This window comes from Elephas maximus, chromosome 3 (assembly GCF_024166365.1).
Source record: "Elephas maximus indicus isolate mEleMax1 chromosome 3, mEleMax1 primary haplotype, whole genome shotgun sequence".
In the NCBI taxonomy this organism is placed as follows: Eukaryota; Metazoa; Chordata; class Mammalia; order Proboscidea; family Elephantidae; genus Elephas; species Elephas maximus.
Genome location: NC_064821.1, coordinates 60,166,741 through 60,238,829, shown reverse-complemented (window position 1 = coordinate 60,238,829; position 72,089 = coordinate 60,166,741). Strand labels below are relative to the sequence as shown.

Sequence of the window (72,089 nt, the reverse complement as noted above, 5' to 3'; positions counted from 1 at the left end):
TTCAGTGACACTGATTACATTCTTCGAGTTGTGCAATCATTCTCATCCTCCTTTTCCTAGTTGTTCCTCCCCCATTAACATAAACTTGCTGCCCCATCTTTCTTGCCTTGTGGTCTTTAGCATGGGTTCACAAAATAGTCCACGAGTCTGTAACATAGTTTCCTCTTAAGTCACAACATTTACCTGCTTATAATATGTTGGCCAGTTATGATTAGAGCATATTTTCCCATTGCTTTTGTTGTTGTTGTTGAGTCTTGGCTATAATCTTAACAGAAGCAGATTGCCAGGACTATCTTCTGTGGTTCTGCTGGGTAGGTTTGAACCGACAACATTTAGGTTAGCAGTTGAGCACAAAACGTTTGCACCACACATGGGGTCACCATGAATCAGAATCGACTCTATACAGCTAACAACAGCCAGAATGGACAAATGAACAGGACTCTGTGGGAACCCAGAGGAGGGAATGGTGATCTCTGCTGGGGAAGCTGGGAAAGACACCACATGGAGGTAGCCTCTGAGATGAGCTGGGCTGGGTGGACCGGAAGGGTCTTGCTGGTGCAGGAGGAGGACAGGCAAGCCAGACAAGGGGCACAGCACAGACAAAGGCTGGAAGTGTGGGAATGAATGGCCTCTGGGACCAGCCACAGGGCCTACTTGCCCTGTGCCTGGTGGGACAGTGGTTAAGAGTTCTGCTGCTAACCAAAAGGTCAGCAGTCCAAATCCACCAGCTGCTCCTTGGAAACCCTATGGGGGAATTCTACTCTGTCCTATATGGTCGCCATGAGTCAGAATTGACTTGACAAAAATGGGGCTGGGTTTTTTGGTTTTATACTAACCTGGGACTCTGCAGGGATGGGAATTCTAGGAAAAGTAGTTTCAGCTTAGCTAAGCCGATAGAGTACAAACCTGCAACAGTCCCTCGCTTGTTGACCCGGAATCCATATACACTGCTTGTAACCATACTTAACTTCCAAATAAAGACAATAACAAAATCATGTTTCTGCCTTCTCCCCAAAAGGGGATACAAACTCCTTTTGTCCATCTTTAGGTGAGAGTCATTTCTATTCTAGGTGAGTCACATTCCCCTTTTGATATTCTGACTTAAATACCAAGATGTAAGGTTAAGTATATGAACACATCTGATGATGCATCACAGCGGGGCCACCCTAGAGTGGAGCTGCAGTGTTGCAGCCATCCTATTTCAGGGAGCACCAGCATATCGTGTAGAACCATCTGCAAGGCAGGCCTGGGTATTTTTCTCCCTCAGTCAACTGGTCATAGGGAACTGCCCCATGAAGTCTTGTTAGTTGCAGTTGAGTTGATTCAGACTCATGGTGACTTCATGGCTGAAGAAAATTAAAGTCCATGAAAGCCAAAGTATGATCTTGAGTATATCCCACTTGAATTTAGAGACCATCTCAAGAGTAGACTTGACACGTTGAACACTAATGACCGAAGACCAGAGGAGTTGAACACCAGACATCAAGGACATCATACATGAAGAAATCAAGAGGTCATTAAAAAGACAGGAAAGAAAGAAAAGTCCACAATGGAAATCAGAAGAGACTCTGAAACTTGCTCTTGAATGTCGAGTAGCTAAAGCAAAAAGAAGAAATGATGACGTAAAAGAGCTGAACAGAAGATTTCAAAGGGCAACTCGAGAAGACAAAGTAAAGTATCATTACATGTGCGAAGGCCTGAGGTTAGAAAACCAAAAAGGAAGAACATGCTTGGCATTTCTCCAGCTAAAAGAACTGAAGAAAAAATTCAAGCCTCGAGTTACAATAGTGAAGGATTTTATGGCGAAAATATTAAATGACACAGGAAGCATCAAAAGAAGATGGAAGGAATACTCAGAGTCACTATACCAAAAAGAATTGGTTAACATTCAATCATTCCCGGAGGTAGCATATGATCAGGAACCAATGGTGCTGGAGGAAGAGGTCCAAGCTGCACTGAAGGCATTGGCGAAAAACAAGGCTCCAGGAATTGATGAAATACCAACAGAGATGTTTCAACAAACGGGTGCAGCCTTGGAAGAGCTCGCTTAGTCTATACCAAGAAGTTTGAAAGACAGCCACCTAGCCAACTGACTGGAAGAGATCCATATCTATGCTTATATCAAAGAAAGGCGATCCAATCGAATGCAGAAATAATCAGACAATATCATTAATGTCACACACAAGTAAAATTTTGCTGAAGATCATTCAAAAGCAGCTGCAGGAGCACATCAACAGGGAACTGCCAGAAATTCAAGCCTGATTCAGAAGAGGACGTGGAACCAGGGATATCATTGCTGATGTCAGATGAATCCTGGCTGGAAGTAGAGAATACCAGAAAGATGTTTACTTGTGTTTTATTGACTATGCAAAGGCATTGGACCCCTAGAAATACTACTGAGGAGGCAGGTCCCTGAGTTTTTGTCAGATTTCTATCCCCTACTCTGGCACACATGTGTCTTAACATCGAGTCTAAAGTAGTTGGTTCTTCCTGCTCACCAGGTCCAATCAGCATGAGACTGATGTGATGAGCTGTGGAATGCGGAGACGACAGAGGTCCCTGCAGGCTAGATTATGGTATAGGGCTGGAGGCTTGGTGTAGCCCTGATGTAGGGAAGTGAAGGTGTTTTGCTGACCCTGCAAGCTGAAAACAAACTCTTCTGATGATTTTACTAAGAGGAATAGAGGGAAAGAAATCATTGTCCATGTGCGTAGTTGCAAAACAGGTGTCAAGGGGTGTGTTGATTTGTTCTAGCTACAGACAGCAGCTGTAGTTGGAATCACCACCTGTCTTAGTTATCTATATTGTCTTAACAGAAACACTACAAGTGGGTAGCTTCAAAGAACAGAAATGTATTATCTCAGTTCTGAAGAGTTTCAGCTGTGTCAGTTCTTTCTATGAGCCTGTCTTAGTTTCTGGTGTCTGCCGGTGATCCTTGGTATTCCTTCGCATCTGTGCGTGCCTCTGCGTCTATTCTTGTATTTTTATCACTCAGAAGGGATTAGGTTTAGGGTTCAACCTACACTGTTATGACCTCATTAACATAACAAAGTAGAAGCCCTATTTCCAAACAGGATCACATCCACAGGTACCTGGGTCAGGAATTCAACACAATTGAATCCAAAACAGGTTGGCAGTTCAAATCCACCAGCTGCTCCCTGCAGGCCCTATGGAGCAGTTCTACTCTGTCCTATCGGGCTGCCATGAGTTGGAATCTACTCAACATTGGCAACAGGTTTGTTTTGGTTTTTCGGAATCCAGAACTGTGCAGGAAAAAGAATTCTGGGAAATGGAGTTCCAGCTTAGCTGCTGTTGTCAGGTGCAGTAGAATCAGATCCAACTCAAAGCGACTCTGTTGTGGAACAAAACATTGCCCAGCCCTGCTCCAGCCTCGAAAAAGGTAACGCGATACAAATCTACCACATTCACCCTGAACAAAATAAAATCCATTTTCCCCCAGTGCCTGTCACAAGGCCAAGCATAGGCTCCAAGTTTTCCCCGTTGCAGTGTGATGGATCGCTTTTATTTATGTATGTATTTTTAATCCATTCTACCACTCTCTGTCTCTTTATTGGTGCATTTAGTCCATTTACATTCAGCGTAATTATGGATATGTATGAATTTAGTGCTATCATTTTGATGTATTTTTTGGGGTGTTTCTGACAGTTTCTTTTTCCCACTTAATGTTATGTGCTGGGTAGATTATATATTGTCCTTGTGTCATATTCATTGTTGATTTTGTTCCTGCCGAGTCTCTATTTTTTTCTTGTATTTTATTTTGATGACTAGGATAGTTTGTCTCCTTTGTGGTTACCTTATTATTTACCCCTATTTTTCTAAATTTAAACCTAACTTTTATTTCTTTTTATCGCCTTGTCTTCCTCTCCATATGGAAGATCTATGGCTACATTTCTTAGTCCCTCTTTATTTTTTTAATGTTGTCTTCTTTTATGCAATAATATTGCTGTTACCCTGTTTTGAGCATTTTTTTTTTTTTTATTATTCTTGCTTTGTGTTGTGATTTCCCTGTCTGGGTTGACTTCTGATCACTCTGCCCAGTGTTCTAGTCTTGGGTTGATACCTGATATCATTGATTTCCTAACCAAAGAACTCCCTTTAGTATTTCTTATAGTTTTGGTTTGGTTTTTATGAATTCCCTAAACCTCTGTTTATCTGGAAATGTCCTATTTTCACCTTCATATTTGAGAGACAGTTTTACTGGATATATGATTCTTGGCTGGGAATTTTTTTCCTTCAATTTTTTATATAAGTCATCCCATTGCCTTCTTGCCTGCACGGTTTCTGCCGAGTAGTCCAAGCTTATTTTTATTGGCTCTCCTTTGTAGGTGACTTTTTGTTTATTCCTAGCTGCTCTTAAAATTCTCTCTTTATCTTTGGTTTTGGCAAGTTTGATTATAATATGTCTTGGTGACTTTCTTTTCAGATCTACCTTATGTGGAGTTCGATGAGCACCTTGGATAGAGATCTTCTCATCTTTCACAATATCAGGGAAGTTTTCTGCCAACAAATCTTCAACAATTCTCTCTGTATTTTCTGTTATCCCTCCCTGTTCTGGTACTCCAAGCACTCGTAGGTTATTTCTCTTGATAGAGTCCCACACGATTCTTAAGGTTTCTTTGTTTTTTAAAATTCTTTTATCTGATTTTTCTTCAAATATATTTGTGCCAAGTGCTTTATCTTCAAGTTCAGGAATTCTACCTTCCACTTGCTCAAATCTGCTTCTCCAGTTTTCTATTGAGTTCTCTACTTCTGTAATTTTATTCTTAATCTTCTGAGTTTCTGATTGCTGTCTGTCTATGGATTTTTCCAGCTTATTAAATTTTTCATCACGTTCCTGAATAATCTTCCTAATTTCTTCAATTGCTTTATCTGTGTGTTCCTTGGCTTGTTCTGCATATTGTCTCATTTCCTTCCTGATGTCTTGAAGGGTTCTGTATATTAATCTTTTGTATTCTACCTCTGGTAATTCCAGGAAGGTGCTTTCATCTAGAAGATGCCTGTATTCTTTGTTTTGAGAGCTTATTGAGGTGATCATGGTCTGTTTCTTTATGTGACTTGATATTGGCTGTTGTCTCTGAGCCACCTATAAGTTATTGTATTAGTTTATTTTGTGTTTGCTTACTGCGTTGTAGCTTCTTGCCTTGTTTTGTTTTGATATGCCCAGATGGGTTTCTTGAGTGAGCTGGCTTGATTATTTTCACCTTTGGAGCTCTGACATCCTGTACCCAGGTGTCTAGGGCTGTTATCAGGTATATCATCTAGGAGTCCATTCTCTTTTCTTATATGAATTTGGCTCAGGTGTCCAGGTAGCTGATCACTGAGTGTGTGGCACAGGCTCTGTCCTACAGTCTTAGAGGGGCAGGGGTGATTTGTGTAGGTACCAGTATCTGATTGCAGCAGGGGGTCACACTCTGAACAAGGCAGTGGGCTGAGAATCATCCCCCTCATGTCTCTGAGGAAAGCGTGTCCCTGATCCCTAGAGCATACAGGTGGGTGGGTTCTGCAGACGGACCATGGGCATCCAATGTTTTTGGTTGTAAGGACTTAGAGGTACCAGTTATCCTTGGACCCCTGTCACAGCTGACTGGGTGATTTGAGTGGAGCTACCAGTCCTTAGGCCCCTGATGTGGGTAGGTGAGGACCCTGCTTAATAGTCAAAGCAATGTAAAACATCAAACACCCATCTCGCCGCTGCACAGCTAAAACAGTTACAGTCTGCCAACAAGGGCCTATCCTTCTGAAATAGGCCCACAAAAGTCCATGCAGAGGGGAAAGGTACTCAAAGTCCATGGACCGTTTCTGCCTGGACAGGAGCCGCTTCTGTCCTGAGCTCCCCCGGTTAGTGGAACTGGCAAATTATCTTTTTCCCCAACTGCAAATTTATTCCTTCTCCAAGGCTGGGAGGATGGCTCTAGGTGCTCAACAGGGACTATGTCAGGCCCAGGGAAATCAGCTGCTGATGCCTGCTTGGGGGGCGCGTGGCACGGTAATATATACGCAAGTACTTAGTTTTGCCGAGAGCGCCGTTCTTCTTTGGTTCCGGAGGTGTGAGTAGGCTGTGTGGCTGGCTGTTTCTCCCTCAGGAAACTGCAACAGAACACTAGTACCAGCCCACTGCTGCCACTCCCAGGAATGGGGCCTGCAGGCTCCCTGCTATTCAGGTTCAGTAATTCCTTTCCACTTCTGAACCTTCTCTTCCTCCCCCTGCCCCTCAGTTCATTTTCTAAGCTTGCCTTTGATGTTCAGGGCTCCTAGCTTGTCATAAATATACTCTTTCACTTATTTTTTTTGGTCTTTGTTGTAAAGAGGTCTCGCTGGAAGCATCTGTCTATTTGCCATCTTGGCGCCTCTATATTTATGTATTTTTAAAGAGTGCATACAATTATTTATTCACTCTTTTGGTAAACAAGTATTTGTCTAGATTATATGACAGATGTAACACTGTGCCACATACTAGGGATACACAGAAATCGTTTCTGCAGGATTGAACAGTCTACTTAGGGATGTATGAAATGCACATAAAACAGTTAAGCAAAATGAGAAATGTTATAGTAATTGCCTTCCATGGCCAGCGCAAGGGAAGGTGAACGTTAGCTGGCATGTCAAGGGAGGCTGTAAAAGATGGGACCTGATGGAAAGTTAGGATTGGAGAGTCAAAATGGAGTGAGAAGGTTAATCTGGGTGAGAAAGAGCATGATCAACGACAGTGTTAGAGATGGGAGGTGGGGTCAGCTAGAGTAAAGAGCTCGTGTGAAGAAGCTAGAGACAGGATTAGACAGCTTGGAAGGGGTGTGAGTTTACACAGCCATGACGCCAAACTGGGATGTTTGCGATTTATGCAATAGAGGGCAGTTAAGGATTTTTCTTGATATGAATGTGACATAAAAATATTGTTATTTTAGAAAATTGGAAGCTTTCCCAAGTCTTTCAGAGAAGACTACATGGCTGGCCCTTTGCTATGTTCCCACTGCATTTTGTATATACCTCAAATACAGCAAATTATTACTATTTTGTAACTGCTGGTTCAAGAGTCTTACTTCCCACTAGACTGTAACATCCTTGAAGAAGAAACTATACAATTACATTTTCACATCCCCAGTCTCTAGCACATTACATGGCCCATAGTCAGCATGCAATAAATATTTGTTCAGTGGATGATGTTGTGAGTTGATTAATCAATCACTTAGGCAACAAAGGATAATATTTGAAATCTGGAGAGAAGAAACTGGAGATCTATTGGTTAATGACAATAGACTGGACATGACAGGATAGATGCCTGGGGTAGCTGTAAGCACCAGTGCTAGAGGAGAAGTTTAGAAGAACTGAATGTTCCACATTCAGTAATAGATGGATTGCAGGGGTTGGATGAGGAAAATAAGTAAAACAAAGACGTAAAATGCTGAGAACCTGCCATGGAGGGACATGGAAGATTGGAAGGAGGATAGATGATGAGCTTTCTTTGGGGTACGTCAAAATGATGGTAGCCCAAACTGGAGATCCACCAAGGCAGCTGGAGATACTAGACAGGATCATGGGTGACAACTCGGGATTAGGGTTCATCGAGAGCTTTTTGAACAGAATGAAAACAGTTTATCATGGTTCTTATTGGGGCCCCTATTAATATTTTATAGCAAAACAACTAATAAAATATTATGTGATCATTATGTTATAGAAGGCATAATGACATGAAAAAATTTTTTCATGACATAACGTTAAATGAAACCTATGGAAAGGTCATATTCCAAATAGTGATTTTTCTCTCTGGATTTTGGGATTATAGGAAATATTAGCTTTGATTTTGCTTATCTGAATTTTGTAAGTCCTCTAAAAAATTATAAACATCTTTTAAGTAGTAATAATGAGTCCTAATACAATTATAAAATTGTTAAAGAGATAAGTTAGTTCATATTCCACATTTTCTGGAATTGCCTTTATCTATTAGGGCAAGATTCCAATTTTGGAGCCACATATATACACATGAGAAGAAAAATGCCTATTTGTGAAGTGTGGATCATTTTTATGTGGTCCTTCTCACCAAGGTCTTGTAGCTTCCACCAAATGATGGGGTGGGACTGTGCAAATAAGGTGCTTGTGGCCCACTAAGGGGAATGGACAGTTTACTAAGAATGTAAATAAGGTGCATCGCCCCCTTGTGAGGTGGTGGTGCCATGCAAATAAGGTGTGTGGAACCTAACTAGCGGGTTGGTCAGTTTTGCAATCCTACTAGGTTTAAAGTGAGCCATTCCAGAGGTGGGAAAGGGGGCACCTCACCAACAAGAAGAAGAGATGGGAGCAGAGTGCGTCCTTTGGATCTGAGATCCCTGCACTGAGGACTTCCCAAACCCAGGAAACAGAGAGAGGGAGCACTATAACGCCAGAGACAGCAAGCGATGGCGAGAAGCAGTGGCAGAGAAATGGCAGCAGCAAAGGCAGCAGAACCAGGAGACGGCACAGTGGGCTTCCCGGCCCACAGAGTGAAAAAACTGAGGACCTTCAGGCAGGAGCCTTGCTGATGGAGTGGGGCTCCCCCCAGGCACTTATTGGCAGAGCTAAAGAGCTCTGTAACACTTGCCGGAGCAGAGCAGAGGTTCTATTTCAACTAGTGGGTTTTAACCTTGGCTTCTTTTCAGTTCCTGCCAAAGGAAGACAGAAGAAGAATTGATACGTTTGAATTATGGTGTTGGCAAATAATATTAACTTCCAGAAGAATGAAAACATCAATCTTAGAAGAAATACAACCAGAATGCTCCTTAGAAGCAAGGACGGCAAGACTTCAGCTCACTTACTTTGGATACATCATCAGGAGGGAATAATTGCTAGAAAAGGAAATCATGTTTGGTAAAGTAGAGGGTCAGTGAAAAAGGGGATGAGTTGGATTGACACGATAGCTACAACAATGGACTCAAACATACCAATGACTGTGAAGACAGTGCAGGACCAGACAATGCCTTTCTCTGGTATACATAAGGTCTTCAGGAGCTGGGGCCAACTCAAGGGCAAATAACAACAACCTTTTTGGTTTGATAAGAGCTATGAAATAACCTCAGGTGAAGAGTAACCAGTAACCATGGTATGCACTGGCTTACAGTAAGCAAGGTACGCATGGACTTAATTGTGCTTACTTACTAATTTGTAGTAAAAAAAAAAAAAACACAAAAACCAAGCTCATTGCCATTGAGTTGATTCCGACTCATAGTGACCCATAGCAACCCTATAGGACAGAATAGAACTGTTTGATATGGTTTCTAAGCAGTGCCTGGTGGATTTGAACTGCTGAGTTTTTGGTTAGCAGCTGTAGCTCTTAACCACTATGCCATCAGTGTTTCCACAATTTGTAGTAAGTAAAAAAAAAATTTTTTTTTTTTTTTAAGCACAATTAAGTCCGTGCATACCTTGTATAAAAATGGCTTGGGGGCGCTGTCTGACCTCATCTAAACTTCACAAGGTGGGAGGAGAACCAAGATCAACAGGGCAAGGGTGACTCCCATGAGGTGGAGGTTAGACAAGCCTTCTTTTCCTGCCATCCTTACTAATTCTGACACCAACTGTCCTTCCCATAGCACTCTCTACTTCTCTTCTGGGTTCAATTATTCATTGCAATGGCCATACAGAACTCACAGACCACATTCACGATTATGGGGTTTATTAGGGAAGTAACAGTTAAAACAATTCGGGCTCAGGAACACTCAGGATACAGTTCTTTCGTCAGGATAGCCTCTCCCCAGCTGTGCTTACAGGCAAGTCTCTCCTCAACCCTCAGTCTCTCCCAAAGGCACTCAGCTTTCTCTCTCTGTGGGCCAGGGAGCCCACCCTGCCATTTTCTGCTGCTGCGTCTCTGCTGCTGGGTGTCTCCCGCTGGTCTCTCCTTCCTTGGTGGTGGTGGGCTCCTTCTCTCTGCTCTAGAATTGGCTCCCTTTTTAAAGGCAAAACTGACCAATCCCCTTGTATTACCCTATCACACAGTCCTGCCCAGTCACCTGAGTAGGAATTACAAGACCATGGCTAGAAAGGCCACACAAAAATAATCAATCAGTAATCAATCACACCACACTCTGCTTATTGGGTAATCTATCCCTGCCACCCAAATATACATATGATCATACAGGCCATGTTACATATGCTTGAGGGATTTCATTTGTGTCTGCAGCCCAGTTCAGACATCAGTAAAGGACATGTATTTCTGAGACAACCTGTCCATGTATTTGTATTATCTGCCTACTTTTATATAAAATCCTGGTTTGTACATTTCAGTATTTCTCTTGGAAGGGGAGAGCCATGCACTCTGAAAGCAATGACCTCCCTGCCAGTCCTCGTGCTAACCAATTCCCATGTTTCAGCACTCACTTGGTATTCATCACACCCTCAGTGTTCTTTATGTCAGTGAGGGTGGGTCTAGGCAATACCTGGAGGCTGGCAGTGAGGTCCCTTCCACTGAGGATGGAGACCAAACCCCAGCCAGACTGACCATCCAGGGACTAACATCTGAAGTAGCATTAGAGCAGAGAGGAGAGAGCTGGCCCTCAGCTGGAATCCAGGGAGTCCTCCTGAGAACCCCCAGTGCAGGTGAGTTCCTGAACTCCTCTGGGTTCCTTTTCTCCCTTAGTGGGCTGGTGCTGAAGACATCGTGGGAGAGTGGTGGGAGCCTATGGTTTGAAGCCAGGACACGAGGTCTAATTCTGCTTCTGCTTCTGGCATGCTGTGTGACTTTGGGAAAACGTCCTAAACTCTCTTGGCCTCATTCTACTAATAGCTAAATGAAGGTTCTCCATGATCCCTTCCAGCATTCAGGTTTCAGTTGTTTCTACACTCAAACTCATGGCAGCCTGTGTTGTTGCTTTCATAACGTAGCAACAACCCTCACCCATAAATGCCTGTCTGCATCGGTTTGGATACCGCAGTTCTGAGCTGGGCTGCCGCAGTACGAAGGGCCTGCCCCATACTCCTGTCCCGTAGAACTTACCACCAAGACACCACCCTGCCTGCCACCGGAGCTTGAACACAAAGGAGGGAGAAGCCTGGGGTGGGGGTCTCTTCTGGATCACCCACAATATCAAAAATGAAGAGAAATAGCCTTAAGAGCGAGGCTTCCAATTTCTTCCACATGCCCAATTAAAATTAGATTTGGGAAATGGCTTTGATTAAAAAAGTTTCGTGAGCAAATTGAGCAGTAGAGCCCCAGTCTATGTTGCATTGTCAAATAGAGACACCAAGTCTATGTCAAACTTTTCTTAAAAAACCAGTACATTTTAGGAGTGCTATCTCCTAAAAGTACATTTTATTTTGGAATTTCAACATTGGAGGTTTCTAAAAATAGATCCCATTTATCATGTTGTTATTTTGGGGGTATGTGAGTCTAAGGAAGCCAAAGGTCCTTTCTTGGATAGAGCTCTCCCTTGTTTTAGAATATGTCCTTTCTTCCAGCAGCCTTGGTTTTAGAACACCCTTTGAGTTGGAATTTTTAACGTTCTTCCTTGGTAAAATAAACCCCATAGCTGAATCCTAATTAAAAAAAAAAAAAAAAAATCCCTGCTCTAGGAAATTTCCAGAACTTCAGTGCCACCTATAAGTCTCAAGGAAGGCTTCAGGATTCTCATTTTATGTTCAAAGAAACCGAAGCTCAGAGGGGTTTGGTAACAGAACAAGACACCGCACAGCTACAGGAAGCCAGGGCTGGGATTTGAATGTGGCCCTTCTAGCCTGGAAGCCTACGCTGGCATAATCGCCAATCACCATGCCCCCATAGTCATGAGGAAGAATGAGCCCCAGTGCCGGTCTTGAGAGGACTACCCCTCAAGGTTTAAAGAGATGAGCCCAAGAGAAGGAAAGCCTTCTATTTACTAATCTACGCCTTCTCTTTCGGAGAGAGCGCAGCTAACTTCGAATTCAGTGTACTGATGGAGGAGGAAGAGGCACAGACAAGCTCACATGGCAGAAGAAAGTGGTTTTTATTAGCCTTGAGAATGAATTTTATTTAATATCTGCATGGCAGATTTAGGGAGTCAATTTTACTTCTACTTGAGTAAACGTCCTCCGGGGGCGCTGGTGATAATCTGGTTGCAGAAGCTGGAAAGTAAATGCATCCAAGGGTGGTCTTTCTCCTGGACAAAGGGCACTGCTGTGCAAGAAGACGGGAGACAGAGCTGGCTTGGAGTTCAGGGGGCAGTTCTCAGTTCCAGAGGGGCTGCCCTAGAGGTAGAGGCCCAGGGGCTCTGGCCTCGCCAAATCCTAGGACCAGAATCACTCTCGTGGGACTCTCTGGAGGGTGAATTGTATCTCTAGGGCTCCTCCAAGCACAGTGGACCATGGAGAAAGAATGAGGCCCAAGATCTAGGAGCCTCTCTGTGGAACAGCAGAATCAGTGAACTCTGTCTTGTAGGAGAAAGGAGCAAAGGTGCTGGCCCAGGAGCAGCTCACTGAGGGCTGCTAGGAGCAGAAGACCCGGGGAAAGTACTGGTAGCTGGAGTCGTAGCTCCTTAGTTTTCTCCGGAGGCAGTAGACAAGCTTCCGGTCACAGGCACAGAGATGCACCTGGCAGAAGGGCCCGAGCTCTGCAAACAGGACACCAAATGCAGAGTGAGGAAGGGAGGGATGTACTCTACCGATACTGACTCCCAGGCTGCCTTCAGTTGGAGCACCTGCTTCTCATCTGAGCAAACTCCCCAGTCTGCTTCCGGCTCCGAGGAAGTTCTCAGTCTCAGGGGAGTGAACCAGGGAAATGCATAACCTGATGGAAGAGGCACAGCTGCTGCCCAGGTGAGGCTTTAGTCCTCAGGGAGTTCTCAGCCTGATGGAGGACACACATTCCCTGTTCTTGGGAGCTCCCAGTCTGATGGAGACAGCCCCTGCTCTGGAGGAACTCCAGTTCTCAAAGAGGAGGTACCATCCCCAGACTTAGCTTTGAACTCAGATGGGCTTGTGCTTGAATCCCAACTCTATCTGTGTGTACTGGCAAGCCTCTGAGCTTTAGTTTCCTCCTCTGTGAAACAGGGAGGCTAAGCCTCCTCCATAGCATATTTGGGGGGATTAAGTAAAATGAAGGATGCGAGGTGCCTGACACTAAGTAAATGTTCAGTCTAAAATGGTTCCCATGTCCTTCCCCTGGAGGTCTGATTCAGCTATAATAACCCTGCTCCCCTACCCTCCAGCCCTGCCCCCCCTCCAAGATATAGGCTGGCTGACCTCCAGGGGCAGTTGAACTGAGAGCCAGGCGAGATCAGGCTCTTTGTAAGGACTGAATGGAAAGCCCAGCCTTACCACAGGTGACCGAGCCCCATGTGACTTTGTACTTGTATGACTGGGTAACGATGTTGCAGCCTTTCTCCTCCAGAAGCCCGTAGCAGTGGTCATGCACCCAACAGCACCTGTTGATGCAAAAGACTTAGGTCCTGAGTGGCAGGGGCACCCTCTTGACCCCCTTGTCCCTAACAGGAGCAAAAGTTCAACCACGTCACTTCAGCGAAGGTCACCTCTGCTGAGAAACAATCTAACGATATGGCTGAGTGCTTTCCTGCGTTTCCAGTATGGCTGTAGTTCTCCAACCCAACTTTTCCTCCTGGGCTCATAGCTAGACTACACTTCCCAGTCTCCCTTGCAGATAGTTATGGCCATGGGACTAGGTTCTGGCCAATGAAAAGTGGGAAAAAGTGATGTCTGCCATTTTCAGGTCTGCCTGTAAAAACCTCCCACATTAGCCACTATTCTCTGTTTTTTCATCTTTCATCTAGGTGAAGCTGATCCATCAGAGGGCTCTGAGGTCACAGGGAATGACAGAGCCACAAGATGGAAGGAGTCTGCATCTCTGAATCACCGTGCGATTCACTTTAAACTGTTATGGGAGCAAAAAATAAACTTCTATTGTATTAGGTGTGGTAGATTGGATTTTCTTTCTTTTAATTAAATTTTTATTTACAGAAAAATCAAGAAGAGTTCCTGTATAACCAGCACCCAATTCCTTCTATTATTAACATCTTACATAAGTATGATATATTTATTACAATCAATGAACCAATATTGATGTGTGATTATTAACTGAAATCCATATTTATTTAGATTTCCTTATTTTTTCCCTAATGTCCTTTTTCTTTTCCAGGAACCCATCCAGGATACCAGATTATATTTAGTTGTCTTGTCTCTTTAAACTTCTCTTGGCTGTGGCGGTTTCTCAGGCTTTCTTTGTATTTGATGGCCTTGACAGTTTTGAAGAATATTGGTCAGGTCTTTTGTAGACTGCCCCAATACTGGAATTTGTCTGATTTTTTTCCTCATGATAAGACTGGTTGATATCATGTGCCATCCGGTCAGGTCCGAATCATAAACAATAAAATGAAATACTGCCTGGTCCTGCACCATCCTCACAATCTTTGCTATGTTTGAGCCCATTGTTGCAGCCACTGTGTCAGTCCATCACTTCGAGGGTCTCCCTCTTTTTCTCTGACCTTCTTCTTTACCAAGCATGATGTTTTTCTCCATGGACTGGTCCTTCCCGATAACATGTCCCAAGCTTTGCCATCCTCCCTTCTAAAGAGCATTCCATCTGTACTTCTTCAAAGACAGATTTGTTTGTTTTTCTGGCAGTCTGTGGTATATTCAATATTCTTCACCAACACCATATTTCAAAGGTGTCAGTTCTTCTTCAGTCTTCCTTATTCATCATCCAGCTTTCACATGCATATGAAGCCATTGAAAACACCATGGCTTGGGTCAGGTACAACTTAGTCCTCAAAGTGACATCTTTGCTTTTCAACACTTGAAAAAAGTCTTTTGCTGCAGATTTGCCCAATGCAATACATCATTTGATTTTCTGACTGCTGCTTCCATGGGCATTGATTTCCAAGTAAAATGAAATCCTTGAAAACTTCAATCTTTTCTCATTTTATCATGATGTTGCTTATTGATCCAGTTGAGAGGATTTTTGTTTTCTTTAAATTGAGGTGTAATCCATACTAAAGGCTGTGGTCTTTGATTTCATCAGTGCTTCAAGTCCTCTTCACATTCAGCAAGCAAGGTTGTGTCATCTGCATATCACAGCTTGTTAATGAGTCTTCCTCCTATCCTGATGCCGAGTTCTTCTTTATACAGTCCAGCTTTTCAGATTATTTGCCCAACACATAGATTAAATAAGTATGGTGAAATGATGCAACCCTGCTGCACATCTTTCCTGATTTTAAACCATGCAGTAATCCATCGTTCTGTTGAAATGACTGCCTCTTGGTCTGTGTACAGGTTCCTCATGAGTAGAATTAAGTGTTCTGGAATACCCACAGGAGCCCTGATGGCTCAATGGTTAAGTGCTCGGCTGCTAACTGAAAGGTGGGCTGTTCAAACCCACATAGCCTCTCCATGGGAGAAAGACATCGCAGTCTACTTCTGTAAAGATTTACAGCCTTGGAAACCCTATAGGACAGTTCCATTCTGTCCTATATGGTAGCTATGGGTCAGGATCAACTTGACAGCAATGGGTGGGAATACCCATTCTTCACAATGTTATTCATAATTTGTTATGATCCACACAGTCAAATGCCTTTGCATAGTCAGTAAAGCACAGATAAACATCCTTCTGGTATTCTCTGCTTTCCAAGATCCATCTGACATCAGCAATGATATCCCTGGTTTCACATCCTCTTCTGAGCCCAGCTTGAATTTCTTGCAGTTCCCTGTCAATGTGCTTCTGCAACCGTTTTTTAATTATCTTCAGCATAATTTTACTTGCATATGATATTGTTCAATAATTTCCACATTCCCTTGAATCATTTTTCTTTGGAATGGCGCAAATACGGATCTCTTTCAGTCAGTTGGCCAGGCGGCTGTCTTCCAAGTTTGTTGTCATAGACTAGTGAGTGCTTCCAGCTTGCACCTATTTGTTGAAACATCTTAATTTGCATTCCGTCAACTCTTGGAGCCTTGTGCCTTCGGTGCAGCTTGAGCTTCTTCAATCTCATGGGTTCTTGATCATATGCTACCTCCTAAAATGGTTGAACATCAACCAATTTTTCTGGTACAGTGACTCTGTATATTCCTTTCATCTTCTTTTGATGCTTCCTGGGTCATTCAACATTTTGCCCATAGAATCCTTCAATATTGCAACTTGAGGCTTGAATTTTTTTTCTTCAGTCCTTTTGGCTTGAGAAATGCCCAGTGTGTTCTTCCCTTTTGGTTTTCTAACTCCACGTATTTGCACATTTCATTACAATGCTTTGTCTTCTTGAGCCACCCTTTGAAATCTTCTATTCAGCTCTTTTACTTCATCATTTCTTCCTTTTGCTTTAGCTACTCTACATTCAAGAGCAAGTTTCAGAGTCTCTTCTGACATCTGTTTTGGCTTTTTATTTCTTTCCTGTGTTTTTAATGACCTTTTGATTTTCTCCACATATGATGTCCTTGATATCATTCCACGACTCATCTGGTCTTCCATCATTAGTGTTCAATGTGTCAAATCCATTCTTGAGATGGTCTCTAAATTCAGGTGGGATATACTCAAGGTTAATGTGTCTGTCAGTTTGTCGTACTATGGGGCTTGCATGTTGCTGTGATGCTGGAAGCTATGCCACCAGCAGGGTCACCCATGGTGGACAGGTTTCAGCTGAGCTTCCAGACTAAGACAGGCTAGGAAGAAGGACCCGGCAGTCTACTTCTGAAAAGAATTAGCCAGTGAAAACCTTATGAATAATAACAAAACATTGTCTGATATAGTGCAGGAAGATGAGCCCCCCAGGTTGGAAGGCACTCAAAAGACAACTGGGGAAGAGCCGCCTCCTCAAAGTAGAGTTGACCTTAAAGACGTGAATGGAGTCAAGCTTTTGGAACCTTCATTTGCTTGTGTCAAGACTCAAAATGAGAAGAAACAGCTACAAACATCCATTAATAATTAGAGCACAGAATGTACAAAGTATGAATCTAGGAAAATTGGAAATCATCAAAAATGAAATGGAATACATAAACATCGATATCCTAGGCATTAGTGAGCTGAAATGGACTGGTATTGGCCATTTTGAATTGCATAATCATATGGCCTACTATACCGGGATTGACAGCTTGAAGAGAAATGATGTTGCATTCACTGACAAAAAGAACATTTCAAAATCTATCCTGAAGTACAACGCTATCAGTGATAGGATAATACCTATATGCCTACAATGAAGCCCAGTTAATACGACTATTATTCAAATTTACACACCAACCACTAAGGCCAAAGACGAAGAAATTGAAGATTTTTACCAACTTCTGCAGTCTGAAATTGACTGAACATGCAATCAGGATGCATTGGTCATTACTGGAGATTGGAATGTGAAAGTTGGAAACAAAGAAGAAGGATCAGTAGCTGGAAAATACGGCCTTGCTGATAGAAATGATGCTGGAGATCCCATGACAGAATTTTACAAGACCAATGACTTTTCCATTGCAAATACTTTTTTTCATCAACATAAACGGAGACTATACACATGGACCTCACCAGACGGAATATGCAGGAATCAAATCAACTACACCTATGGAAAGAGACAATGGAAAAGCTCAATACTAGCAGTCAGAACAAGGCCAGGGGCCGAATGCAGAACAGGCCATTAATTGCTCATATACAAGTTCAAGTTGAAACTAGAAAATCAGGACAAGTCCACGAGAGCCAAAATATGACCTTGAGTGTACTCCACCTGTATTTAAAGACCATCTCAAGAATAGATTTGACAGGTGGACACTAATGACTGAAGACAGGACGAATTGTAGAATGACATCAAGGACATCATACATGAAGAAAGCAAGAGGTCATTAAAAAGACAGGAAAGAAAAAAAACAAAATGGATGTCAGAAAAGATGCTGAAACTTGCTCTTGAACGTCGAGTAGCTAAAGCAAAAGGAAGAAATGATGAAGTAAAAGAACTGAAGATTTCTAACGGCAGCTCAAGAAGACAAAGTAAAGTATTATGACATGTGCAAAGAGCTGGAGATGGAAAACCAAAAGGGAAGAACAGGCTTGGTATTTCTCAGGCTGAGGGAGCTGAAGAAAAAATTCAAGCCTTGTGTTGCAATAGTGAAAGATTCTATGGGGGAAATATCAAACGATGCAGGAAGCATCAAAGGAAGATGGAAGGAATACACAGAGTCATTAGACCAAAAAGAATTGGTTGATGTTCAGCCATTTCAAGAGGTAGCATATGATCAGGAACTGATGGTACTGAAGGAAGAAGTCCAAGCTGCACTGAAGGCATTGGCGAAAAACAGGGCTGCAGGAATTGATGGAATATCGATAGAGATGTTTCAACAAACAGAAGCAGTACTGGATGTGCTCACTCATCTATGGCAAGAAATTTGGAAGACAGCTACCTGGCCAACCAACTGGAAGAGATCCATATTTATACCTATTCCCAAGAAAGGTGATTTAACCAAATGTGGAAATTATTGAATTATATCATTAATATCACATGCAAGTAAAATTTTGCTGGAGATCATCCAAAAGCACCTGCAGCCGTATATGGACAGGCCGGATTCAGAAGAGGATGTGGAACTCAGGATATCATTCCTGATGTCAGATGGATCTTGGCTGAAAGCAGAGAATGCCAGAAAGATGTTTACCTGTGTTTTATTGACTATGCAAAGGCATTTGAGTGTATGGATCGTAACAAATTATGGGTAACTTTGTGAAGAATGGGAATTCCAGAATGCTTAATTGTGCTCGTGAGGAACCTGTACATAGATCAAGAGGCAGTTGTTCAGACAGAACAAGGGAATACTGCGTAGTTTAAAGTCAGGAAAGGTGTGCATCAGGGTTGTATCCCTTCACTGTACCTATTCCATCTGTATACTGAGCAAATAATCTGAGAAGCTGGACTGTATGAAGAAGAATGGGGCATCAGGATTGGTGGCAGACTCATTAACAACCTGTGTTATGTAGTTGACACAACCTTGCTTCAGGACTTGAAGCACTTACTGATGAAGATCAAAGACCACAGCCTGCAGTATGGATTATACCTCAACATAAAGAAAACAAAAATCCTCACACCTGGACCAATGAGCAACATCATGATAAATGGAGAAAAGGTTGAAGTTGTCAAGGATTTCCTTTTGCTTGAATCCACAATCAACACCCACGGAAGCAGCAGTCGAGTGAAATCAAAAGACACATTGCTTCGGGCAAATCTCCTGCAAAAGATCTCTTTAAAGTGTTGAAAAGCAAAGATGTCACCTTGAAGACTAAGGGCACCTGACCCAAGCCGTGGTATTTTCAATTTCACCACATGCACGCGAAAGCTGGACAATAAATAAAGAAGAGAGAAGAAGAACTGATGCCTTTGGATTGTGGCTTTGGTGAAGAGTATTGAATATACACTGGGCTGCTAAAAGAAAGAGCAAATGTGCCTTGGAAGTACAACCAGAATGCTCCTTAGAAGCAAAGATGGACATGTTGTCAGGAGAAATCAGTCCCTGGAGAAGGACATCATGCTTGACAAAGTACAGGGTCAACAAAAAAGAGGGAGATCCTCAAGGAGGTGGGTTGACACAGTGGCTGCAACAATGGGCTCAGCATAACAATGATTGTGAGGGTGGCGCAGGGCTGGGCAGTGTTTTCTTCTTTGTACATATGGTCTCTATGAGTGAGAACTGACTCGACAGCACCGAACAAGAGCAACAACATACTCAAGGCTGTGCTTAGGCTTTCATGAACTTGTTTTAATTTTCTTCAGCTTTAACTTGAACTTGCATATGAGCAATTGTCTCATATGACTGTCCACGGTAAGCCCCTGGCTTTGTTCTGACTAATAATATCGAGCTTCTCCATCATCTCTTTTCACAGATATAGTCAATTTTTTTCCTGTGTATTCCATCCCATGAGGTCCACGTAGACAGTTGCTGTTTATGTTGTTGAGAAAAGGTAATTACAATGAATAAGTCACTGGTCTTGCAAAATTCTATCATGCAATCTCCTGTGTCGTTTCTATCACCCAGGCCATATTTTCCAACCACTGATCCTTCTTCTTTGTTTCCAACTTTTGCATTCCAATCACCAGTAATTACCAATGCATCTTGATTGCATATTTGATCAATTTCAGACTCCAGAAGTTGGTAAAAATCTTCAATTTCTTCATTTTTGACATTAATGGTTACTGTGTAAATTTGAATAATAATCATAGTAACTGGTCTTCCTTGTAGTCATATGGATATTACCCTATCCCTGGCAGCACTGTACTTCAGGATAGATCTTGAAATGCTCTTTTTGAAGATGAATGCGACGTCATTCCTCTTCAAGCTGTCATTCCCAGCATAGTAGAACATATGATAGTCCAATTCAAAATGGCCAATACTAGTCCATTTCAGCTCACTAATGTCTAGGATATTTTCCTAGATTCATACTTTCTACATTCTACCTTCTGATTATGAATGGATGTTTGCAGCTGTTCCTTCCATTCTGAGTTGTGCCACATCAGCAAATGAAGGTCCTGAGAGCTTGACTCCATCCACATCATTTAGGTCAACTCTACTTTGAGGAGGCAGCTTTCCCACAGTTGTATTTTGAGAGCCTTCTAACCTGAGAGGCTCATCTTCAGGCACTATATCAGACAATGTTCCACTGCTATCCATAAGGTTTTCACTGGCTGATTTTTTTCAGAAATAGATAGTGAGGTCCTTCTTCCTAGGCTGTCTTAGTCTGGAGGCTCTGCTGAAACCTGGCCACTATGGGCAACTCTGCTTGTATTTGAAATACCGGTGGCATAGCTTCCTGCATCACAGCAGCATACAAGCCACCACAGTATGATAAACTGACAGATGAGTAGATAAGACTGGGGCAAAGGGTTATTGGGATGAAGAACACAGAGGTAAAGTGCCATATACAAGGGTGCTGTCAACATGACTTATGACTGTTGATGTTGACCTTGATCGCCTGGCTGAGGTAGCGTTTGTCAGGTTTCTCTACCACTCTTTTTTCTCCTTCCCATACTGTACTCTTGGAAGGAAGTCACTGTGTACAGTCCACACCTAAATAATGGGGAGTCACGCTCCCTCTCCTTGAGGAAAAGTATGTACATGAATTATTTAGAATTCTTCTGCATGGGATACTTGTCTCTCCTCCCTTATTTATTAATTTTTTCAATCATTTATTTATATCAGTAGGTCCCTGTGTGGCGCAAGCAGTTTGGCATTGGCTTATAAGCTAAAGGTTGGTGGTTCAAACCCACTCAGTGGCTCTCAGTGGAAGAAAACCCTGGTGATCTCCTTCCATAAAGATTACAGCCAATAAAGCCCTATGGAGCAGTTCTACTCTGTAACATATGTGATCGTCATGAATCAGAATCAATTTGACAGCAATGGGTTTGATTTTGCTTATTTATATAAGCATGAATTCATGGATATTTATTATATATTTGGGGTTATAATATAATGCTACTTTATTTTGATGCTCAGCTTTAGCCTTTGGGAACTCTTTCAGTGTGGTTCCGGTCTTTCTTTGACATACCCGCTTTAATGAGTTTTTTGAGTTCTTTTTGTTTTGCTTTAGCATTTCCTTTCTTTCTGGCATTTCAAGATGTCCCATGCTCACTTTGTAGATTCCCTAAAATCAGTCCTAATATCAGCCCATTTTTCCAAGGAGCCCTGCTTCTTTTTACTGGAGAATGGTATTAGAAACCAGATCTGGGCACTAGATGTGCTTATTGATACTGGGCTGTCATTTCTTTCAGGCCCTCTCACCTAACGGCAAAAAAATATGTGTTTACACCAACCTGTATATATACATGTATCTATAAATATTTCTATGTGTAACCATCTGTATCTGTATTAAGCTAAACATGAATTCATACTGATGTCTCCAACTCTAATCCATTATCACATGGATCATTCTAGCTTCCTCCCCTGGCTTATCTGTGCACTCCCACTCCAATGGTAAAAAATATGGCTCCCACCATCAGCCATCTACTTAATTATAGATTGCCATTTAGTTAATTATTTCATTCCAATACGTAAAAAGAATTGCTAAGCCAACTGAACCTATTTTCTGAAAACAATATCTTCCGCCCCATGTGTCTTCTAGAACTTTGCCACTCCCTAGTCAAGAGGTAGAATCTATGGTCCCTCTCTCTTAAAGCCTTTGTGACCACCTCAGTGAAGATTACAGTAAAAGCGACACCAGGAAATTTCTGAAGCTAGATCATAAAAATGCCTTACTCTTTTGTCTTGTGGTCTTGGTACACTCGCTCTTAGAACCCAAGAGTCACCATGCTGTCAGGAAGTCAAGCAACCTACCAGAGGCCTAAGTGAGAATAACTGAGACCCTTGACCCACAGCCTCTGCTGAGCTTGACAGCCATGTGAGGGAGCCATCTTGAAAGTGGATCATCCAGCCCTAGTTGAGCTGCCCAAGCTGAAGCCGTATGGAGCAGAGATGAGCCACCCTACCAAGTCCTGTCTAAATGGCAGAGTTGTAAGCAAAATGAATGATTGCTGTTGCTTTAAGCCACTGCATTTTGCTGTGCTTTTGTTATGCAGCAATACATAACTGATATATTAAGTCACTGAGATTTGGGGATTATTTTGGGGGACTTACTTGATGCATGTTCTTGAACAAGTCAGTTAACCTCTCTGAGATTCTAAGTTTTCTCATGTGTAAAATGGTGCTTTAATACCCTTCTTGCAAAATTAACATGAAATTAAATGAAAGAATATAAGTACAGAACCTGGAGCATAAAGGGTAATTATTAAATCAACTCACCAATCAGTGCCATCTTTGGGGGTCCCTTGGCCACCCAAGCCACAGTAGCAGCCATAGAAACCATAGTTCAGCAGGGCATTCTTTCCAGTTATCGCCTCAATCATTGACTTCAGCTCTAACAAGCCCCCTGGCACAGTCTGCACACCTGAAAGACAGCCCATGTCCCCAGATGAAACCCAGGCACCCCTGCTCCAGGCCCACTTTCCCAGCATGGTCCTGCCCGTTCTTCCACCCTGGGGCTTGGAGGGGCCTAAGTGGGAAAAGAACAAGAAAGGCAAGGGGGAAAAGCACAGAGGATTAGTTAAGAGTTTTGACATGGAAAACGACAGACCTGGGTTCGAATGCTGTTGTTGTTAGGTGCCACCAAGTCGGTTCTGACTCATAGTGACTGTATGTACAACAGAACAAAACACTGCCCAGTCTTGTGCCATTCTCACAACCATTGCAGTGTTTAAGCCCATTGTTGCAGCCACGGTGTCAATCCATCTTGTTGAGGGTCTCCCTGTTTTTCACTGTCCCTCTACTTTACCAAGCATGATATTCTTCTTCAGAGTCTGGTCCCTCCTCATAACATGTCCAAAGTACGTGAGATAAAGTCTTCCCATCCTCACTTCTAGGGAGCATTCTTGGGGTACTTCTTCCAAGACAGATTTGTTCATTCTTCTGGCCGTCCATGGAATATTCAATATTCCTCACCAACACCATAATCCAAAGACATCAGTTCTTTGTCAGTCTTCCTTATTCATTGTCCAGCTTTTACATGCATATGAGGCAATTGAAAATACCATGGCTTGGGTCAGGTTCACCTCAGTCCTCAAGGTGATATCTCTGCTTTTTAACACTTGAAATAGGTCTTTTGCAGCAGATTTGCCCAATACTTCGTTTCATTTTTTTTTTAATTGTGTTTTAGGTGAAAGTTAAAGCATCATGTCAGATGGATCTTGCCTGAAAGCAGAGAATGCCAGAAAGATGTTTACCTGTGTTTTATTGACTATGCAAAGGCATTCGACTGTGTGGTCATAACAAATTATGAGTAAAATTGCAAAGAATGGTAATTCCAGAACACTTAATTATGCTCATGTGGAACCTGTACGTAGACCAACCAGTGGTCATGCAAACAGAACGAGGGGATATTGCGTGGTCAAAAATCAAGAAAGATGTGTGTCAGGGTTGTATCTTTCACAATACTTATTTAACCTGTATGCTGAGCAACTAATCTGAGAAGGTGGACCATATGAAGAAGAATGTGGTATCAGAGTTGGTGGAAGACTCATTAACAACCTGCAATATGCAGATGATATAACCTTGCTTGCTGAAAGCAAAGAGGGCTTGATGCACTTACTAATGAAGATCAAAGACCACAGTCTTCAGTATGGATTACACCTCAACATAAAGAAAACAAAAATCCTCACAACTGGACCAATAAGCAATATCATGATAAACAGAGAAAAGACTGATGTCATCAAGGATTTCATTTTACTTGGATCCACAATCTACACCCATGGAAGCAGGACTCAAGAAATCAAACAATGCATTTCATTGGGCAAATCTGTTGCAAAAGACCACTTAAAAGTGTTAAAAAGCAAAGATGTCCCTTTAAGGACTATGGTGCACCTGACCCAAGCCATGATATTTTCAATTGCCTCATATACATGCAAATCTGGGCAATTAATAAAGAAGACAGAAGAATTGATGCCTTTGAATTATGGTGTTGGTGAAGAATATTGAAAATAAAATTGAATGCCAGAAGAACAAATAAGTCTGTCTTGGAAGAAATACAGCCAGAGCACTCCTTGGAAGCAAGATGGTGAGACTTTGTCTCACCTACTTTGAACATGTTATCAGGAGAGACCAGTCCCTGGAGAAGGACATCATGCTTGGTAAAGTAAACGGTCAGAAAAGAAGTGAAAGACCCTAAACAAGAAGGATTGACACAGTGGCTGCAATAAGGGACTCAAATATAACAATTGTGAGGATGGCACAGGACCCGGTAGTGTCTTGTTCTGTTGTAGGTAAGGTCACTATGAGTCAGAACCAACTCGATGGCACTTAACAACAACAACAACAGATGGAAGTTTACAACGCAAATTAGTTTTTCATTCAAAAATTTGTATACAAACTGTTTTGTGTCGTTGGGTACAGTCCCCACAATGTGTCAGCACTCCCCCTTTTCCTTTACACCCTGGGTTCCCTGTGTCCATTTGTCCAGGTTTACTGTCCCTTCCTGCCTTCTCGTCTTTGCTTTTGGGCAGGTATTTCCCATTAGGTCTCCTATACATGATTGAACTAAGAGGCCTGTTCCTCACACATGCTAGTGTTTGTTTTATACCAAACCAAAAAAACCCACTGCCGTCGAGTTGATTCCAACTCATAGTGACCCTATAGGACAAAGTAGCACTGCCCCATAGAGTTTTGTTTTATAGGCCTGTCTAATCTTTGACTGAAAGGTGGACTTCGGGACTGGCTTCAGTTCTGAGTTAGGGTATCTGGGGGCCTGTCATATGATTGCTTGACTGCCGCTTTCAAGGGTTTGATTATGAATCCAAGTAAAATGAAATCCTTGAGAACTTCATTTTTTTCTCCATTTATCATGATGTTGCTTATTGGTCTAGTTGAGGATCTTTTTTCTTTAAGAAACTTCAATCAGGATGAGGTCCTTACAGATCATTGCAACTAACTTCCCCATTTTACACATTGGGAAACTGAGGCTGGATGAAGAAAGGTGCCTTGTCCAGGGTTTCACAGTGATTTACAGGCTAAGCAAGCTCAGGAAGCCATTATCACCTGCCCAGACCATTGCAGTGGCAAGCCCACCACCTGTCCAGCTCAGTATCTGGTTCTGATGAGGATGATGATGTCTATAATATTAACAATAACCATTCCTGACTTGGGTCTCTTACACCAGCCCCCTGAGCCTCTGTTTTCTCACCCATGACAGCGAACACTTACTGTCATGGGTTGAATTATGTCCCCCCAAAAATGTGTGTATCAATTTCGCTGAGCCATGATTTCCAGTATTGTGTGGTTGTCCTTCAGTTTGTGATTGTAATTTTACATTAAACAGGATTAGGGTGGGACTCTAACACCCTTACTAAGGTCATATCCCTGATCCAATGTAAAGGGAGTTTCCCTGGGGTGGGGCCTGTACCACTTTTTATCTTATAAGAGATAAAAGGAAAGGGAAGCAAGCAGAGAGTGGGGACCTCATACCACCAAGAGAGCAGTGCCAGGAGCAGAGCATGTCCTTTGGACCTGAGGTTCCTGCACTGAGATGCTCCCAGACCAAAGGAAGACTGATGCATCACAAGGACGTTCCTCCAGAGCTGACAGGGGGAGAAAGCTTTCCCCTGGAGCTGGTATCCCGAATTTGGACTTGTAGCCTACTGGACTGTGAGAGAATAAACTTCTCTTCGTTAAAGTCAACCACTTGTGGTATTTCTGTTATAGCAGCACTAGATAACTAAGACGCTCACTGACACAATTCTCTGTGCCCAGCACGTTCTAAGGTCTTCACATGTCTGAGCTCACTTAATCCCTAAAGTCAACCTGGGAAGGAGGTGCTACTGCTACTGCTACTACTACTAAACCAAAAAACCAAAAAAAACTTGCTTCTGTTGAGTTGACTGCAACTCACAGTGACCGTATAGAACAGAGTAGAACTGCCCCACAGGGCTTCCAAGGCTGTAATCTTTATGAAAGCAGACTGCCACATCTTTCTTCCACAGAGCAGCTGGGGGGTTCCAACTCCTGACCTTTCAGTTTAGTAGCCAAGCGCTTTAACCGCTGAGCCACCAGAGCTCCTTACTACTACTACCACCCCCATTTTACAGATGAGGCAACTGAGGCACAGAGAAGCCAAGTCAGCTGTTCGAGTTCACTCGGAGAGTAAGTGGCTGAGCTGAGATTCACACCTAGGCAGTCGGGCTCCAGAGTCTACCCACCAAGTCCCTGCACTTGGCTGCCTCTCTGCACAGCGGGATTGAGGCCGCTGCCTTGGCCACTTTGCAAGGTTGCTCTGTGTGTGTGCACCATTTGCAATCTGTAGTGTAAGCAGACCCTTGTCTTATTCAGGTTGGGACTGGTACCTCCTGGTCCCTACCATTCCATGGCCAAGGAGGCTCCAGGGATGTGGCAGGGCAGCAAAGCATGGCCTGTCAAGGGGTTATGTTCACAGTTACAGGGCTGCAGGGAGCCCTTAAGCCAGGCTCCGCCTATGCTGTACAACTACCTCCCAGCTGGTAGGTGGTAGCAGTGTGGTGTGTCAGGGGCCTGGATAAGCCTGAGCAGAGAATGGCCCAGGAATCCTGCACTGGATTATGTATATAAGGGTCTTGGGTTTTTTGTTTGTTTGTTTTTAACCTTATTTTTATTTTATTCTGCATCAAAGTAAAAAATCTGCCTCCCACATTTGCAAACCACAAATCTTCCACAGATCACAACCCCTAACACCCGGCATACATTGTCTCCTGGAATTTTCCCCAACCCCACCAGTTCAGTATTATTATCCCATGTTACAGATGAGGAAACTGAGATTCAGAGAGGGTAAGGTTCTTGGTGACATCTACACAGTTAAGAAGTGCAGAGTCGAGATTCAGGCTCAAATCTCTACAACCTCAAAGACTGGCCTCCTTCCCACTACCTTTTTACTTCTACTGGGTGGAAGGTCACAAGTTCAGAGGCATAGGGCCAGCACTTACTACAAGTCAGGAACCAAGCCAGCACGAGGAGGGCCTTCATCTCTGGGGTTCTGGGAAAGAAAAAAAAAAAAAAGCCAGTGACACGTCTATCAGGTGATGAGTCCAGGGCCCCTTCTGACCCCAGCCCTCTCTCTGCACCTGGCCCCACCTGTTCTGCTAGATAGGAAACAGGCCAACCCAGGCACGAAAAGACTGGGCAAAGTCCTCAGGGAACTGATTCAATGAGACCCCTAGAGGCAGAGGGTATTGTGGAGGCATTTGTGGGGATCTTGTTCCCAAAAAGGCAAGAGAGAACTTTCCTGCCAGGAGTGCACCCAACTGCAAATGCCCGGAACCACCTGACTCGCTGGGAGAAAATGGCAAAAAATAACCACAGGAATAAGCAAGATTCTTCAACGGAGATCTGGTGGCCCAAGTGGAAGGGCAGGAGTGGGCATAAGCTAGATATGGTCCTTGGTGAAGGATGCAAGAACCTGGCAAAGAAAAAATAATCGTGGGACAGCAACCAGTGCACGGGAGGGAGGGCAAAACTGAAGCACATGTTTCCATGTCTGTTGTTGTTAGTTGCAGTCCAGTTGGCTCTGACACGTAGTGACTGTATGTGCAGCAGAAGAAAAGGTTACCCGATCCTGAGTCATCCTCATGATCGGGGGCGTGTTTGAGTCCCTTGTTGGGGCTATTGTGTCAATCCATTTCATAGAGAGTTTCTATCCTTTTTGTTGACCCTCATTGCACTCCCACTGTGCCCTCACTGTGCCCTCACTATGTTCTCACTGCATCCTCATTGTGCCCTCACTTTGCCCCTCAGAGTGTCCCTCACTGTGCCCTCCCTACACCCTCACTATGGCCGGTGCCCTCACTGTGCCCTCACTATGGCCTGTGCCCTCACTGTGCCCCTCACTGTACCCTCACCATGCCCTGTGCCCTCACTGTGCCCCTCACTGTACTCTCACTGTACGCTTACTGTGCCCTCACTATGCTCTGTGCCCTCACTGGGCCCTTACTGTGTTCTAACTCTGCCCTCACTATGCGCTCACTGTGCTGTCTCCTTGCCCTCATCGTGCCCCTCACTTTGTGCTCACTGTGCCCTCACTATGCCCTCACTGTGCTTCCACTACACTGTCACTGTGCCCTCACTGCATCCCTCACTGTGTCCTCACTATACCCTCACTGTGTCCTCACTATACCCTCACTTGCCCTCAATATGCCCTCATTGTGCCCTCACTGTGTCCTCACCATACCCTCACTGTGCCCTCACTATACCCTCACTGCACTCTCACTGTGCCCTCACTGTGGCCTCACTATACCCTCACTGTGCCCTCACTGCATCCCTTACTGTGCCCTCACTATACCCTCACTGTGCCCTCATTGTGTCCTCACTATACCCTCATTTGCCCTCACTATCCCCTCATTCTGCCCTCACTGTGTCCTCTCTATACCCTCACTGTGGCTTCACTATACCTTCACTGCGTCCTTACTGCATCCCTCAGTGTGCCCTCAGTGTGCCCTCACTATGCCCTCACTGTGGCCTCACTGTGCCCTCACTATACCCTCACTGCATCCCTCACTGTACCCTCACTATATCCTCACCATGCCCTCACTATACCCTCACTATGTCCTCACTGCATCCCTCACTGTGCCCTCGCTGTGCCCTTACTATATCCTCACTGTGCCCTCACTGTGCCCTCACTTGCTGTCACTTGCCCTCACTGTGCCCTCACTATACCCTCACTCTGCCCTTGGCATACCCTCACGTGTCCTCACTGTGCCCTCACTATAACCTGACTGTGCCTTCACTGTGCCCTCACTATGCCCTCACTGCACCTGCAGCCTCCCTCCTGAGAAGTGTGGTGGTCCTTTGAGCCTAGGGAGGCATGTTTCTTCCCATCCTCAACCCCCTGGGATAGAATCCCCAGCTTCCCTCCTCAGCATCTGTCTTTAGCAAATACACCCTTTGCTGGTCTAGAGACCAAAAAATCACACCCAGAAGTCAGAGGAAATTGCATGAGTTTCAGGCCAGGCTTGATTCTAATTTGGCCTCTCAGATATTCCTTCCCAGCGGCTGCTTGCTTTTCTTCCCTTCCAAGTCCTTGTTTTTTCATGGCTGTTTTGCAGGCACACCCTCTGCTGGGACTTCCCCTTTAGTGCTCTGCGGTCTCGGAGTCCCTGAATTCAGTGGTCCCTTGTGCCAGTGCTCTTTCCCCAAGCCTTGGCACTGCCCAAGGCCTGGCTTCCAAGCTCAGAGCCTCAGACTTCCCAGGGCTCCTGGCTACTGGGCTGGCCCCTCCATTGCATCCCTTGTCCAGCACCTCCTCTGGGTTCCAAGAACATTCCTGAGGGTTCAGTCTACCCACAGCCTCTGCTCTGAGGGCTCTACCCCGCCAAGGAAAATGGCTCTAGACCCTACCATTTCTGCACCCAACTTCCTCTGCCGCATCTCTGAGCTTCAACAGGAGGAAAACGAAGGTGAAGGCACCAATTATCACTTACTGGGCCTTGCCACCTGCCAAGCAGGTAGGCGCTATTAGGCCCACTCTGCCGACACAGGGTCCATCCCCTTTAACGGTTGTTGAACGAATGACAGCTGCTGAATTTTACCGGTCAGGAATGGAGGCCTAGGAAGCTGAAGTGAGTTGCCCAAGGGCTCAGCCCGGGACTCTGAATCTTACTCCTTCGACCAACTACTCCGCTGTCCCAAGATGTATCCCTGGGAGGTGTGCTGTGGGTACAAGGGGCAGTGCAGGGCCCACAGAAAGAGATCTGAGAGGGGAAAGAGAAGTTTCACCAAGCGGGTGGCAGAGGCATGGAAAGAGCCACCCTGGGGCCCTGGGGACATGGACCATCAGTCCAGCCCAAAGCAGGCGCCAGGAGAGGGAGGTAGGGTTTGCTATTTTTATCAAGCAACCACAGAGAAGAAGGATACAACCACGAGGTAATTTCTAAGCAGAGCAGCAGTTACAGAAATGAGAGATTGAGAGACTGGAGACAGCCTGGTGGAGGCGGGAGGTCTGGGAGTGGCGGGTCACCAGTGGGACAGGTCCGCCACTGCCTACATGCAGTCCCTGTGCACTCAGGACCCTGGCTCACATCTTCTGGCGGGAGAGGACAAAGACCACCAAGCCCCACTGCACAGAATACAGAAGGCATCACAGAGGGCTCCCCTTCATTGGCAAGGGAGACAATGGGGGCGGGAGGTGTCCCCTGGCAGCCCTCTGTCTGTGCCCTGCTCCCCCCGGCTTCAGGCCAGGCTGCCCCCAAAGTGGACATTCCTCACCTGTGTATCTGTCTCTCTGTCCTCAGGCCTGGAGAAGGGGCTGCAGCTGTACCAGGCTGCCTGGTTTTAAGGGCTGCCCTGCTGCCTCCCACACTCAGGCTGTTTCTGGTAAGTCACACAGGAAGCCCTCACATCCCCTTCCCCGCCCCCAAACCCTGGGCGATTTTTTCCCCCTCCATGTTCAGAGAAGCTATCACTGAAGCATGTCATCTCGGTGCATGGGTGGCTTTCAGGAATGACATGAAGGAGGGTCCCGGTTGGGCCACCGAGTTCCCAAGCTCTGAAATCCCCCTCCTGGGCTTCTCTTCCTCCCACAACACAACACCAGGGGTTTGTCAAGTCCTCTGTCCCCTAGGCTCCAGGGTTGTCCCTCGGCTGCTCATGTTTCATTCTGTCTGGCTCAGCCTCACCCTGGGGACTACCACTGGAGCCAGGTGGCAGCCCTTCCGGACTGGAAGCTCTGCCCTCTCCTCTATCTATTGTTTCCGACCTGCCAACCCCCAATTGTCTCTGCCCTGTAACCAGGCCGGGCTACTCAGGAACCTAAGAATGCCCCACTCTTTGGGGCTACTACAAAATATTGTCTCCCCAATTCCAACTGGTACCTCTTTATGGCATCTAGCTGCCTGCTGAATTTCTGCATCGCTTCCCTTTGAGCAGGCGAAAGTAGCAGGCTTGCAGTTAGAATCCTAACTTGGACACTTCAGGGCTGTGTGACCCCAGGCAAGTCACCACACTTCTGTTTCTTCATATGGGACAGGAGAATCATGATAGCCTCTCACCCAGAGGCACGTGGTGAGGAATACACTGTACAAACTGCAGCATATAAGGCAGGGAGGCATGTGGCTTCATGGTTAACATCACGAACTCTAGAGCAGCCCTGGGTTCAAATCCTGGCCTCCCCACTGACTAGCTATGTCACCTCAGGTAAATTGCTTCAGCTTCCTCATCTTTTAATGGGCCAATTGTAGTCCACCTTCCACAAAGGATTGTTGTTAGGATTAAATGAATTAATACATTTATAGTTCTTAGAACAGTGGTGAATGGGGGGGAATGCTAATAAATAAATGAAAGCTAACCTTATAGAGACCTCTTTAAAGTGTAAAAAAGCAAATATATCACCTTGAGGTCTAAGGTGCGCCTGACTCAAGCCATGGTGTCTTCAATCGCCTCATATGCATGCGAAAGCTGAACAATGAATAAGGAAGACTGAAGAATTGACGTCTTTGAATTATGGTGTTGGCAAAGAACATTGAATATACCATGGGCTGCCAAAAGAACGAACAAATCTGTCTGGGAAGAAGTACAACCAGAACGTTCCTCGGAAGCAAAGATGGCAAGGCTGCGTCTTACATACTTTCGACATGTTGTGAGGAGGGATCAGTCCCTGGAGAAGGGCATCATGCTTGGTAAAGTAGAGGGTCATCAAAAAAAAGAGGAGGACCCTCAACGAGATGGATTGACACAGTGGCTGCAAAAATGGGCTCAAGCATAGCAACAATTGTGAGGATGGCGCAGGACCAGGCAGTGTTTTTGTTTTGTTCTGTTGTGCATAGGGTTGCTGTAAGTCAGAACCGACTCAATGGCACCTAACAACAACAACCTTATAGAGAGGCAGTGATGGTTCAGTGGTAGAATTTTTATCTTCCATGCTGGAAACCCTGGTTTAATTCCCAGCCGGTGCACCTGTGCATAGCCACCATTCATCTGTCAGTAGAGGCTTGCGTGTTGCTGTGATGCTGAACAGGTGTCAGTGATGTTTCCAGGCTAAGATGGGCTAGAAAGAAAGGCCTAGTGACCTATTTTTGAAAATCAGCCGATGAAAACCCTATGGATCACAACCAGTCATGGGAATGGCACAGGACATGGCAGTGTTTTGTTCTGCTTTGTATGGGGTCACCATGAGTCAGGGGTGGACTCAATGGCAGTTAACAACAACAACCTTACAGAAGGTTCTCACTAGGACATGTTGGTATTGTTAGTAGTTACTGTCAAGTCAGCTCCAACTCATGGTGACCTTACGTATGATAGAGTGAAACATTGCCTAGTCCTGTGCCATCTTCATGATTGTTGGCATGTTTGAGTCTGTTGTTGTGCTATCACTAGGACTTGGGTAGCGATTATCAGTCTCCATAGCACTAATAAATAAACAGAGAAGCCCCTGGGCGGCATGAACGGTTAAGCGCTTGACTACTAATTGAAAGATTGGTGTTTCAAACCCAGAGTCATCGCAAAACAAAAACCTGGGGGCCTGTTTCCGAAAGGTCCAAAACAAAGAAACTCGTTGCCTTTGAGTCGATTCTGATTCGTGGCAACCCCATGTGTTATAGAGCTGAACTGCTCCGTAGGGTTTTCTTGGCTGTAATCTTTGCAGAAGCAGATCAGTGCCTTGAAAACCCTGTGGAACACAGTTCTGCTCTGACACACGTGGGGTCCCCATGAGTTGGAATCAACTGGACAGTAACTAGTTTTTTTGTTAGTTTTGTTTTAATCTTATAGAGTGTTTTCACTAGAACCTACGTTGCAATTATTATTCTCCATTCTCCACTTTTGTTAATCCTCACCCCACCCTCACCCCACACATACATTTTTCTGAAAAGATGTGAATGTGGGTTCCTTCCTCTCCCCACAGTAGCATGAGAGAAACCCTTCCTTCAGGTCCCCATGAATCCTTCTCTTCCTAGGGTCTAACCATTAGGGTCTTCAGGGAACCCTGTGAATTCGATTCAATACAACAAATATTTACTGAGGGCCTACTACGTGCCAGGCACTGGTGTAAACACACCATGTATTTCCCTCCAGAGTCCCTGCCTTCGTGGAGCTTCCTTTCTGGTTGGGGGAAACAGACTGCAATTAGGTCAGATAAATATGTAACGCATCAAGTAGCAGTAAGTGTCATGGAGACGTGTTGCATCTTTATTTCTCCTTCTTGATCAGTTCCTTCCTCTGCCAACCAGCACACACAGAACTCTTTACCCTAAACCAAGTAAAACCAAGAAAAGGAAAAGAAACACTTCCTTGACCTCTGATGACCTCTTTGTCCGGCTTTCTTTTCCCCTCAAAGCGAAATTTCTAGATAGGGAAGCCTCCACGTCCTCATCTCCCACTCTGTTTTTAACTCTTTGCTGCCCAGCTTCTGCCCCCTGCCACATCCCTGAGCCTGCTCTCTGATTAGTGTTAGCTGCATGGCCACCTTATGTGTAACAGAATGAAGCATTGCCCGGACCTGTGCCATCCTCAGATCTTTGGTGTATTTGCGTTCATTGTTGAAGTACCACACATCTGTCAGTTTGCTGTACTGTGGTGGCTTGGGTGTTGCTGTGATACTGGAATATCAGCAAGGACACCTATGATGGACAGGTTCCAGTGGAGCTTCCAGACTAAGACTAGGAAGAAAGGCCTGGCAATTTGCTTCCAAAAATTAGCCAGTGAAACCCAGCTCTGTCAGAGATCCCCCAAAATCTGGTGTTGTGTAAGCTGAGGCTTCGCCTCCTGAACCTCTTGGAGACACCCCACCTTGCTACCTGCTGCCTCCTTCTCCAAACGCTCTCTCCCTCTGGCCTTTGCAAGGCTGCACTGTGCCACTGTCCTCTTGCTGCTCGGACCCCAAATCTCTGATGTCCCCCCACAAGCAGGCATTTTCCCAGGGACCTGCCCTCAGGAGCCTGCTCTTCTCTGTTTTTACTTCTTTCTCCCCGAGTGAGTTAACGCACGTTCAATGGTTCTGCTCTTATTTCTGTGTAGACACCAAGGAGGTATCTGGGACTGAGCAGTGACCGGGACAAAGTTTTCACTCAACAGATAATATCGAGTGAACAGACGATGGAATATATGAGTGAAGAGAAGGAACGATGTTGGACAAAGAGCCTGAGCTTCGGAGTCAGACAGACCAATTCAAGTGTGGGTCTCACCTCCGACTACCTGTGTTACCTACAGCGAGTTGTTTAACCTCTCCAGGTCTCAGTTGTATCATCTGTAAAACAGGATAATAACAGAACTGCCTTCATGTAGTTATTGTGATAAGTCAATGAGATGATGCAGGCAGAGGGGTTTGATACAGTGCCTGGCACATAGTAGGTACTCAGTAAATAACTATTACAGATATTGTTACTATTATGTCTTTCCACTAAACTGAAAACTCTATAAGGCTAGGTACTGTGTCTGCCTTGTCTCTGTACCCCCGGCATTTGGCACATAGTAGGTGCTCAGTAAGATTTTGCTGAGTGATTGCATGGCTCCTCAATTCTCACTCACGGCCCAGCCACACTTTGAATGCCTGACACTATAGCTCAAAGCTCTACAGGAATGTCAGAACCAAACTTACCATCTCCCCCACAACCCAGTTCCCCCAGTTCCCCTCTCTCTGGTTATTCACACTTCAGCAATTAAAGACACTCCAACTACTTGCACCCCCAGTAGAGTGGGAGACTCTTGAGGGCAGGATTCTCCTCTGGTTCATTTCTGATCCCAACACCTACAACAACGCCTGACCAATGGTAAGTGGTCGAGAAATTTTTATGGAATGAGTTACACATCGTGTTAACATGTGCCTTCTCTGGCACTCACTGTGTCTACGAAGTGCAGGCTCAAGCCCTACTGTGGGCAGCCATAGAGACACTCTCTCATGCTGAGAACTAAGAACTTGAGCTGCTGAAACATCAAAAACTGTCAAAGGGTTGCTGCCCCCCCCCCCCACAACCTCACCCCTCAGACTTGCAAGTTGGACAGAATTGCCCAGGGCCCACTGGCAGAAAGCCTGCATTGAATCCTCCTCCTCCTGGAAGTTTTCCCTGATTCCTCCTGTCCACAGGGAGAGCACCCGTCTCTGAAATCTTCTTCTTTTTTTTTTTTTTAATTTTATTGTGCTTTAGGTGAAAGTTTGGAAACCCCATTCATGTAGTGGTTAAGAGCTACAGCTGTTAATCAAAAGGTTGGCCTTTCAAATCCACCAGGTGCTCCTTGGAAACTCTATGGGGCAGTTCTACGGTGTCCTATAGAGTTGATACGAGTCAGAATCAACTTGATGGCAATGGGTTTGGTTTTTTTTGGTTTAGGTGAAAGTTTACAGTGCAAATTGTTTTTCATTCAAAAATTTATACGCAAATTGTTTTGTGACATTGGTTGCAAACCCCGCGATGTGTCAGCACTTCCCCCTTTCCCTTTACATCCCAGGTTCCCTGTGTCCGTTCATCCAGTTTTCCTGTCCCTTCCTGCTTTCTCATCTTTGATTTTGGGCAAGTGTTGCCCTTTTGGCCCTGTAGACTTGATTGAACTAAGAAACAGATTCCTCACATGTGTTATTGTTTGTTTTATAGGCCTGTCTAATCTTTGGCTGAAAGGTGGACTGCAGGAGTGGCTTCAGTTCTGAGTTAGCAAGGTGTCCGGGGGCCATAGTCTCAATCAGACCAGTGATTGTGGTCTTCTTTTGTGAATTTGAATTTTGTTCTACATTTTTCTCCCACTCTGTCCAGAACCCCCTATCGTGATTCCTATCAGAGTGGTCAGTGGTAGTCGCTGGATACCATCCAGTTCTGGGCTTAGGCTGGTTGAGGCTGCAGTTCATGTGGCCCATTAGTCTTCTGGACTAATATTTTCCTTGTGTTGTTAATGAGTCTTCCTCCAATTCTAATGTCAAATTCTTCTTCTTATAGTCCAGCTTCTTGGGTATTTGCTCAGCATACAGACTGAATAAATATGGTAGAAGGGTATAACCCTGATACACCCCTTTCCTGATTTTAAACAATGTAGCATCCCCTTGCTCTGTTTGAACAACTGCCACTTGGTCTATGTACAGGTTCCTCAGGAGTATAATTCAGTGTTCTAGAATTCTTATTCTTCACAATGTTATTGTGGTGCGATTGATTACTTTTGTGTGATCTTTCTTGCCATGGTCTTGTAACTTCCATGCAAGTGACTGGGTGGAACTGTGCAAATAGGGGAATTGTGTCCCATCAAGGTGATTGGTCAGTTTTGCCATCCTGCTGGGCTTGAAATGACCCATCCCTAAGCGGGGGGGGGGGGGGGGGGGTGGGGAGGAAAGAGTCCCACCACCACCCAGGAAGGAGAGCCAAAAGTGAAGTACGTCCTTTGGACTTGGGATCCCTGCACTGAGAAGCTCCTGGAACCAGGAGAGAGAGCGAGAGCTGTAACACTGAAGGCAACAAGAAGCAGTGGCAGAGAAACAGTGTCAGGAGAGACCTGCAGAAGATGGCGCAGTGGGCTTCTCAGCCCACAGAACAAGAAAGCTGAGTCCCTTTGAGCAAGAGACTTGCTGGCAGAGGAGAGTGCCTCCGGGCACTTGGTGGAGCCAGAAGTTGCCACCCCATGGACCTAGAGTTGAGGGCCTTCGGGCCCAGGCTTACTGGTGGGGTGGGGTACCTTGGGACACTTATCGACAAAGCTAAAAGTGCTTTGTAAAACTTGCCTGAGCAGGGCAGAGGCTAAGGGCCAGAAAGAGGTGTGCCTACAAGCACAGCTAGATAGAAGCTCTCCTGATGGAAGAACGGTATCTTGAGTGCTCCTTAACCTGAACTGTAACCTGTTACTCCCTAATAAACCCCATAATCGTGAGTATCATCTATGAGTTCTGTGCAATGAGTTATCAAACCCAGCAGAGAAGTAATGTCATGGGAGGAACGGCTGGTGTCAGAATCGGTAGATGGCAGAAAGAGGAGGCATGTCTGACACTCTGCCTCATAGGAATCAGCCTTGGGCTGTTGATCTTGATTCTCCTTCCCTTTGTGAAGTTAGAAGAGGTCAGATGCCACCCCTGTGCCATTTTTACAGTTATCCATAATTTGTTACGATCCCCACAGTTGAATGCCTTTGCGTAGTTAATGGAACACGGGTAAACGTCTTTCTGGTATTCTCTGCTTTCAGCCAAGATCCATCTGACATCAGCAATGATATCCCTGGTTCCACGGCCTCTTCTGAATCCGGCTTGAATTTCTGGCAGTTCCCTGTCGATGTGCACCCATTTTTGAATGATCTTCAGCATAATTTTACTTGCATGTCATATTAATGATATTCAATAATTTCCACATTTTATTGGATCACATTTCTTTGGAATGGCCACAAATATGAATCTCTTCCAGTCAGAGGGCCAGGTAACTGTCTTTCAAATTTCTTGGCATTGATGAGTGAGCGCTTCCAGCGCTGCATCCATTTGCTGAAATGTCTCATTTGGTATTCTGTCAATTCCTGGAGGCTTGTTTTTCACCAATGCCTTCAGTGCAACTTGGACTTCATCCTTCAGTACTGTCTTGGTTATCTAGTGCTGCTATAACAGAAATACCACAAGTGGATGGCTTAAAAAAACAGAAAATTATTCTCTCACAGCCTAGGAGGCTAGAAGTCTGAATTCAGGTCACCAGCTCCAGGGGAAGCTTTCTCTCTCTGTCAGCTCTGGGGGAGGGTCCTTGTCGTTCATCTTCTCCTGGGCCTAAGAGTTTCTCAGCACAGTGGTCCGAGGTCCAAAGGATATGCTCTGCTCTCGGCTCTTCTTTCTTGGTAGTAGGAAGTCCCTCTCCTCTCTGCTTGCTTTTCTCTTTTATATCTCAAAGGGAATTGATTCAACATAAAACCTAATCCTGTAGATTGAATCCTGCTTCATTAACATAATAGTTCACGCCCATATAGAGTCATAACCACAAGCATAGAGGCTAGAATTTGTAACACATAGGATATTTATATCAGTTCACAAAATGGAGGACAACCACACAATACTGGGAATCATGGCCTAGCCAAGTTGACACATATTTGGGGGGGAACATGATTCAATCCATAGCAAGTATCATCAGTTCTTAATCATATGCTACCTCCCAAAATAGTTGAATGTCAACCAACTCTTTTTGGTACAGTGGCTCTGTGTAGTCCTTCCATCTTCTTTTGATGCTTCCTGCATCGTTCAATTTTTTGCCCATGGAATCCTTCAATATTGCAACTTGAGGACTGAATTTTTTCCTCAGTTCTTTCAGCTTAAGAAATGCTGAATGTGTTTGCCTTAGTCATCTAGTACCGCTGTAACAGAAATACCGCAAGTGGACGGCTTTAACAAAGAGAAGTTTGTTCTCTCACAGTCCAGTAGGCTAGAAGTCCGAATTCAGAGCCCTGGCTCCAGAGGAAAGCTTTCTCTGTCTGTCAGTTCTGGAGGAAGGTCCTTGTCATCAGCCTTCCCTTGGTCTGGGAGCAACACAGTGCAGGAACCTCAGGTCCAAGTGACACACTCTACTCCCGCACTGCTTTCTTGGTGGTATGAGGTCCCCACGTCTCTCTGCTTACTTCTCTCTTTTATATCTCAAAAGAGATTGGCTTAAAACACAATCTAATCCTATAGATCTCATCAATATAACTGCTGCTAATCCATCTTATTACATCATAGTGATAGGATTTACAGCACACAGGAGAATCACATCAGATGACAAAATGGTAGATAATCACACAATACTGAGAATCATGACCTAGCCGAGTTGACAGATATTTTGAGGGGACACATGAATTTCTAACTCCAGGTCTTTGCACATTTCATTGTAATACTTTACTTTGTCTTCTCGAGCCACCCTTTGAAACCTTCTGTTCAGCTCTATTACTTTATCATTTCTTCCTTTTGCTTTAGCTACTCTATGTTCAAGAGCAAGTTTCAGAGTCTCTTCTGACATCCATTTTGGTCTTTTTTTTTCTTTTCTGTCTTTTTGGTGCCCTTTTACATGTATACCATATAAAAAATTTGGAAACTGTGAGAAGGTACAAAGAAAGAAATACCTGCAATTTCACATCCTGGATCTGGCACTACTAATATGTGGGTGTGTCTCCTCCTGGGTGTTCACCACTTTGTAGTCTCAGAATTCCAAGGTGTGGCTCTGGGGCAGTGTGACAACTCTGTCCAGGCCCCAAGGCTGTGACAGGGGTTCCTGAGCCAGTACAACTTTCACAGCATGTATGGGAACTCTGAGGACAGCATGTAGATTTCTGCAGGTAGACTCAGCTCTTACCACCTATACAAAGCAAGACCAGAATACACTCCGTCCCAGGAACAGGCTTGTTCTTCATTCTCCCCTTTCCCCTGCAAGGCCCTGGCCTCTGACATTGGCTGCCCCAAACTCATTTAGACTTTGGGCACTTCCTGTCTCTGGCCTCAGTTTCCTCATCTGTTAAGTGAGCAGCTGGGCCTGATTTCCAGGATCCCTTGCAGGTCTAACGTTGTGGGGCATAAGAATCAGGATCAGCACAAAGCTGGTTTCTATGAAGTGGAAGTCAGACATACCTCCTCTCTCCAATCTTTTCACCAATTCTGACACCAGCCATCTCTACCCCCTTCCCTCCCCCCTCCATGTACTCTCTACTTCTCTCTCTGCTGGGTTCAATAATTCATTGCAATGGCCACACAGAACTCACAGACCATACTCACAGTTGTGTGGTTTATTAGGGAAGTAACAGGCTACAACTCAGGAGACAGGATCAGCTTTGTCAGTGAGGACAGTTTCCAACCAGGACAGCTCTCAGTTCTTTCTTGGCCATTGCTAGCTGATGACCCTTCTGGGCTGTACCTGCAGGCAGGCCCTTCTCTCAATCATACACATACCCTTCTCTACTTTGGCCTCCTCGCCATCAGCCTCTCCACTGCCAATGGCCCAACTTATGGCCAGTGTAGCAGAGTGCTTGGCTGCTGCCGTCCTAGCAGCAACTTTCTGCCATCATCGCTGACTCTGCATACTTCTTACAGGCCGTTCTGCCACCAGGCCCCTCTAGGCCTCTGCGCAGCCTGCTCAGACAAGTGTTACAACTCTTTTAGCTCTGCCAGCAAGCCTCTTGCCCAAAGGCGCTCAGTTCTCTTTCTCCAGAGGCCAGCAAGCCCACTGCAGCCATCTGCCGCTGGTCTCGTGATTCCTGCCGCTTGTACTGCTGCCGCGTTTCTCTGTTGCTCGGCTCTGCTGTGCTTGCCGCTATTCATCGTCTTCAATGTTACATTGAATACATATTCTGGGTTTAGGAGGTTCTTAGCACAGGGACCCTGGGTCCAACGGATGCACTCCACTCCAGATTCTTCCTGATGGTAGTGAGGTCCCCGCTGAACCTCTGTGGGATTGGCCCTTACATGAGCCCAGCAGAATGGCAAAGTCAACCAATCCCTGCAAGTAACTTAATCCCACTGAATGGTTTTACACACCACTATTTGCCTAATAAATTGACCAATTCCTGCAAGGTACGTAAAATAGACCAATCATGGGGCAAAATATGGCCCAACCAATCATTTTTGGCAGAAGACCAGAGAATCATATACAAGAAAAACCCATTGCATTGCAAAAGCCCACTTGCTTTTCCATGCTGTAATGTAGCCTCTTCTTTGGAGAAGGAGAAACCCTAGAGCAGGCTACTGCTCTGACTGGCAAGATTCAAATGGCACTCAATGTTCTAGGCTCATGAGCCTGAGACCTCACAATTCTAGGTGGTCCTTTTCTCTCCATTCCCAGTCCAACCCAGCAAACATTTCCTGAGCTATGGACCGAGGTCCAGGTAGGCACTATAGCAAACAGATGGAAAGCTGAATCCATTAGTCCCTGTACTCAAGATTATAATCCAGGGTCTGTCTGTTAGGACAGGGGGAAAATAGGAATAAGCCTTTGAAATGCCCCTATAACATCTGGCACTACTTTCTTGGTGGTATGAGGTCCTCCTGTCTTTCTGTTCGCTTCTCTCTCTCTCTTTTTTTTTTTATGGGTAATTATTCTAGGTTTAATTTTTTTTTTTTTTATTGTACTTTAGATGGAGGTTTACACAGCGAATTTGTTTCTTCTTAAACAATTAATACACAAATTATTTTGTGACATTGGTTGCCAACCACACGACATGTCAACACTCTCCCTTCTTGACGCTGGGTTCCCAGTTACCAGCTTTCCTGTCCCCTTCTGCCTTCTCGACCTTGTCCATGGACTGGTGTGCCCATTTAGTATCATTTTATTTTATGGGTCTGTCTAATTTCGGCTGAAGGTGAACCTCGGAGTGACTTCAGTACTGAGTTAAAAGTGTAGGGGGGGAGGAGGGGGGCCAAGATGGCTGACCAGGTAGACACTACCTCGGATCCCTCTTGCAACAAAGACTCGGAAAAACAAGTCAATGGATCACATACATGACAATCTACGAACCCTGAACAACAAACACAGATTTAAAGAGTTGACCTGAGTGACAGAGACAGAGAACGAACAACTATGGGGAAGCAGCGACTGTTTTCGGAGCCTGGAACCAGGGTCCCAGTCGGGTAACCTTGGCACCGGGCTTAGGACTGGGCGCAGGGGAGCTGAACGCGGCATCTGGTCACGGTGCAAACAGGGGGCGCAGCCCTACTCCCCTGAACTAACCCCAGGAGGGGGCCCAGCCGGTCTGCGAGGGAGGTGCAGCAACGTGGCTGGCGGGACAAGAAGTCCCCGGGAGGCAGCGACTGATTTTGGAGCCGGGAGTGCAGCGTCCCAGCAGGGGAACCTTGACGCTGGGCTTTGGACTGGCAGCAAAGGATCTGATCACGGCTTCAGAGGGCCAGAACCTCGGGGGCAATCTTCACACAGCCAGCACACGTAGGAGACATGCCCCTCGGAAATCTCAGATAAAATAGTCATCCCAAGCAAGATAAGCAACTTTGGCTATATTCCGGGGTGTTCTCTCTCCTGTTTTTCTGAACCCTCCCCTCCCCTTCCCAGGCGGCTTCATTAACATTGGAATTTCCTGAGCCAGAGGGAGAATGGCTCTGGCTCCACGGCTTTGCTTTTTCCTTTTCTTTTTTTGGTCTTTTCCTAACCCATTCTTCCAGCCTGAGAGACGCAACCACAAAAAACCCAGAAACCAAAAATCCTTCCCTAATTGGACTAAAAACACAGAACCAGCTACAGCCAAGCATATATGATCCAAATCTCGGGCTTTCATCCTTACAGGGAACAAGGTAGCTGTAATAATGCAAAGGCAGTTCTGATAGGGATCTGACTGCATTTTTTTTGGTGGATTTACTGGAAAACAAGTTCCCCAGGTCTCATATCTCTGCTTATTCAACAGAGCCCTAACTGACCCACAACAGGGAACTGAGGGCTGATGCTCCCCCCAGGCCACCTAGCCTCTTGCCTTAGGGGTCTAAGGAGGGTGACACCTACCAATCAGTAGAGGTACTTGCATTGGGGGCCTAAGGTACAGCTGCAGAGCCCTCCCACCAAGGTGCTATAGGAATAGAGACACACCTACCTCACTGACACTTGGGGGAAGCCTGTCAGCATCCTGCCCCCCCTGGAGGGTGAACCCCAGCTGCTAATAGAATCTGGTGCACACAACTATCACCACTACTTCTCGAGGTGGATAGGTGTTAGGGTGCAGTACACACTTGATGACCCAAAATCAGATTCTACTCAAGAACGGTGAATAGACTCAGGAATATATATCTGGCAACAGCCCAAACCAGCTGGTAATAGGTCATAAGTAAGTCAAGGGCTACAACAAACAAGACAGCACAATCTAGTAGCCCATCCACGTATATTGAAAGAAAACAAAACAAGATAAGACTCAGTGAGCAAATATAGAATAAATCACTATTTTTTCTTTTTATATCTTAGTGATGGCTCGGAGACAGCAGTTGATATCAAACCACATAAAGAAGCAGACCATGTCAGCTTCTACAACCCCCCAAACAAAAGAATCAAAATCTTTCCCAAATGAAGATACGATCCTGGAATTATCAGAAACAGAATATAAAAAACTAATTTACAGAATGCTTCAAAACATCAGGGATGACCTCAGAAATGAAATAAGGCAAACTGCAGAAAAAGCCAAGGAACACACTGATAAAACAGTTGAAGAACTCAAAAAGATTATTCAAGAACATAGTGGAAAAATTAACAAATTGCAAGAATCCATAGAGAGACAGCATGCAGAAATCCAAAAGATTAACAATAAAATTACAGAATTAGACAACGCAATAGGAAGTCAGAGGAGCAGACTCGAGCAATTAGAATGCAGACTGGGAAATCTGGAGGACCAGGGAATTAACACCAACATAGCTGAAAAAAAATCAGATAAAAGAATTAAAAAAAAATGAAGAAACCCTAAGAATCATGTGGGACTCTATCAAGAAGGATAACTTGCGTGTGATTGGAGTCCCAGAACAGGGAGGGGGGACAGAAAACACAGAGAAAATAGTTGAAGATCTCCTGACAGAAAACTTCCCTGACATCATGAAAGATGAAAGGATATCTATCCAAGATGCTCATCGAACCCCATTTAAGATTGATCCAAAAAGAAAAACACCAAGACATATTATCATCAAACTTGCCAAAACCAAAGATAAAGAGAAAATTTTAAAAAGCAGCCAGGGAGAAAAGAAAGGTTTCCTTCAAGGGAGAATCAATAAGAATAAGTTCAGACTACTCAGCAGAAGCCATGCAGTCAAGAAGGCAATGGGATGACATATACAGAGCACTGAAGGAGAAAAATTGCCAGCCAAGGATCACATATCCAGCAAAACTCTCTCTGAAATATGAAGGTGAAATTAAGATATTTACAGATAAACACAAGCTTAGAGAATTTGCAAAAACCAAACCAAAGCTACAAGAAATACTAGAGGAAAGAGGAAATTGTTTGGTCAGAAAACCAATACTATCAGATACCAGCACAACACAAGGTCACAGAACAGAACATCCTGATATCAACTCAAATAGGGAAATCACAAAAACAAATTAAGATTAATTTTAAAAAAATGCTCAAAACAGGGAATCATTGAAGTCAATATGTAAAAGATCACAATAATCAAAAAGAAGGACTAAATACAGGTGACATAGAACTGCCATATGGAGAGGGATACAAGGCGATATAGGACAATACAAGTTAGGTTTTTACTTAGAAAAATAGGGGTAAATATTAAGGTAACCACAAAGAGGTATAACAACTCCATAACTCAAAATAAAAGCCAAGAAAAACGCAACGACTCAACAAACATAAAGTCAAATACTATGAAAATGAGGATCTCACAATTTACAAAGAAAAACATCTCAGCACAAAAAAGTAAGTGGAAGAATGAAATTGTCAACAACACACATAAAAAGGCATCAAAATGACAACACTAAACACTTAAAAACTTATCTATAATTACGCTGAATGTAAATGGACTAAATGCACCAATAAAGAGACAGAGAGTCTCCGACTGGATAAAGAAACACGATCCATCTATATGCTGCCTACAAGAGACACACCTTAGACGAGACACAAACAAACTAAAAGTGTAGGGGGGGAAGCTTCTCTCTCTTATAGCTCAAAAGAGATTGGCTCAAGATACAACTTAATCTTGCAGAGTGAGTCCTGCCTTTTTAACATAACTGCCTCTAACCCTGACTCATTAACATCATAGAAATGGGATTTACAATACATAGGAAAATCACATCAGATGACAAAATGATAGACAATCACACAATACTGGGAACCATGGCCTAGCTAAGTTGGCACACATTTTGGGGGGACACAATTCAATCAATAACATTTTGCATTCAATAACTATTTAGTGAGCACCTATTATGTGCCAGGCTGTGTTCTAGACTCTGGGAACACAACAGTGAACAAAACAGACAAGAACTCTGCCCTCATGGAGTTTGCATTCTGTTTGGAGGAAACAGACAATAAAACCCAACCCACTGAGACAAGTAAATAAGTAAAATATATAGTGTCGCTGAGTCGGAATCGACTCGACAGCAGTGGGTTTGGTTTTTGGTTTTATATAGTAGTCCAGGTCGTGATTAAAGCTATGGAGAAAAATAAAGAAAGGATGGGGGATGGGAGGGCTGAATGTGTGTGTGTTTGGGGGCGGTGATGGTGGGAGCAGTTATTTTAATAAAGTGGTCTATAAAGGTCTCATTGAAGAGGCAGCATTTGAGCAAACAATGAAGGAGTGAGGAAGCACGCTGTAGGATAGATAGCCTAGGGAAGAGTGATCCAGCCAGAGGGAAGAGCAAGTCCAAAGACCCTGGGGTAGGAACATACCTGTGAGTGGGAGAAACAACAAGGAAGCTAACCAGGTCTACCTTTGCCAAAAAATCTTCTTGTGAACCATCTCTCGACCCCAAACAAGATGGGTCCCCCCCTTCTCTGCACTCTCCCGGCACCCCATGGTTTCCCTCATCCCAGCACCTGTCTCCCCACCAGACCGTGAGCTCTTTGGGGATTGGGACTGTGCCTTTTATTTTGACATCTCCAGTGCCCAGCATAGGGCTTGATACATATTTACTGGGTGTTGAATGGAATCAATGACAGCACCAACTGTACTGTATGGCACAAATTAGGTCCTAGAAAATGTTTGTTGAATGACTATTAGAAATCACTTCTGAGCAGAGACACCATGCTCAGTTTTTCTTTTCTTTTTTTTTTTTTTTTTACACATCTTACCTCATTTTATTCTTAAAAAATAATTCCGTGAGCTAAGTACTAGGACTATCCAAATCAGCGTGCAGATTAGGAGACAGAGGCTCAAAGGAAAAGAAATAGCTCTCCCATATCACACGGCTGCTAAGTGACAAAACTGTGAGCTGAAACTAATCAGTGTGACTCCCGAGGTCTCACATACTTAGCCCAAAGCTAAACTCTCTTCCAGAGAGGGGTCCCTGGGAGTCAAGGACAAGGAGGAGGAGGTTAGAGTGAGAGACAGAAGAAGGCGGGGGGGGGGGGGGACCACCCCAAAGGCCAGGAATAGGGTCTGACCCATCTGTGCATTTCTTTTTACATGAAACAAAGTATCTGACACATTGTGGATACCCATTAAAGGTTAGCGGATATTAAGGTGATGGTGACAATCCCTTTTCCCGGGCTGAAATATTTTCTTGTGATTTGGATTAAAAGGAACATCAGGCAAGGCTTCAGACATGCATAAACACAAGTCATAACTCTAACCCCGCTCATAGCTCTGCCACAGTTTTACCCCTAATTTTACGAATGGCCTTTTGGGTAACCCCCATCTTCCATTTAGATGTAGCCTAGCCTCCTTAAGAACCACACCAGCTCAACAAGTTTGATGAATTACGGCAAAAGGGGCTGAGCAGCTCTAAGGAGACTCCTCAAATGGGCCTGTGTCTTGCCCCACCCCCCCGGTTACCCCTGTGTCTCTCCAGAGCCCACCTTCCGCAGTCTCCGCTTTCCAGCTGTTCCCCCCCGCCCCCCGCAGTTTGTGTGGGTCCCGTAACAGTGACTGACCTCCTTGCCCCTGGCCTCAACTCCTGCTCCTGTGGCCTGTCCCTGTAGCAGCCTCTTCATCAGGCAGAGCCTGGAGCCCTGGGCCCTGCTGGCTCCCCGCCTCAGGTCGGAGCATTGGGGGCCACAGGCTGCGGGTTCTGCAGAAGCAAAGTTTTGTCCTCAAGAATTCTTAAAGCCGAGAATTATAATGAGAGTGAGAGGCAGTGAGGAGAAACTTCTGCCAGAGCCAGCCACATGTGACCGTGCTCAGCCCCCAACTGATGCAGATGCCCAATAAAAAGGGAGATCCCAGGGCTGGTTGCTCTGCTGCAGGGGCCTGGGCACTGGCCAAGAGAATTCCAGTGGAGGAAACTTCAGTCCCACATTTTCTGGGTCATGGCCTCATCAGGCTTCAGAGGCCTTTGATAATCCCTTCAGCCTGAAGTAATCACTCCCCCTTGGCCCTGGGTTCAGAACTCTCTTAAGGACCCACAGCCAGCTAAGGGTAGAGATTGTGGCCTGGAGACTGGGACAGTCATGACCTGGGTGAGACGGGAGTCTAAACACGGAGCCTGAGGATGGGATGCCCCTGCGGGCAGGGAAACAGCAGATGGGGTGGAGCGTGGAGCAAGTGGGAGATATCAGCGCAGCAAATTGGGGGCCACAGAACTTCTGGAGATGAGCTCTGAGAGAAGAGACTCGTGAACAGATATGTGTGGGTGTCGTTCATTCTAAAATTATTTCCTGAGGACCTACTTTGTGCCAGCCACTGGGCTGGGCCCAGGGCACAGACATGAATAAAATGAGGTCCTTCCCCTAGAGGAGCTGAGAGTTTAACAGGGAGGCAAGAGAGCACACAAACCATTGGAAAACATCACAGAAGTGCAGGAGTAGGTAAGTCCAGAGCAGCAGTGCGGGGAACAGGCTCAGGAATAACGATGACAGTGGCAGCCACAATAATAATGGCGGCAATTAACATGTATTGGGTGCTTCCTATGCAGCCCTGGTGGCACAGTGGTTAAGAACTCTCCTGCTAAGCAAAAGCTCAGCAGTTCAAATCCACCAGCCGCTCCCTGGAAACCCTACGGTGCAGTTCTACTCTGTTCTATAGGGTTGCTATAAGTCAGAATCAACTAGACAGCAATGGGTAAAAACTGTGTGCCAGGCAGTATGCTAAGCACAATACATAATTTGTCTTCTTTAATATAGACAATCACTCTATGGGAGAGGTCTTATTTTTTCCGAAAGGGAGGTCCAGTAAATTGCCCAGAATCACCCAGCTAACCAGACCTCCCATGAGCTTAGAAGGACTCTGTTTATTCATATTGGCAGCACTTACTTTGTCTGGTAAGGAACCTGGGTGGTGCAAATGGTTTGTGATCAGCTGCTAACCTAAAGGTTGGCAGTTCAAACCCACCCAACTACTCCACAGAAGAGAGACCTGGAGATCTACTTCCAAAAAGATTAAAATAAACAAATGCATTGTCGTCAAGTTGATTCTGACTTATGGCAACCTTGTAGGATAGAGTACAACTGTCCCATGGGTTTCCAAGGAGCAGCTGGTGGATTAGAACTGCCAGCCTTTTGGTTAGCAGCTGAGCTCTTAGCCCCTGTGCCACCAGAGCTCCAACAAAGAAAATCCTACAGAGTAGTTGTACTCTGTAACACATGGGGTTGCCATGAGTTGGAATCAACTTGATGGCAACAGGTTACTTTGACTGGTATAGTCCTTGACACAAGACAAATACTAAATTTTTTGTCTCAGTGGTTGGAGGTGGGGGGAGACTTTTTAAACAACCCAGAAAAGTGTAGTTAAAAATGAAACTTTTCCATATCTGTCACCCAAGACAACCACTTTTAAAAAATGAGTGTGTAGCCTTCCATAATTTTTGTTGTTCTTTTTTTTGGTCTATATTTGCTTCTGCTTTTGTTTCATTTTGGTGTTTGTTTGTTTGTTTTAAGAGTTAAAGTCCTACAGATTAAGCTGAAATTCCTCATAACCCACTCTCCCGCCCTACTTCCATCCTTGTTGCCTTGCTCCTTCCTTTCCTGACCAAAAAGGAACAAATCATGAAATCGATGTGTAGCCAGTCTAGAGTTATACTCCTGCTATATACATGTATTCATAAACAATGTATAACATTGTTTCCCTTTTTTTTTTTTTTAAATAAATGCAATGATAGTGTACTTAACATGGCACAACTTGCTTTGCTCTCTGTATCCACTCTATCCATATTGACACGTACAGGTCTGATTTATTCTAAAGTATACATTGAAAAGAGAAAACGTTGAGTGATAGGGTAGTCACACTTTCCCCCAACATTTTATTCTGAAATCTACAGAAAAGCTTCAAGATTAGCACAATTAACACCCATAGACCCTTTAGTTACATTTTGCTATGATTGCTAACATTTTTCTAAGATTGTTTTACTTCTCTTACATGTATATTTGAGATTAAATTGCAGACAATTTTAACTCCAAATAATTTAGCATGTGTCTTCTAAGGACATTCTTTCACATACCCCAATACAATTATAACACTCAAGAAATTAAACATTGATACAATAATGCTATCTAGTACACATTACAAAAAGTCTAATATTCAAATTTCCCCTCTTGTCCCAATAATATTCTTACATCCAGTTTGTTTGCGTTTTTTAATCCAGAATCCAAGCAAGAATTGGGCCTTCCCTGCCATCTAGAAAATTCCACATTTTTTTTTTTCTTTCACGACATTGGCATATTTTAATCCAGACCAGTTGTCCTACAAAATACCCTTCAATTTAAATCTAATTTTTCCCCATAAACAAACAAAAAAACCCATTGCTGTTGAGTCGAATTCCAACTCATTTTTTAAACTTTTTTTGTAAGAATACTATATAGATCATGGGGAGAAGTGAAGCATACACATTTCCAATTTGAGTACTTATTTCCAAAATACTCTCCTCAAAGGTTGTATCAATGTACACTCCCTGCAGCAGCATCACCAATACTTGATAATGTCACATTTGTGAATTTTCCCCAATTTGATGAATATGAAATGGTATATTGTTGCTGCTTTATCTTGCATTTCCTGACTGCTGCATGTGAGCATTTTTGCATGTACTTAGTGGTCATTTGGACTTAACTTACTGCTTAATAAACGGCCTGTTCATATCTGTACTAATTCTGGGCCTATTTGCCCTCAGCTCCATCCCTGTCCTCCACCTGCTGGGCTGTTTGGGGAGGGGGGCAAAGACCCCTGTAAGCTCTGTTCCTCAACTTGCATATGAACTGCTTCCAGAAGGCAGAAGATTGAAGGGCAAGACATCAATCTTTTGTAATATATGTTGCAAATAATAATCTCGAAACATGCCAATTGTCTTTTAAGTTTCCTTATGGCATCTTTGAGAGCATAAAACTTATAACTTTTATGTAATGAAAGTTATTGATCTGCTTCTAGTGTCTAGTTTGAAAAGCCCTTAGGCTGGGCTCTCTAGAGAAACAAAACCAGAAACAGCTCACGCGATTGTAGGGATTGGATCGTCAAGTCCTTGAATCAGGATAGAGGGCTTTCCCAACACACAGAGCTGCAGAAACTGGCGAATCCACGTTGAACAAGTCGGTGAGCAGGGCTCCCGCTCACAGGCTGTGACAGTTGACGAGTCCCCAAAGTTAGCAGGCAAGACTGCAAGGTTTCTCCTGAGTCACATAGCTGCAGGGGCTGGTGAACCCAAGATAGGCAGGTCAGGGAGCAGGACTCTTGCTTGCAGGCCATGAAGATTGATGAACCCCAAGATGGACAAGTAAGCTGCTAGCTCAAGTCCCAAGGACTAGAACTCGGATCCAGCCTACAACCAACAACATTTGCAAGGTAAGCAGGAAGGAAATAGGCAGTGGAAGGCAGAGAGATGAAGGCTGAGGGGGCAGTGAGCCGTCACAGGCCCCACCTCCACTAGTACCACTCAGCAGATTCCATCATGGGGGTGATCACATATCAAATGTCAACAGAGAAGTGATCACAACATTATACAACTGCCAGAACACTGAGAATCATGGCCCAGCGAAGTAGACACACAATCTTAACCATCACACTCTTCATGACTCTGAGGTCGTTAAGATGTTTTTCTATATTTTCCTCTATTTGTTCTGATTTTTTTTAGTTTTTACACTTAGGATTTTAGTCCTTCGATCTATATGGAGTTTTTCTCTATGTGTTGGGATCAACTCAATGGCAATGAATTTCAGTTTTCTTTTCTTTTTTTTTTTGGTTTTTTATGGCATGAAACAGGAATTTATTTTGTTTTTCCGTACAGAAGGTCAATCTTCCCAACACCTTTTATTGAACCTTTCCTTCTGATTTCAATGCTTCCTTTATGACATAAGTTTCTACCTATGCTTATGTGACTTCTGGATTCTCTATTATGTTGACTTGATCTGTTTATCTACACTTGCCCTAACATCACCCTGCTCAACACCTGTAACTTTTTAAGTCTTAACATATAGGAAGGAAAGTCCCCCTCTTCTTTTTTCTTCTTTAGAAATGCCTTCTTTATTCTTAAACATTTATTTTTCCATATGAATTTTAGAATCAGTTTTTTGAGTTCCATAAAAACTCCCATTTGGGTTTTTATTGGAATGACATTAAATTTTATACATTACCGGAGTCCTGGTGTTGCAGTGGTTAAGAGCTTGACTGATAACCAAAAGATCAGCAGTTTGAATCCACCAGCCACCTCTTGGAAACCCTATGGGCAGTTCTACTCTGTCCTGTAGGGTCACTATTAGTCAGAATCTACTCAATAGCAGTGGGTTTGGGTTTTGTTTGTTTGTTTGTTCATTTGATGATAATTAACCTTCCCAACTCTGAACATTGTCTTATTTACTATTTATTTAAGTCTTTTATGTGTTTTTCAATAAAGCTTTATAATTTTTCTTCATAAAGGTCATCATGTGTATTTTTAAGATATCTTTTCTAGGAATCCTATATTGTTATTGGGAATGGTATCTTTTTTCCCATTCCATTTTCTGATTGGTGATTGCTAGTATGTAGGGATGCCTTTGATTTTGGTATGTTGTTCTTACATTTAACAACTTTGTCAAATTCTCTTATTAGTTTAATGGTAATTATCTCTTAGATTTTTTACAAAGAAAATCATAGTGTCTACAAGTAACAGTTTTGCCTTCCCCCCCCCCCCCAAGCCTTATGCCTATTTACCTTTTTTGTCTTATTGTACTGGCCAAGACTTCTAGTAAAATATGAATTTCAGATGTGATAGCAGGTATCCAGACCATATTCTTGAACTTAATTAGTTCATTTTTTAGCATATATTTATTGAGTGCCTATTATATGACAGGCACTTTTTTAAGCATAAAGTAAGCAAATTAGGAAGTTATTGTCATATCAATTTTCATTTAATCTTTTAAAAAAATTCTGAAATATTCACAAAATAGAAATATTACTTATGAATGATTTTAAATATTTTTGACAAATCAGGTTTCTGAAATTATAAAAGTCCATGGTCTTTTTTATTGAATTAGGTAAATTATGTGTAATTATTAATTTTGCATGTAAACTTTTTCATTTTTCAAAATAAGTAATAATTTGTAATAAAACTGCACAAGCAATCAAAGCTTTGGCTAATTGTTAATATCAAAGTCATTTATAAATAAGCCATAGAGTAATAATTGAGGAAAAACCCAAAACCCATTCTGTATTATTTAGGAATTCCTACCCAGATAAAATCATGAATTATGGTGTTGGCAAAGAATATTGAATATACCAGGGACTGCCAAAAGAATGAACAATCTGTGTTTGAAGAAGTACAGACAGAATGCTCCTTAGAAGCAAGGATGGCAAGACTCCATTTCACATACTTGGACATATTATCAAGAGGGATCAGTCCCTGAAGAAAGATATCATGCTTGGTATAGTAAAGGGTCAGTGAAACAGAGGAAGACCCTCGATGAGATGGATTGACACAGTGGCTGCAACGATGGGTTCAAGCATAACAACAATTGTGAGAATGGCTCAGGACTGGGTGTGTTTTATTCTGTTGTGCATATGTTCACTCTGAGTCGGAACCGACTCAACCGCACCTGACAACCTGACAACAAAACCCAGATGACCCTACTGCCTATGTAAGTGAGGAAAAAATGGGCTAAATATGAACAATTAAATAATAATGAATGTGTGCAAAAACAAAACTAAAAAGCTTCTCTGATAACTGAAACAATCAATACTAAAGTAATAGACTAACAAAGATGATTCAATACTGTGATTCAAAAAGAGTACTCCAAAACTGAGGTGCTTGGCGTAACTAAAATGGCTGACACAGGTCTCGATTGGACTCCATTTTGGCTTAAACCCCTGCTTTTGCTTGTGAAGTATGAGCACTACTCTCAGGTAAAAAGCTTTATTTTGCAAACAAATGTGGTTATGCTTGCTTCTAGGAAGTGTGTGCAGATTGTTTGGGGGGAGGGAATGCTTGTCCTCAGGAAGGATGCATTTGAAAATCGATTAACTGATATGAAGAAAGGTCTGTTTGTGGTTGCAGTCACCCTAGCTTTCCTGTATAAAAACCCTGCATTCCAAACATGGCACTATAGAAAGAAGCACCATGCTGTCTCTTTGCAACAAAGACCTGAAAAACTAAGCAAAATAGGCACAAATGTCAATCCTGGAACTCTAAGTATCAAATGAAAGGATGAAGAACTCAATCAAGCTGTGAATGGAATAAGAAACTAACAGAGAACAGAGAACGAGGAGAGCTACAGAGCAGGGGTCCCCTACCAGCTAATACTGCAGGAATTCTCCATCTTGGACTGCAGCCACCAAGGAAGACAGACAGGCAGTATGGGAAGGCAACTTCTTAGAGCTCCCCACAGGAGACAGAGCACCCAGTAACCAGGGATACACCCTTTCCCATCTCCCACCCTTCTTACCTATACAAGGCCTCTGCTGCTTTCCAGTAGGCCATGGTAACTCGGCCAGAGAGACACCAGCTCTCTGCAGCACAGATTCACCATCTTGGACCACAGCCACCAAGGACAGCAGGCAGGGAATATGGGAAGGCAACATTGTGGAGCTTCCAACAGAAGATAGAGCACCCAGGAACCATGGACATGGACACACACTTGCCCACCTTCTATCCTTCTTCCCTCTAAGTGGCCTTACTGCCACCCTGGTCCTCCCTATGCCCATCAGCTGGGTCCTTCAGCACCATATTTTGTTTGTTTCTGTTTTGGGATCTCCCCCCCTCCTTGGTTTTCTTTGTTTGTTTTTTTGGATTTTTTTTTATTTATTTTTAATTAATTTATTTATTTGGCTTTTCATATTTCTTCTCTCTCTCCTCCTTCCTTTCTTTCCTTTCTCCCACCCAGCTGGCGATGTGTGCCATCCCCTTCCCTTCTTGAGAGGCTGTGCCACACCACTCAGCTAGAAAGCCATTGACATATGGCCTCCCCCGGTCCACATTGCCCCCAAAAACAGGCTCCACAAGCACATGGCCTCATCAGGTCCACCCTGTCCCACTTGCCAAATCCTACTATGCCAACACTTTTTTTTAGTTTTTTTTTTGCATTTCTTTCTCTCTCTTCTTTCTCTCACCCAGTTAGCTCCACACATCACATCCTCTCCCTTCCCTCCTGCCTATCTGCACTGAATGCTAAGGGTTGCACATATGAACAGCACTAACATAGCCCCTTGGAACCTGCCCTGCATTACTCCCAGCCCTGCCCTGTTGGGCCCAGTTCATCCCACAAATGATCCATCCCTGCCCATCCCCCTCAGACTTGCCCTGCTGCACCATAGCTGACCAAATGGCCCTGTCCACTTAGGCAAGGTACTGAAAAGTATTGTGGTCACAGAGGAGCAAGCAACAAAATATGCCCAACCCACCTGCCCAGACATGACCAAATAAAACAAACAAAAAAAGGATGAAACAAACAAATCTATACTCAATAAATGAGGAAAATAATTCCTGAATCTCTCGGAGACAGCAGGCAATATCAAAACATATAAAAAAAGTCAGGACAGGATGACTACAGAAAGCGCCCAAAATAAAACACCAGATGACTTTCCAGTAGAAAAGCTACTGGGACTGCCTGATAGGGAATTTAAAACTCTAATATTTTTAATATTCAGGGATCTCTGAGAGTTGAAGGAATATGCAGACAAAAATAAGAGAAAAAAAAGAAAAAATCATGGAAATTAAAGACAAAATCAGGAAAACACAGACAAAGCAAAAGAAGAATTCAGGAAAATAATACAGGAGCAAAATGTCAAAATAAATGAGCAACCAGACATCATACAAAAACAGCAATTAGAAATTCAGAAGATAAACAACAAGATTTCAGAAATGGACAGTACAATAGATTTTAGGAGAAGATTTGAAAGAGTAGAAGAGAGGATCAGTGAAATTGAAGACAAATCCTTGGATACCACAACGTGTTTGAGGAAAAATCAGAGAAAAGAATGAAGAAAAAAGACGAAACCTTGAGAATGATGTGGGATACAATCAAAAATAAAAATTTGCATGTGATCAGAGTCCCAGAACAGGAGGAAAAAGCAGAAAACACACACACACAAAAATCATTGAAGATTTGCTGACAGAAAATTTCCTGGATATCATGAAAGATGAAAAGCTGACCATCCAAGAACCACAATGAACCCCATACAGGTTAGACCCCTCTCCCCCCCAAAAAATCACCAAGACATATCATAACCACACGTAGTGAAACCAAAAAAAAAGGAAGAATCCTAAGAGTAGCTTGAGAAAAACAAAAAATCATATATGAAGGAAAATAATAAAACTAAGATGTGATTACTTGGCAGAAACCATACAGGCAAGAAGGCAATAAGATCATATATATATAAAAACCTTCAGGAAAAAAATTGCTAACCAGGAATAATATATCCTGCAAAACTCTCACTCAAATATAATAGTGAAATTAGAACAATTCCAGATAAACAGAAATTAAGGGAACATGTAAAAACCAAATCAAACTTAGAAGAATTATTAAAGGGAACCTTTCAGTTAGAGAATCAACAACATCAGACAACACCCTGAAACTACCACACAGGACAGCATCAGTCAGATACCAATCTAGGTAATGAACCCTCAGGGATAAAAACAAAACTAAAAGATTTACAACAGTGAACCAGAGAGGTCAATCTGTAAATGACAACAATGTCAGAACAATAAAAGTGGGAATAAATGGTATAGATATAGAACTTTCAAAAGAAGAAGTTGCAATGATATCAAGTAATAAAGGCTGGTTTAAACTTAGGAAGATAGGGGTAAATTTCAAGGTAACCACAAAGAAAGTTAACAAACTTAGCATTGCAATAAAGAAGAAAAACATAAAATCTCAATAAACAAGAAATATACAAAAATGAAAAAAAAAATCCACAAAAAAAAGGAATTCAGCACAGAAAAGTAAGAGGAACAAAGAAAATGTCAGCACCCCCCCCAAAAAAAAGCACTACAAAATGATAGCGATAAACATATCAATAATCCTCACTGAACATAAATGGCCTAAATGCACCTATAAAGAGACAGGCAGTGACAGAATGCATTAAAAAACAGGACCCATCAATACGCTGTCTATAAAAGACACACTTTAGAAACAAAGATATAAATACATTAAAAATCAAAGGATGGAAAACAATATATTAAGCAAACAGCAACCAAAAAAGAGTAGGAGTGGCAATACAACTCTCCAACAAAATAGACTTTAAAATAAAGTCCAGTATAAAAGACAAGAAAGAACAATACATGATGATTAAAGGAACAAGCCACTCATGAGGACATAACCATAATGAACATCCACACACTCAATGACAGGGCTCCAAAATACATAAAACAAATTCTAACAGCACTGAAGAGAAATTTAAAGTTCCACAATAGTAGTGGGAGACTTCAGCACACCACTCTCAGTAAAGGACAGAACATCTAGAAAGAAACTCAGAGATACAGAAAATCTAAAGGCCATAATCAACCAACTTGACCTCATAGACATATATAGAAAGCTCCACCCAAGAGCAGTGTCATGGATTGAATTGTGTCCCCCCAAAATATGTGCATCAATTAGGCTAGGCCATAATTCCCAGCATTGTGTGATTGTCCACCATTTTGTCATCTGATGTGATTTTCCTATGTGTTGTAAATCATATCTCTATGATGATAATGATATGAGATCACTGGAAGATATGTTAATGAGGCAGGACTCAATCTACAATATAGATTGTGTCTTAAGCCAATCTTTTCTGAAATATAAAAGACAGAAGCAAGCAGAGAGACAAGAAGACCCCATATTTACAAGAAACATGAGCCAGGAAAATAGCGTGACCTTTGGACCCGGGGTCCCTGCCCTGAGAAGCTCTTCAGCTGGGGAAGATTGAAGACAAGGACCTTCCTCCAGAGCTGACACAGACAGAAACAGTTTTCCTGGAGGTGGCACCCTGAATTAGGACTTCTAGCCTAACTAGACTGTGAGAGAATAAACTTCTCTCTTTTAAAGCCAACCACTTGTGGTATCTCTGTTATTGCAGCACTAGATAACTAAGACGAGCAACAAGGCACACATTCTTCTCCAACACACATGGAACATTCTCCAGAATAGACCACATCTTAGGCCAAAACTCTCAACAAAATCCAAAACATTGAGATAATACAAAGCATCTTCTCTGATCACAATGCCGTAAAGGTAGAAATTAATAGCAGGAAGAGAAAGGGAAAATATATATATATACAGAAACTGAATAACACCTTGCTTGCAAACCACTGGGTAATAGAAGAAATCAAAGATGGGATCAAAAACTTCCAAGAATCAAATGAGAACAAATATATATCATATTAAAACCTTTAAAACACAGCAAAGGTAGTGCTCAGAGGTCAATTTATAGCAATAACGTACACATGAAAAAAGAAGAAAGGGACAAAATCAAAATAGTAGCTATAGAATTCAAGCAAATAAGAAGAGAGCAAGAAAAGAAGTCCACAGCCACCAGAAGAAAGGAAATAATAAGTATCAGAGCAGAAATAAATGAAATAGAGACTAGAAAAACAATAGAAACAATCAACAAAACCAAAAGTTGGACCTTTGCAAGGATCAACAAAATTGACAAACCACTGGCCAATTGACAGAAGAAAAACAAGAGAGGTTGCAAATGAAATGGGGGACATTACAACAGACCAACTGAAATAAAAAGGATCATAACAGGGTACTCTGGAAAACTACACTCCAAAAAATTTGAAAACCTAGAGAAAATGGACAAATTTCTAGAAACGCACTACCTACCTAAACTACACAAACTGAAGTAAAAAATCTGAACAGATATAAAACAGAAAGAGATTGAAAAATAATTAGAACCGCCCCCCCCCCCAAAAAAATCCTTGGCTCAGATGGCTTCACTGGAGAATTTTGCCAAACATTCAGAGAAGAGCTTGCACCAGTACTATTCAAACTATTTCAGAACATAGAAAAGAAAGGGATAATTCCAAATTCAATCTATGAAGCCAGCATAACCCTGATATCAAAACCAAAGACACCACAAAAAAAGAAAATTACAAAGCAATATCTCTCATGAATGTAGATGCAAAAATTCTCAACAAAATTCTAGCCAATAAAATTCAGCATCATATAAAAAAAATAGTAACACACACCACGACCAAGTGGAATCCATACCAGGTAGGCAAGTATGGTCCAACATTAGAAAATCAATTAATGTAATCCACCACATAAATAAAAGAATCACATAATTATCTCAATTGATGCAGAAAAGGCATTTGATAAAGCCCAACACTCATTCCTGATAAAAAACTCTCAATAAAATAGGCATAGGAGGGAAATTCCTCAACATAATAAAGGGTATCTATAGAAAACCAACGGCCAACATCATTCTTAACGGAGAGAGGCTAAAAACATTCCCCTTGAGAACAGGAACAAGATAAGGACCCACTTTATTACCACTCCTATTTAACATTGTGCTGGAAGTCCTAGTTAGAGCAATAAGGCAAGAAAAAGAAACAAAGGCATCCCAATTGGTAAGAAAGAAGTAAAACTGTCCCAATTTGCAGATGATATGATATTATATAGAGAGAACCCAAAAGACTCCACAAAAGAACTACCGGAACTAATAGAAAAATTCAGCTGAGTAGCAGGAAACAAAATAAATATACAAAAATTAGTTGGATTCCTAAACACCAATAAAGAGAACCAGGAAAAGGAAATCAGGAAAGTGGTATCATTTATAATAGCCCCTGAAAAAATAAAATACTTAGGAGTAAATCTAACCAGAGACATAAAAAACCTATACAAAGAAAATTAGAAAACACTACTGCAAGAAGCCAAATGAGCCCTACGTAAATGGAAAAACATACTATACTCATGGATAGGTAGGCTCAACCTTGTAAAAATATCAAATCTATCCAAAGCAATCTACAAATACAATGCAATCCCAATCCAAGTACCAACAGGATTACTCAACAAGTGGAAAAGCTAATCATTTACTTTATAAGGAAAGAAAAGAAGCCCCGAATATTAAAGCACTATTGAAGAAGAAGAAGAATGAAATAGAAGGATTTGCACTACCTGACCTCAGAACCTACTATACAACTACAGTAGTCAAAACAGCCTGGTAATGGTACAATGACAGACACATTGATCAATGGAACAGAATTAAGGACCCAGATGTAAATCCATCCACCTATACTCTCTTGATCTTTGACAAAGCCACAAAGTCCATTAAATGGGGAAAAGACAGTCTTTTCAACAAATGGCACTGGCAAAACTGGATGTCCATCTGTAAAAAAAAATGAAACAGGACCCATATCACATGCCACATACAAAAATTAATTCTAAATGGATAGAAGACGTAAATATAAAAACAAAAACTATAAAAATTAAAAGAAAAAATAGGTCAAGGATAAAGGTCCTAATACGTGGCATAAACAGGATAAAAACCATAACTAACAATACATAAACACGAGAAGATAAGCTAGATAACTGGAATCTTCTAAAAGCTAAATATTTATGCTCCTCAAAAGAGTACACCAAAAGAGTAAAAAACAAACAAAAATTGCTATGACAAATCTGACGAAGGTCTAATATCTAAAATCTACAGGAAAATCCAACACCTCTACAACAAAAAGACAACCCAATTAAAAAATTGGCAAAGGATATGAACAGACATTTCACCAAAGAAGCCCTTCAGACACCTAACAGATACATGAGGAAATTCTCACAATCACCTTTAGAGAAGTGGAAATCAAAACCGCAATGAGATACCAATTCATCTCAACACTACTGGCATGAATCAAATTAAAAAAAAAGAAAATAACAAATGTTGGAGAGGCTGTGGGAAAATTGGAACACTTAGACACTGCTGGTGGGAATGTAAAATGGTACAACCATTTTGGAAAAAGATATGGTGTTTTCTTAAAAACTAGAAATAGAAATACCATAAGACCTAGCATTCCCACTGCTAGGAATATATCCTAGAGAAATAAGAGCTATGACATGAAGAGACTGATGCACTCTCATGTTCAGTGCAGCATTATTCACAATAGCAAAAAATGGAAGCAACCTAAGTGCCCATCAACAGAAGAATGGATAAACAAACTATGGTACTACACACAATAGAATACTATACAACAATAAAGAACAATGAGGAATCTGGGAAACATCTCACAACATGAATGAACCTGGAGAGCATTATGCTGAGTGAAGTAAGTCAATCACAAGAGGCAAATACTGCACGAGACCACACAAAAGGAAACAATCTTTGATGGTTACTAGGGAGGGGGTGTGGAGAGGGAAAAACATTAGCTAGAAAATGGATAAGTGGCAAATTTGGTGAAGGGTAAGACAGTACACAATACTGGGCAAGTCAGCAAACTTGACCACGGCAAGATCATGGAAGCTTCATAGACACACACAATCTCCCTGAGGGACCGAAAACGGTCTCAGGCAACATCTAGCTCAATTGGCATAACATAGTTTATAAAGAAAATATCCTACATCCTACTTTGGTGAGTAACGTCTGGGGTCTTAAAAGCTTGTGAGTAGCTGTCGAAGATACTCCACTGGCCCCACCCCATCTACCAAGGGAGAATGAAGAACACCAAAAACACAAGGGAAAAATTAGTCCAAAGGACTAATAGAGCACAACTACCACAGCCTCCACTAGACTGAGTCCAGCGCAACTAAATGGTGCCCAGATACCACCACTGACTTCTCTGACAGGGATCACAATAGAGGGTCCCAGATAGAGTTGGAGAAAAATATAGAACAAAACTCAAACTCACAAAAAAAGAGCACACTTACTGGCCTGACAGAGACTGGAAAAACCTCGAGAGTATGGGCCCTGGACACCGTTTTAACTCAGTACTAAAGTCACTCATGAGGTTCATCCTTCAACCAAAGATTAGACAGGCCCATAAAACAAAATGAGACTAAACAAGCAAACCAGCTTGGGGCAGGAATGAGGGGACAGGAAGGGACAGGAAAGCTAGCAACAGGGAACCCAAAGTTGAGAAGAAGAGTGTAGACATGTCAAGAGGTTGGCAAATAATGTCTTAGAATAATATGTGTATTCATTGTTTAATGAGAAACTAATTTGTTCTGTAAACCTTCATCTAAAGTACAATTAAAAAAATAAAACAAACCTGCATTCCTTTATGAAAATTGGAGCACTTTGTTCTTTACCTAGTGTTGCCCAACTATAGCTGTCCTATTCCTCAATAAAACTCATTTCTTTTCTACTCCTAACACAGTAAAACTTTTGTTCTTTGACAATAAGAAGGCTAGGAGGAGTCATTGGTGTGCTGACAAATGTTTAACAACCAGCTCCCATGGAAATAAAGCCCCGTGTTGGTGGCTATATCCCCACACGTCTTGCATGTTGCTGTGATGCTGGGAGCTATGCCACTGGTATTTCAAATACCAGCAGGGTCACCCATGGTCAATAGGTTTCAGCTGAGCTTCCAGACTAAGGCAGACTAGGAGGAAGGACCTGGCAGTCTAGTCCTGAAAAAATATTAGCCAAAGAAAACCTTACGAATAACAGTAGAACATTTTCTGATATACTGTGGGAAGTTGAGCCCCTCAGGTTGGAAGGCACCCAAAACACGACTAGGGAAGAGCTGCTTCCTCAATATAGAGTCAACTTTAATGATGGAGTCAAGCTTTCTGGACTCTCATTTGCTGATGTGACATGACTCAAAATGAAAAGAAACAGCTGCAAACATCCATTAATAATAGGATGTGAAATGTACAATGTATGAATCCAGGAAAATTGCAAGTTGCTAAAAATGAAATGGAATGCATAAACATCGATATCCTAAGCATTAGTGAGCTGAAATGGACTGGTATTGGCCATTTTGCATCAGACAGTCATATGGTATACTATGCCAGGAATGATAGATTAAAGAGGAATGGCATTTCATTCATTATCCAAAAGAACATTTCAAGATATACCCTGAAGTACAATGCTGTCAGTAATAGGACAATGTCCATGTGAATACAGGGAAGACCAGTTAATACAACCATTATTTGCTTTTACACACCAACCACTAATGCTAAAGATGAGGAAATTGAAGATTTCTACCAGCTTTGCAGTCCGAAATTGATCAATCATGCAATCAAAATACGTTGATAATTACTGGTGATTGGAATGTAAAAGTTGGAAACAAAGAAGAAGGAACAAAGTTGGAAAATATGACCTTGGTGATTGAAATGATGCTGGAGATCACCTGATAAAATTTTGCAAGACCAACAACTTATTCATTGCAAATAGCTTTTTTCAACAACATAAATTGTGACCATACACGTGGACCTCACTAGGTGGAATACACAGGAATCAAATTGACTACATCTACGAAAAGAGACGATGGAAAAGCTCAATATCATCAGGCAGAACAAGGCCAGGGGCTGACAGTAGAACAGACTATCAATTGCTCATATGCAAGTTCAAGGTGAAGCTGAAGAAAGTTAGAACAAGTTCATGAGAGCCAAAGTATGACCTTGAGTATACTCCACCTGAATTTAAAGGTCATCTCAAGAACAGATTTGATGCATTGAACACTAATGACTGAAGACCAGATGAAGTGTGGAATGACATCAAGGACATCATATGTGAAGAAAGCAAGAGGTCATTAAAAAGATAGGAAAGAAAGAAAGAAAAAACCAAAACGGATGTCAGAAAAGAGCCTGAAACTTGCTCTTGAACGTCAAGTAGCTAAAGTGAAAGGAAGAACTGATGAAGTAAAAGAGCTGAACAGGAGATTTCAAAGGGCGGCTCGAGAAAACAAAAAAGGTATTACAATGAAATATGCAGAGACCTAGATTTAGAAAATCCAAACAGAAGAACACACTCAACATTTCTCAAGCTGAAAGAACCGAAGAAAAAATTCAAGCCTTGAGTTACAATACTGAAGGATTCTACGGGGAAGATACTGAACAACACCAAAAAACAAAACAAATCCAAGCCCGTTGCCGACAGGAAGCATTAAAAGAAGATGGAAGGAATACACAGAGTCACTGTACCAAAAAGAATTTGTTGACATTCAACCATTTTAGGAAGTAGCATACGATCAAGAACCAATGATACTAAAGGAAGAAGTCCAAGCTGCACTGAAGGCATTGATGATAAACAAGGTTCCAGGAATTAACTGAATGCCAGTTGAGATGTTTCAACAAACAGATGCAGCACTGGAAGTGCTCACGCATCCATGCCAAGAAATTTGAAAGACAGCTACCTGGCCAACTGATTGGAAGAGGTCCATATTTTCACCACTTCAAAGAAGGATGATCCAACAGAATGTGGAAATTCTGAAACGATATCATTAATATCACACACAATTAAAATTTTGCTGAAGACCATTCAAAAGCAGCTGTAACAGTACATAAACAAGGAACTGCCAGAAATTCAAGCTGGATTCAGGAGAGGATGTAGAACGAGGGATATCATTGCTGACGTCAGATGGATCTTGGCTGAAAGCAGAGAATACCAGAAAGATGTTGAGCTGTGTTTTATTGACTTTGCAAAGGCATTTGACTGTGTGGATCATAACAAGTTATGGATAACATTGTGAAGAATGGGAATTCCTGAACACTTAACTGTGCTCATGAGGAACTTGTTCGTAGACCAAGAAAGAGTCGTTCATACAGAACAAGGTGATATTGCATGATTTAAAATCAGGAAAGTTGTGTATCAGGGTTGTGTCTTTTCATCGTAATTATTCAATCTGTATGCTGAGCAAATCATCTGAGAAGCTGGACTATATGAAGAAGAATGGGGCATCAGGATTGGTGGAAGACTCATTAACAACATGCGATATGCAGATGAAACAAACTTGCTTGCCAAAAGCGAAAAAGACTTGAAACACTTACTGATAGAGTTCAAAGACCACAACCTTCAGGATGGATGATACCTTAACATTAAGAAAACAAAAATCCTCACAACTAGACCAATAAGCAACATCATGATAGATGGAGAAAATATTGAAGTTGTCGAAGATTTCAAAACCCTTAGAACTGTAGATACAAGGAGTAAACCCTAATATAAACTATGCACTTCAGTTAATAGTTGTGTATCAATATTGGTTCATCAATTGTAACAAATGTACCACACCAATGCACTGTTAATACTAGGACGAGCTATGTGTTTGGGTATTTGGGAACTCTTTGTACTATCTCCATTCGATTATTTGGTAATCTGAACCAGTTACAAAAATAGTCTATTAATAAAAATATTATTATTGCAATAAAAAAAAGTGCTTTTAAATGATTAAATATATTTTTGATTATAACACATACTAAAGATTTTATTTTGTTTCTGGATTCAGGGCCTATTTTATGTTGGATGCATTTTGGTTCTCTAAGGCAGTGTGTTTCAAATTTTACCATGTCTACCAATCTCCTAGGAGCCCTGGTGGTATAGTGGTTAAGCATTTAGCTACTAATTGAAAAGTCAGTGGTTCAAAGCCACCACCAGCTCCACAGGAGAAAAATGTGGCAATCTGCATCTGTAAAGATTTACAGCCTTGGAAATCTTATTGGACAGTTCTACTCTGCTCTATAGGGTCACTATAAGTTAGAATTGACTCAGCTGCAACAGGTTTGGTTTGGTGTTGCCAATTACCTGGAGCCCCAGGGTGGTACAAATGGTTAGGAGCTCAGCTGCTAACACATCCACCCAGAGATGCCATAAAAGAAAAATCTAGAGATCTACTTCCCAAAAACCATCCATTGAAAACCTTATGTATGGAGCACAATTCTACTCTGACATACATGGAGTCACCATGAGTCAGAATTGACTCTACTGCCAACTGGTTTAAAAAAAAAAAAAAAAAATCACTCAGGGTCTTGTTAAAATGCAGATTTTGAGCTAATAGGTTTGGGGTGAGTGTTCTGCATTTCTAACAAGCTCCCTGGTGATCTCCAGGCTGCTGACTGATAGGCATGAAACAAACATTACCAGAGGACCCAGTCTCTACCCTCTGATTTCTGCTCTCAAAATAAGGAGGGAAGAAAAACATACAAGGAAATAAGCGTTTTCATGGCAATGCTAACCAGTGGTTTTTCTGGTTATTTTTAAAATATCAAGCTTTAAAGGGCTGTTTTCACTGGCTCCCTTCCTGACTCACTCTCATTTTTTTTTTCCCAAAGGCATTGGCACTCCTTGTTTTAATTAAATGAACCAGCTGAGACTGGAAGTTAATTTACCTGAGTGAAACGCAACATGTCAGCTTATAGGGCCACCAAATATTTGCAGTTGTACAAGGAAGTGCATGTCATGTTCTAGAGACTGTAAAGGTCACTGCTAGGCTTTGTCCTACCCAGACAAGGGCTACTTTGGTGTTAGCAAGGACATAATGTTACTTGAAGGAGGGTCTTAAGATAGGTGGCAAACAAGATGAGGGAGGTGGCTGTATTTTACAAACACCATGTTCCCAGATAGTCATGTTGTTGTTGTTGTCATTGCTGTTGTTACTCATAGCGATCATGCATGACGGAATAGAACTGCCCCCATAGGGTTTCCCAGGCAGTAATCTTTACAAGAGCAGATCACCAGGTCTTTTCTCCTGCAGAATGCCTGGTAGGTTCGAACTGCCAAACTCTTGGCTAGCAGGAACATGCTTAAGGCACAGCACAGTGTAAAGTCTCAAAGAGGATGGGCATTCCAGTTCTTCCATAAACTATCTGAGTCTCAGTTTCCCCATCTGTAAGATGAGATAAGAGTTCAATGCTTTTTAAGGGCCTTTTTTATTTTTTATTCTAAGCATAATGTTCATTCCAAATCAGGGTCAAGCTCTCCCTTTTCTAAGGTGACGTCTTCAAGTTTCCAACAGCAAACCATCCCCATGCTCATCGCTCAACTGATCCATAGAACAGTGGTCATATGAGGCTCCTGGCCTCCCAGCTGCCTGACTTCACATCTCAAAGCCAAGGAGGAGTCTAGTCCCAGGATGGGCCTTCTCTCCTGGGCAGGACAGGGTCAACCCCAGGATGCTGGCTGCTGAACACAGAAGAGAACATGCTTCCTGCAGCCCTGACCACCGTCTCCACTGACCTCCGATGGTCTTAGGGACATCTGGTTGTAGAAGTTCCTGGCTCCATCTGGAGTCAAAGGAGATTTTTACTGCGGTTGGACAAACTCAAAACATTAATTAAGGAAATGGCTGAATGGGCAGCCAGCACTAACGAGAGCACCTATTTGCAGAACCCTATTTGTTGTGAAGAAATCAAATTCATGATTTAAACCAAACACAAACTCTTCAAGAAGCCATGAGCATTTGTTTCCCTAGATCTTCTCAGCTTCACGTCCTGGGGCTCTAGATATTTTGGATGTAGTTCTGTCCCATTGAGAACAAATCACGACCCAGACAAGTAGCTTATCAGTCAGCTCAGAGCCTTCCAAAGGTGGGGGCCTAGAGTTAACTTTGCTGCCCTATTACTGGGTGCCTGGGATGGGTCCTTCGAACCCACATATTTCCCACGTTTTCATTCAACACATGTTTACCGAGCCCTTACCCTTCCACAGGCCCTGTGCTAAGTGCTAGGGGAATAAGATGAACTGTAGCTCACCATCTTACCTTGTCAGCCTATAGCAAGTCCACTCTGAGTTTTCAGCTCAGCAGAAGAGAGGGGACTCAGTTTTGATCCCCCTGACGGTCACCAAGGATCCCTGGCGGCACAACAGTTAAGCACTCAGCTACTAACCAAAAGGTTGGTGGTTCAAAGCTACCCAGCAGCTCTTTGGGAGAAAGACCTGGGGATCTGCTATTTCATTCCATAAAGATCATAGCCAAGAAAACCCCATGAGACAGTTCTACTCTCTCACATGGGGTTGCTATGAGTCAGGAATCAACTCGGCTGCATATAAATGTTACCATGAGTTGGAATCAACTCGACAGCAACTGGTTTGGTTTTTTTCAATGCCTACAGCTTTTTCTCTACAAAGGACTTTCCCACTCATCTCCTCTCTATTTGCTTTGGATTGAAGGTACAACTCTCTTACACCTTCATGGAGTGTGGTGTGGAGAGATGCAGGAATATGAGTTGCAGGGCCTTTACCATCTGATGGGAAAGACTACTCCATATTCTCCAGGGGTTCTCAGTCTGAAAGAAAAGGCACATTCTTAAGCTTGGAGATCTCCTAGACTGAGAAGCTCCTTGACTGGTGAAAAGAATGGATAGACATGTACTAACATCCAAAGAGTCTTTTGTACCCACATATGAGATTGGATACACATTCACTAAACAGAACTGAGCAGAGGATTTCAAAGGGCAGCTTGAGAAGACAAAGTAAAGTATTATAATGACATTCGCAAAGAGCTGGAGATGGCAAACCGAAATGGAGGAAAACGTTTGACATTTCTCAAGCTGAAAGAACTGAAGATAAAAATCAAGCCTTGAGTTGCAATAGTGAAGAATTCTACAGGGAAAATATTAAATGATGCAGGAAGCATCAAAAGATGACAGAAGGAATACACAGAGTCATGATACCAAAAAGAATTAGTCATTTAACCATTTCAAGAGGTAGCATATGATCAGGAAGCAATGGTACTGAAGGAAGAAGTCCAAGCTGCACTGAACACACTGGCAAAAGACAAGGCTCCAGGAATTGACAGAATACCAATTGAGATATTTCAACAAATGGATGCAGCACAGGAAGTGCTCACTCGTTTCTGCCAAGGCATTTAGAAGATAGCTACCTGGCCAATCAACTGGAAGAGGTCCGTATTTATCCTTTTCCCAAGAAAGGTGATCCAAGTGAATGTGGAAGTTATCAAACAATATCATTAGTATCACATGCAAGCAAAATATTGATGAAGGTCATTCAAAAGTGGCTGCAGCAGTATATCAACAGGGAACTGCCAGAGACGCAGGTTAGAATCAGAAGAGGATGTGGAACCAGGGATATCATTGCTGATGTCATTTGGATCCTGGCTGAAAGCAGAGAATACTAGAAGGACATTTACCTGTGTTTTATTGACTATGCAAAGGCATTCGACTGTGTGGGTCATAATAAATTATGGATAACATTATGAAGAATAGGAATTCCAGAACACTTAATCGTGATCACAAGGAACCTGTACATAGATCAAGAGGCAGTTGTTCGAACAGAACAAGGGTATACTGCATGGTTTAAAGTCATGAAAGGTGTGTGTCAGGGTTGTATCCTTTCACCATACCTATTCAATCTGTATGCTGAGCAAATAATCTGAGAAGCTGGAGCATATGAAGAAGAATGGGATATCAGGATTTGAGGAAGACTCATTAACAACCTATGTTAGGTAGATGACACAGCTTTGCTTGCCGAAAGTAAAGAGGACTTGAAGGATTTTCTGATGAAGATCAAAGACCACAGCCTTCAGTATGGATTACACCTCAATATAAAGAAAACAAAAATCCTCACAACTGGACAGATAAACAGCATCATGATAAATGGAGAAAAGATTGAAGTTGCCAAGGATTTCATTTTACTTGGACCTACAATCAACAGCCATGGAAGTAGCATTCAAGAAATCAAAAGACGCATTGCACTGGGCAAATCTGCTGCCAAGGACCTCTTTAAAATGTTGAAAATCGAAGATGTCACTGTGAAGACTAAGGTGCACCTGGCCCAAGCCATGGTATTTTCAAAAGCATCACATGCATGTGAAAGCTGGACGATGAATAATTAAGACTGAAGAAGAACTGACAGCTATGAATTGTGATGTAGGCAAAAAATATTGAATATACCGAAGACTGCCAAAAGAACGGACAAATCTGTCTTGGAAGAAGTACAACCAGAATGCTCCTTAGAAGCAAAGATGGTGAGCTGTGTCTTACATACTTTGGACATGTTGTCAGGGTGGACATCATGCTTGGTAAAGTACAGAGTCAGAGGAAAAGAGGAAGACCCTCAACAAGATGGATTGACTCAGTAACTGCAACAATGGGCTCAAGCATAACAACGATTGTGAGGATGGCTCAGGACTAGGCAGTGTTTTGTTCTAGTGTACATAGGGTTGCTATGAGTCGGAACCTACTTGATGGCACCTAACAACAACAACAATATCCAAAGGATCCAATCCACAAGCAATCATGGGTATGGCACAGGCCTGGGTAGTGTTTCATTCTGTTGTGCATGGGGTCGCCATTAATTGAGGGCCAACTAGATGGCAGGTAACAATAACAACCTCCAAAGATATCCAACACCTTATAAAAACACAGCTTTTTGCTTATTGCAGAAATAGGAAGTGTCTTAGTCTTCTAGTGCTCCTGTAACAGAAATACCACAAGTGGATGGCTTTAAAAAGTGAAATTTATTTTCTCACAGTCTAGTAGGCTAAAAAAGTCCAAATGCAGGGCGTCAGCTCCAGGGAAATGCTTTCTTTCTCTGTCAGCTCTGGAGAAAGGTCCTTGTCACCAATCTTCCCCTGGATTAGGAGGTTCTTAAGGCAGGAACTCCAGGTCCAAAGGACATGGACTGCTCCTGGCAGTGCTTTCTTGGTGGTATGAAGTTCCCCCTCGCTGCTCACTTCCCTTTCCTTTTTATCTCTTGAGAGATAAATGGTGGTGCAGGCCACACCACAGGGAAACTCCCTTTACACCAGAGCAGGGATGTGGCTGGGGTAAGGGTGTTACAATACCATCCTAATCCTCTTTAGCATAAAATTACAATCACAAAGTGGAGGACGGACACACAGTACTGGGAATCATGGCCTAACCAAGTTGACACATACTTTGGGGGGACATAGTTCAATCTATGACAGGAAGGAAGGAGACTTATCCCTCAGGGCAGTCCTTTCAAGTAAGATACATGAAAAGGGGGATTACTTGCGGTCCTACTCATTTTAAGCAGGAAGGAAAAGCACACATTCATAATTGTGCCGAGAGATTTATGACAGAAGTGGCACAATCAGGTCAGGGTGGAGTGAATGTGAGATGGCCATTCTGGGATGCCAAATTTTTGAAGTGGAAAACAGAATGAAGTATGCTCTCTGGAAAAGATGAAAACCAAAACCCAAACCCAGTGCCGTCGAGTCGATTCTGAGAGGTGAAATTGTGTCTTTGGGTCAAAGCCCAAATAGAAGTCTGAGAAATGGAAAGATGCGGCCAGCCTGGGAGGGAGGTCTGGACTTAACCAGGCTGCATGGTCCAAGAAAGGCCATGAAGTCCAGTGCCCTGCTACTTGAAGAGACTTGCTTTATCCAGTTCCCTAAATGATCTCTTGGCCTCTTCCTAAAAGTCTTTCAATGCCTTTAGCCTCTGGCTGCCTCTGGGTCTTAAAACCATTCTCCAGAAATGATGTTCTCTTCACATCTAGCTTAAACCTACCCATCGCACTATGATCTCTTACCCTCTCTTAAAATACTCTCTTGATGGAAGATAAAGGCTGATCAATAATATTCCATCTTTTAAAACATGGCTTCCCATTGCCATAGACTGAGCCAAGGAGGACTGGAGTAATCTGACCCCTGCTGACCTCTCCACCTACATTTCACTCCCCGCACTCCATCCAACTAGCCTTATCTCACATCCTTTAACAGCATTGCACTTCCTCCATGTATGTGGCCATAGCACATACAGCTCCCTCTGCCCCGAATGCCCCCAACACACTTCGCCTAGAGTATTAGTCATGGTTTGAGGTCTAGCTTGTTTAATAAGAAGGGTATTTATAAAAAGGGCAGTGCACTCTTAGAAGTTCTGGAGAAGCCAGCCCTAGGCTGAGTTTCCAGAAAAGACTCCCCAGTCACATCTCAGAACTGCTCTGTTAAGGGAGCTGCAGCCTCTGCCACTACTGGAAGCTGCTCATCAAATCACGAAGCCGTTGCTACCGCTTCCACCACCCAAAGCATGTCTCCACCACTACTATCTACACCAGCAAATCGATGCCTCATGTCCTGCCCTTTTCCTGTTCATTCAATTCTGATTTCAAATCTCACACAAATGTATCTGAGAGACAGAATCTTAAAATACATGGAACTTTACATGCAAAGAAATCTTAGAAATGTAGAAAGTTTTAACTTTCCAGCCTCTGTAGCACAGGTAGGTACACTAGAAGGAGTTGAAATAGATGTTGAGTGAGTCAGTCCATAGATATCTCATAGTCCATCCCTTTTTTTATTCAAGTGCCATACATACCCTTCTTCCCCCTTTAGTGCCTCACTTCCAATTAAGTGATTCCCCCTTTGAGCCTATTGTGCCAGTGACACGAAGATACCAAATGACCATGTGGTAATCTTAACTTCAGCTTAATTGAACCAATTTTGCATGTCCTAGTGAAGGTATTCCTCACTTGGGTACTAATATTTTTAAATCAATAGAATCCAAAGTTGCATGGATGGAAAACAAACATTTTGCAAGAAGTCATGACGTACATTAGTGCCATACCCACCTCAAGCCCTTGGGTCCTAGATCCATGTATTCTTGGCTATAGGAGAAATAGCATCAAACATTGGTTGTTGACTCAGAGCATATATCACAACCCACAGGCTAGCGTCTCAATATTGCCAACTTTTGTCTCCCAAATGGTGAGTTCTACAAGGCCAAATGCTTCTGGGTGATGGGGCACATGGGAATACTAGCAAATGCTAAAAGTATCAAATATTCCTTGACTTCATTTCTTCTACAATGATTCCCTAGGTTAGAAGCCATGTTGTGTGCATGACAGTGAATAAAGCATTTAGTAAATTAATATCTGAGATGCTGACAGAGCATTATGATAATGAGAAGTATATTTGCAT

At 42.9% G+C, this 72,089-nt stretch overlaps 1 protein-coding gene across 2 annotated transcripts; it reads right to left on the bottom strand.

Annotated features, from left to right (window-relative positions):
- Positions 1 to 12,347: 12,347 nt before the first annotated feature.
- On the bottom strand, positions 12,348 to 46,924 carry PLA2G5 (phospholipase A2 group V). 2 transcript variants are annotated; one of them, XM_049878142.1, is made up of 5 exons: positions 30,685 to 30,762; positions 27,411 to 27,460; positions 22,714 to 22,858; positions 13,276 to 13,382; positions 12,348 to 12,569 (listed from the first exon to the last, which is right to left on the bottom strand). In XM_049878142.1, the coding sequence occupies exons 2-5, from the start codon at positions 27,448 to 27,450 to the stop codon at positions 12,445 to 12,447; spliced, it is 417 nt and encodes a 138-aa protein (XP_049734099.1). In that variant the 5' UTR covers positions 27,451 to 27,460; positions 30,685 to 30,762; the 3' UTR covers positions 12,348 to 12,444. The 2 variants fall into 2 exon arrangements, with proteins under 2 accessions (XP_049734099.1, XP_049734100.1); XM_049878143.1 differs by lacking the exons at positions 27,411 to 27,460; positions 30,685 to 30,762 and adding an exon at positions 46,888 to 46,924.
- Positions 46,925 to 72,089: the final 25,165 nt, after the last annotated feature.

Coding starts and splice junctions, on each gene's coding strand:
- PLA2G5 (XM_049878142.1), bottom strand. CDS start 27,450: ATGAAGGCCCTCCTCGTGCTGGCTTGGTTCCTGACTTGTA. Junction 22,859..27,410: donor GGCTTGGTTCCTGACTTGTA/GTAAGTGCTGGC, acceptor GCTGTCTTTCAG/GTGTGCAGACTGTGCCAGGG. Junction 13,383..22,713: donor CCCAAAGATGGCACTGATTG/GTGAGTTGATTT, acceptor TTGCATCAACAG/GTGCTGTTGGGTGCATGACC.